The 72089-nt window shown below is 47.3% G+C and overlaps 1 protein-coding gene across 1 annotated transcript; it reads right to left on the minus strand.

The window, feature by feature from the left end:
- Window positions 1-30304: 30304 nt before the first annotated feature.
- LOC101785372 (protein LE25) lies at window positions 30305-31001 on the minus strand. Its single transcript, XM_004965289.4, has 2 exons — window positions 30854-31001; window positions 30305-30710 (listed from the first exon to the last, which is right to left on the minus strand). Exons 1-2 carry the CDS (start codon window positions 30938-30940, stop codon window positions 30561-30563), a joined length of 237 nt encoding a protein of 78 aa, XP_004965346.1. The 5' UTR covers window positions 30941-31001; the 3' UTR covers window positions 30305-30560.
- Window positions 31002-72089: the final 41088 nt, after the last annotated feature.

Here is a 72089-nt window from a genome sequence, read left to right on the forward strand (position 1 = left end):
ATATACCTTACCAATGCTAACTTTGCTTCTTTCAATCACCTACACAGTCCGCACAGGAGCAACCTGTACCAACATCGGCCGATCCTCATGCCGAGGACATTCTACAGGCCGCACCTATCACAACTCCACCAACCGAGGTAACCAAGTATGTTTTGCTTTAATCTTCGTAACCTTCATTGCTGATCTCTGCCGATCCTCTATACATGCTAACCCAGATGCATTAGGTGACCCTCCTGAACCATAAGTTGCATTGGCTTCAGAGGTAAAGGATCATCTATCATTCTTTAGCTCAATACACTTTATTTCATCGAAAACACCCTTTTTTCACGAAACCGTCCCGAACCCAACATCAGCAACCCCTTATGAGCCAATAATTACCAAAGACTCTTCAACTGGTGTGATTTCAGAGAACGAACTTCCCTCCGACAAGCCAACTCATAAAGAACCTCCATCTGATGCGGCAGGACCATCTGCACAGACCAGAGAAATCCAACTGAAGCAGGTAAGCACTTTTCATATTTAGCTAATTTCTATTTTAACATCATCAGCTTATACTTTACTGATCCTTGTAGGCTCAGGACACCCCGGACAACAGCCTCTTCTCCTTCTAGGTTGGGAAAATCCATGAGGAAGAAGAAGTTTTGTCACACCTGCCAGCTCCAGGATCTATACCCAATGTCGTAAAGGCCAAACTTCAAGACATACTAGACTTCCTTCAGCAAGACATCGGCCAACTAGTTAAAGATGCACAGCTGATGCGCGACATCCTCTGCAACCTCAAAGGCTAGATCCCAGAAGACAAAGAAGAAGCCATCCTCCCCGCAGCTTACATAGAGAGTCACCAAGTCCCGGTGTTAAGGGCTCTACGCCGCACAGCCGATCCGTCAAACGGGAACAATTGCATAAGAACAAGGAATTCCATAAGCTTCAAGCTGACGAAATCCACCATAAGATCAGCTTTCTTAGAGATTCTCACCCCAATATGGTTGGCGAAATTGATCGGCTTAAAACGAGGAGAGCAGAACTGATGAAGGAACTAAAAAACTTCAGCGACGCCATCACCGTCGAACAAATCAAACTTGCTCAGCTTCCAGAAGTCCTCAAGCAATTAGAGCAGGAAAAGCAAACACATGCCCATCAGGCTATTCGGCTACACCGGAGCTTAACAGACATACCCGGTTCAGCCGATGATGACCGTAGACAAATAGAGGCTGCCGATCAGATTCGCCTGCGTGCGATAGATGCTATCCAGACTCTTCTGGAATAGTTGTAACAAACGTTATTGGCTCTTATATATTCTGGCACTTGATACATTCCTCTCGTGATGTCAATATTCAACGTCCGTCTTGAATGTGAATTGGCCATTTCTTCGCAGCTTTTTCTAACTTACCAACGGCTAGTTCCATTTAAAGCCCTTTTTGACCGACTGTTGTTAACGTTTGAATCCTTCAATGATGTTCTATAAATATGAGCAGCAATCGTTCCTCTTACATGCATTGGCACAACCGCACTGGCCTTCGTCTCTGTAAGCACTTGATTCAAACCGAAACCCTCATGTCCAAGATGTCGTCTTCTCCATCAGTCAATGAGGTATCGCTATGCTTTCTCAATTCTGAATTGGTTATTGTGAATCAATCAACGAGCCTCTCACCCAAACAGACAAAGGCTTGATCCAAGCTCATCGTGACTGAATCAGAGATCATCTGCCTGTCGATTTCAAATCAATCTTGTCCTCAATCGAAGCTACAGGCTCAAGCCAGCAGGTGCAACAGCCAACCCTTCGAAGCCATCAACCTGCCTCTCGCGTATTGCTTGAAGACAAGTTAACTAGTTTGGAGGCAAGGAGGATCCAACTTCTACTGGAACTAGGCCAAGTCGACAGGGAGATCGGCACTACTGAGACCCAACTGGGGCGCCTCCCAGGCATTTCTCACAAAAGGGAGTAGGTATTTGCCGATACAAACATAGAGCCAGCCAGATTTTCCTGCGATAAAACATCTTGGCCATGATACGGCAATGACTTTGATGTAATAACCTTCTATATTCCAAATGTTGCAAGTATTATTTGTTCTAAGGGCGAATTGTATTGCATAAGCCATATCACTACCGATTCATCGGCTATCCATATGTCTGCCTTTTTTCCTTCTTTCTTTTTGGACTAAAGGCGATACCCTTAGTATTGGCTATGTCAGTCCGAGGCATTACGCCGTCGGTCATGCATCTACCCATATACTGGGGTAGTATTTCTTTAATTATTTTCCATTTAGAGCCCTTGTGAACTCTTCTCCTTCAAGCATTTCCAAAATATACGCGTTGCCTGGAGCATACCGGTTTACCTTGGGAAAAACTCTTTGACCTTGACCTTTTTGTTGTACCATCTAGCCACCCTTTTCTTATTTTCTTCGATGCTGATCAAAGCCCTTGGCCGATGACCTGCTAAGTCCTCCAACTCCCCTTTCATCAAGGCAGAGTATTCTTCGGCTGTTAACTGATCTTGCAGCGACACATGCCTAGACCTAGTTTTTAACTCCCAAGGTAGCACTGCTTTGTACCCATAAACCAACTGATGAGGGGATACTTTTGTAGCTCCATGACAAGCCATCCGATATGCCCATAAAGACTCGTTCAACGTGGTATTCCAGCACCTTGGCTGCTCTTTGATCTTCCTCTTAATTATTTTAATGATCCCCTTGTTAGATGATTCAGCTTGGCCATTTGCCTAGGCATAATTTAGAGAAGAATTCAATAATTTAATTCCCATGCTAGTAGCAAATTCTTTGAACTATCCTGAAGTGAACATCGTCCCTTGGTCAGTTGTGATAGTTTGAGGAATGCCAAATCAATAGATGATGTGTTCTTTGAAAAAATCAACCATGCTTGCCGATGTCACATTCTTCAGTGGAATTTCTTCGACCCATTTAGTAAAATAATCTATTACTACCAATATGAACTTATGACCCTTACTTGAAGGTGGATAAATCTAGCCGATCAAATCAATAGCCCAACCCCTACACAGCCACAACTTTATTATAGGATTCATAGCCAATGCCGGGGCTCTTTGCACATTGCCAAACCTCTGACAATCTTGACAACCCTTATAGTATCTAAAGCAATCTTCAAGTATTATTGGCCAATAGTATCCATGTTTCTAATCATCCATTTCATCTTAAAAGCTGATTGATGAGCTCCGGAAACCCCTTCATGGATTTCGCCCATCAGATTCGTTGCTTTTTCAACACTCAGGAATTTAAGCAGCACCCCATCAACCGTCTGATAATAAAGGTCATCTTCAAGCAATACATATTTCAAAGTCTGAAATCAAACTGCCTATCAACTTTCTTGGAAGGATCCTTTAAGTAATCGGCTATCTCTATCCTCCAATCATCGGCCATCAACTCTAAGGCCATAGCACCATAAATCGGTCGATAACCAGAGGCATGCTGAGTGAGTGTGTTAGCATCCTCATTGTAATCTCTGGGAATATGCTCAATAATCACGCTCTTGAAATCTTTAAGTAACTGAAGGCACTGCTCATAGTAAATTCTCAAAATATCATCTCTACATTCGCATCCTCCAGTCAGCTGATTGATAATAAGCATAGAGTCTCCAAATATCTCAACAACAACAGCTTTGATTTCTCTCAACAATTGGATTCCCTTCAAAACGGCTCGATACTCAGCTTGATTGTTGGCAGCAGAAGCCTCAATCGGTAGTGAGAACTTGTAACTTGCCCCCTAAGGCGATATGAGAATTATGCCAATTCCCGATCCAGTCCCACATGAAGACCCATTAAAGAATAAATGCAATAGGGCCACTTCAACAATAGTAACCTCTAGCCCACAATGCTGAGCAACGAAATCGGCCATGACTTACCCCTTGATAGCTTTAGCTAATTCGTACTTTAGATCAAACTCCGACAGAGCCAGAATCCACTTCCCAATCCTTCCATTTAAAATCGGCAATGACAACATGTATTTGACCACACCATCTTTGCATACCACAACGCACTCGGTCGATAATAAATAGTGTCTAAGCTTAGTACAGGAGAAATATAAGCATAGACACAACCTTTCGACTGGAGAATACCTGGTCTCACCATCCAAGAGTCTTCTGCTCACATAATATATCACTCATTCCTTCCCTTCAAATTCTTGGACAAGAGCTGACCCGATAGCACGCTCATCATTAGATAGGTATAACCTGAATGGCTTGTTGGCTTGTGGAGGAACCAACATAGGAGGTGACACCAGGTATTGTTTGATATCATCTAATGCCTTTTGCTTCTCTGTCCCCCAAACAAACTGCTGATCGGCCTTCAGTTTAAGCAACGGGCTGAAGGATTGAATTCTTCCAGACACGTTTGATATGAATCTTTGGATAAAATTATTCTTACCGATCAATGACTGCAACTCGGTCTTATTTTGTGGAGCCACGACCTTGTTAATAGCACTAATGATCTTATGATTAATTTCGATGCCATGTTCATGGACCATGAACCCCAAGAACTGTCCAGCCGACATGCCAAAGGCACACTTATTCGGGTTCATTTTCACCCCATGTTTCCTTGTGCACTACAGGACCTTACGTAAATCAATCAAGTGCTCCTGGTACCCTTTCGATTTAACTACAACATCATCGATATATATCTCCACTAGGACGCCGATAAGTATATGAAAGATGTAATTCATAGCCCGCTGATATGTAGCCCCATTATTTTTTAATCCAGAGGTCATGACCACCCATTCAAATAAGCCGATGTGCCCAGGACACCTGAAAGCCGTCTTGAAAATATCTTCTTCGGCTATTAATACTTTGTTATATCTAGCATTGCCATCCAGGAAACTGATGATTCTGTGTCCTGCAGCAGCATCTATCAATACATCAGCTATCGGCATCGGATAATCATCCATCGGCGTGGCTTGATTGAGATTCCTGAAATCAGTACAAATGCGCAGCTTTCCATTCTTCTTGTATACAGGAACCACATTAGAAATCGACTCAGCATATCGACACTGCCGAATAAACCCTGCTTTAATTAATCTTGTAATCTCAGCCTTAATATCAGGTAATCTTCGAATTACAACACCGCGCAGGCTGCTAATACGGCCGATACCCTGGTTTTATAGGCAACTGATGTTCAACAATAGAACGATCTAAACCAGGCATTTCATGATACTCCCAAACAAAGCAATCTTTGAATTCTTTTAACAACTCAATTAATTTGCACTTGTACTCAGGATCTAACTTAGCACTACTAACGTTGGCCTTGGCTTGCTCCCATCTCCAAGATCTACATCTCTAACTTGTTGGCCAACGTAAATTCGTGCCCCACCATCCCATCTTCTTGGACGAACTCATCCATTAGGACGATTCTTCATAGCCGACTGCTTGGATTGGCTATAGCCCAAAATCGGACATCTTCAGGAAGTCTGCGTCCTAGACTCTGCCAGATATGCAGCTGACTTGTTCATAGTTCCACTTGTTCATAGTTCAACCGAGTCACTGATCCATTGGACGAGACATTGATGCATTGTAGATAGGATGCAGCAGTTGGTGTGAATCCAATCTCGTCCTAAAAGCATGTTGTAGGACCCTTTACCATTAATGACAAAGAAAGTAGTAGGTAGGGTCTTACTGCCGATGATGAGGTCAATGCAGAGTGCCCCCCGGGCTAGGGAGACATTTCCTTTGAAGTCCTTCAGCATCATATCTATTTTGATCAAGTCTTCTTTGCCTTTGCTAAGCTTGCGGAACATGGCATATGGCATGATCTTCACGGCTGCGCCTCCATCCACTAAAAGCTTGGTAACCGGCCTCCCGTCGACTTGCCCCTTGAGGAAGAGAGCTTTCAGGTGCCAACATTTTTCGTCTTCGGGTTTTTCACAGGTGGTTGACAATGGCTCCAAGGCTAACTGTGCCAACCCTTGTTGTACTTCTGTTGCTTCGTGGTCGGCTGGAGCCATGAACTCCATCGGCAAGAGGAAGACCATATTGACATCCGCAGCTGATATGGGATTGTCATCTTTGTCATCGGCTATGTCTTTGATGCATCACACTTGGGATTTGATCCATTTTCTTTCCAAAGCACACCTTTGTTCCTCTTCCTGGTGCTCCCATTATCGCAGACATTGGACCCTCCTCTTCTGGGACTTAGTCAAACCTCAAACCTGCTGGGCACCATCTAGGATGTTCTACAACTTTGTCTTGAGACGCACGCCGCCGCTCCGGTTCATGGCACAGAGCCTCTTCATCAAGGATCCTTGCATTGGCCCTTTCCTCTAGTCTGCTGGGTACATTAAACTTGCCCCCTAGCCAATTGTGTACACTGACCCTGCCCCCTAGCCGATCATGCACTGGGATGCGCCTGTCATCATGGTGAGACCTATCCCTGCTGATTGGCTTTTGATTCCTATCATCAAAGCATGGCCTTTTGGATGATCGGTTGTCTTGGTATGACCCATTCCACTCTAGGCAGTTGTCAATCGATGGTAGCTTGATTCCCTCCTCCCAACAGTATATGAAGAACATGCATCTCCAGTGGTCTTCATGATGGCGTATCATCTCTTCCCTACACCTTGCCTGTTCTTGCTACCTTTGGAACTTATTGAGCAACTCTTGGGAGGTGATCAGCTGGCGAGTGTCGGTGTTTTAGACCGGCAACCTGCCTAGGGAGTACCCCAGGTGGTCTTTTATGCGGTGAGGGTCGTCGAGAATCAAGGAATTAATGGTGACGCAAGGAACACGATTTAGACAGGTTCGAGCCGCTAGATCGCGTAATACCCTACGTCCTGTGTGTTGGTCTTGTATTGATGTATGTTCTGGTCTTGAGAGATGATGATATGTTCCGATGTGTTGAGGGGGGTCCCTGCCCGATGTTATATACACGGGAGGGCAGGGTTACAAGTCCGAGTCCTAGTCAGGTACTATTACAGAGTTCGACTCGGCATTGGCCCGAGTAGTTTTCCATAATCATACAAGACTAATCCGAGAAGGATACGCCCATCCTTGTTCTGATCTTGTCCGAGTACGTCCCTTGGTGGGCCGTCCAAGGCCTACTCGTGGACCTGGTGAGTATGCCCGACAAGCCCCTGAGTACTTTGTAGTCGTGCGCCACAGTCTTGGGCACTGCGGGCACTATCAGAGTAGTTTAGTTGTAGAGGTTGTAGACTGAAGTGCCCGAACACTATCGCGTGGCTGGAAGGCCAGCCAAAGGGTCAGTGATCCCTCTCCTCGCCGTCCGAGGAGGGATCCCACTCGACCGTCCAACCCGGAGGGAGCTAGGGCGGCCAAGTGCCAACAGAAGGAGGCTCGGGAGCAGCAACTTCACCTAAAAAAGAAGAGCCACAACAAGGCTGAGCTACTAAGCTCAACAAGACGTAACCGACAGGAGTAAAGCTACTCCACCACTTTAGACATGCAAGGCTCTTTGGCTGAGGGGTTTGTTTGCCAAAAGCACTATGTATATCCTTAATTTCAAAGTTTTAGCTCCGGTTGTAAGTTCATTATCCGGTCTAAGTTAGCAACTTACTCTAAGCAAACATAGAACCAACCAAAAGGTATATATAAAACATCATCAAGACCATATCATCATCATGTTCCTTTCTTACTCAGGGTAGCATAGCGATCAAGCAGTCTCAAATTGTGACAGGCAGACGAATCGATTTGAGTTCTTTAACCATGCATAGTGAACCTAACCTCATGACATCCGCGCACCATCGAGGGTTGCTTCCTGTGTCGGCCTTCCCCATCAATTCCCTAACCCGTGTCGGGCCTATTTCCTTTGGTGCAATGTTCCACAGACCCGGCCTCTGCCGTTCTGTGACCACACTTGCCACCACGTGCGACCAGTAGGGGAAACTCCGTTCCAAGGACAATGAGGTGACCGCGCACGTTTAGGTTCAATCCGGTACTCGGCTTCCTCATCCCATAATAAGTATGAGGTTAGTACTTTCAAACACTTAATCACGAACACCACCACTGTCGGGCCTTAACAAGTTTCATAGACAGACGGGGCGATTAGCCGACCACCAAAGATTTAACCCAAACCCTGCCCCGTCCATCGTCCTTATAGTTGTAACAGAAGAGAACCAACCAACTCCTACAACTCGCGAGTGATAGGAAATCACTCAACTTTTACCGCTTCCTATTTAAGCACAGCAACTACTCGGTCCAACAGCTAGTGTTCATATTAGGGAGCTAAGTCATGCATCTACAGTTCCAAACAACTCCTATACGTAAATGCACAAGCATGATAAAGAAGGCATGCGCAAGTTTGGTAAAACATAGGGGGTTCATGCATCCGGGGCTTGCCTTCAAGCGAGAAGGAAGGGAAGGGGTCTTCGGCTGGGGTGGCTTCGGCTTCGGCTTCTGGAGGCAGGAGCTCTGCTACAGCTTCGTCTTCTGGCGCCGGGTACAACTCGTAGAAGCCGTCGGCGAGACGCAACTCTACACGAAATGCAATGCAAGGATTAGCATTTAGACGGTTATTTCAACAGCAACACTCGCAAGGTGTTAGCCCAAGGATCTTGTAGCAAAGCCACGGAAAAAAAGGTGGGGAAAGTATACTTGGGTGGGTGGAGATCAAGATACAAGCGTCGGATGGGAAGGAACTTGTGATTAGACCCTTAAATTTAGAGGAGTAGATGTGCTAGGGGTCCTTAGACTTAACGCAGAGAAGTCCCCGAGTTTTACACATATACCCTCGGTTCAAGGAAATAGATGCAGCCGAGCCCTCGGGTGAGGCGGAGAAAGGGTCAGCGAAATAGACAGGGTCGGGCGAGACGGAACAGGGGTCGAGCGGACAGACAGGGGTTGGACGAACAGAAGGGGTCGGATGAAACGGGAAAAGGGTCGGCAGCTTACCTTCGGTTCACAGGTGAAGCTTGGGGTCGGAAGAGAGCAGATTTGGGCGGAGGATGGAAACACGAAGACTTGGGCAGGCGATGCCCGGCGGTGCTTCTTGTGGACAACAAGCAAGCTTTAGCACAGCGCGGAGGAGCAAGCGGCTGGGTGGATTGGAAGGGGTGACCGGGGAGCGGAGAGGAGAGTTGCGCAGGGACTTAGGTGGTAGCGCTTTGAGCACGAACAGAGAGCAAGGCGGGAGGGCAGTGATGGCGAAGGGGAACTTCGGCGGGGCTCTGGCATTCCCTTTTATAGCCGTGCGGACGAGAGAGAGAGAGTTGGGGCCGCGCGAAGACCAGGAAGAACGATGGAGTGCACTACCGGGCGGAGATTGAGCAGCGGTGCGGCGGAGCAGGACTTCGGGGATGACACCGTCGGAAATTGGGCACCAGCGATAGGGCGGCGCAGGCGCAGTTTTGCCGGTGGTTGAGATTTGGCGGAGGCGGGCGTCGTCGTGCGGTGGATCTGATGGAAGTGACCAGGAAAACGGCGCTAGAAATGAGGTTGCTCAGGTGAGAAGACAGGTGGGCTGCGGCTGCGCGGGCGAGCGTGAAGCAACAGACTGTCGGGCGCTGCTCTGACAAGGCGGGAAAGGGACTGTCGCGGCCGGGGTCTGGATTGGCGACGGAGGAATCATCGCATAGCGCAGTCTGGGCGGCGCGACTGTGGAGGCGCGGCGGAAAAGGCGGGAGGCATCAGGCTCCGCAGCTGGGGGTCTGGCGAGGTGATGATGGGTGCGGCCGGCGAGGTGTTGCAGAAAGGGTTGCAGAGGGCTTCCGCTGCGATTGGGGAAGGGGGCGCGGATATCCATCCAGTCGCGGCCGGCGACGGGGCGGAGCGGCGGAGGTCGGAAGAAACGAGCCACGCTGCGGAGAAACTCTGAGGCGGGCAGCTAATCGAGTGCGTCTGTCGCGAAAGATCTGGGAGAAAGATTTTGTGGGTCCACCGATCAGTCTCGGTTGGTCCACTGCCCAGATTGAATGTAGGCATTGTGGGAAGACTTAGAAGGATCCGGCGGGTGAGTTGGGGTCGGCGGGGTCGGGACTGGGGAAAAACGGAGAGGGGTCGGAGCCGGGGCTGGAGGTTGAGTACTTTAACTCGGGAAAGCTGAGATGGGGATTAGGGACTTGGATTAAGATTAACTCATGCGATTTGGGGTCGGTCGTCACAACCGGATCCCTCGACTACAATATCTGTTCCTTTGGAGGACTTGACTGTTGAAGAGGTACCCGAGGTTGACGCCGGCCGTCTTGGAGCTACTATGTCGATGCTTCAAGATGTGATTCGCTCGGTGGAGATTCCCGCTGCTGCATCAGGCTCGGGGAGTGCTGGCCTATCATCATCTTCTGGCGGAGCGCTAGCCGTAGCTGAAAAATCCAAACAAGCGACTGCTCCAGGTAAGTGCAAGTAGTCTTTTTATTGTAGTCATAGTCGATAGCTGACATGGTAAATGTTGTAGGTGCTACTCTGGGTACGATTCCTCATCTTGTGGAGAGTACCCAAAGGCCAGTACTTAGCCTACCTTCTGACTTGGAGTTCCAGAGGGCGATCGATGTTTTCCAAGGCTTCCAAGTACATGTCCTTGTTAAGTTTGTTGCATGACCCGAGTAGTTGTGAGGCTTGAAACTCACCATACCATACTTGAATATTTTCAGGAAAGAAGCTATCAGTTGGAGCAGGAATGTGCCCGACTGACAGAAGCTCTTCGGGTTCATGAAGTCGGGGCAAAGTCCTTTGCCGTGGAACGCGCGGATCACGCGGTGCTGCAGGAAAAACTGGAGAGCCGCTACAAGTCCTTGAACAAGAAGTATCAAGGTAAGCATTTCGACTACTCTGGGTGTGTCCAACTATAGTTGGTTGTGGTCTGAGTTCTTTGCTTTGTAGAGCTCAAGAAGCAGGAAGCGGCTGCAAGGAGCCAAGTCATTGACTGGAGAAACACTCATGACCGAGTGGTAGATGAAGCCGAACATCTTCGGGCTGCGCTTACAGAAGCACAGGCTGCTTGCGAGCATCAGTGGGACCGAAAGATGTAGAATGGCGTTATGCTTGCCATGGCTATGGTGGCGTGCAGAGATCATGCCCAGACCTTGGGAAGACTTCGGGGCGAACTCCGAGAGCTGTCTGGAGCGGCCGAAGATTTGGTGAATGCCATAGCCCCCGTGGAGGAAGGCGCAGGGCCGCAATCGCTAGTCGAGCGACTGAGAGCTGCCCCGGGTAAAGTAGCGGGACTTTGCAAGACTGTTTGCAAACAAGTTCTTGCAGTAGTGAAGTCCTACTACCTGAGGGCAGACTTGACGGTAGCTGGTGATGGCGTGGCTCGCAACTGCATAGAGGAAGCATATGTGCAGTACCTCGAGGAGGCGGAGCCTATTGCATCCAAGATGTTAGAGTTTGTCTCCTTAGAAGAGCTTTGAGCTTCTGATGTACTCTTGTATTTGTGTTGAGTACATTGATACTTTTGAATATCAAGCCTTTGGATTTGTTGTCTGAAGTTTGTTATCTTGCGAAGAGTAGTTTTACTCCATCTTATCCAACCCTGAAGTGCTGGAGTCAGCTGGATCCGACCCTCTAGGGGAGAAGCTTTGTCTTGCCCGACCTTGAGGCTTGGGGTCGGTTAAGCCTGACCCCTTCGAGGGTGAAAAACTCTCTCACCCGACCCTGGGTCCTGGGATCGGAGTAGTCCGAGCCCCCGAGCTGTAGACCATGCTTAGCTTGTAGTAGTCTCGAGTGTCAAGTAGTCGTAATGCTGTTGAGTACTCGTCTTTTGAGGGACACGGGTGTACTGTACTCCTTTGTCCTTTGTGGATGCACGGGTGTACTGCACTCTTTTGTCCGTTGTGGCATAAGTGCAATCAAGTGGGCAGAGTCAGGAGTCGTCAGACTCATTGATCACGGGTGCATAGTAATGCTTGGGCAGGTGGTAGTTGTGGCTTTCGGCTATAAATAGGGCCATCTGGTGAGCGAACCAACTCAAGTTCCTGGGTAGCGATGGATTGCCTTCGGTTGCTTCTGTTTGAGTGTAGAGAGCCATCAAAGAGTGCACTGGTGCTAGAAGATTCCTCATAGATTGAGGCCACCTTCCCTCCACAGACTCCTACGCTCATAGGGATAGCCGCGATGCTAGAAGAATCCCCGTAGGAGGTGTCGTCGCTCGCCTCATCTTGCAGCTCGTGATCCAGTGGGGTACGCGCTGGAACTCGCGAGTGATGGGTGATGAGTGCTGCGGTCTTTATCCCGCTCTGAGAGAGGTGGAGGTGCGGCCGTAGAGTAGATGGGCTCCGCAAGGCTAGCAAAAGAGCAGCCTTGGTTCCCTCTAGGTGCGTCATGCCGGATTTGGCGTTGCCGCTGTCAAGGCAATGGCGATGCTGGAGTTCCTGGCGTTGCCTTGGGTAGGGTACCTGGGCATGGCTGTGTTTTGCGCAGCTTCCTTGCATGTGGGCCCTTCTTGTGGTTGGCAGACCTGAGTGGCCTTGTGATATATTAAAAGCCTGAGGCTTAAATGCAGCCCACCAGTAGGCAGTTGCTTGTAGTCTTCATGTATGCCAAGTACTTGTACTCGTATGTAACTTGATGTACTCTTGTTTTAGTAAAGATTGATACGAAGATTTTGTATCAGGGCAATGATCCTTGTTGTGCTTGAAAGCTCATGTCGAAGCTGAGACATCTTGAAGTCGGTAGTCGGGCGGTTGGTCTGAGTAGTTGCCTTGAAGCGATTTCTCGGGTGCTGCTATGGGTAATACCGACAGAGATGTTCGATATTCTAGGAATTTGGCACTTGTTCTCCTGAGAGCTCTTGGAGTTTGTAAGATCTGGGCCTCGTAACCTTTGATACGATGTAAGGACCTTCCCACGGTGAATTGAGTTTATGCAATCCTGACGTGTCTTGGATACGCTTAAGGACCATATCGCCCGAGTTGAAAGATCTTTCCTTGACATTGCAGTCATGATAACGCCGTAAACCCTCAAGGTATCTGGCAGATTGCACTAGTGCTGCGCATCTTGTTTCTTCTAAAATGTCTATATCTGTTCGCCATGTTTCTGTTGCAAGTTCTTCGTCGTATTGTTCAATGGATGGTGATTGCCACATGATGTCGGCGGGTAGTATGGCTTTCGAGCCATATACCAAAAAATAGGGTGATAGCCCCGTAGTCTTGCATGGTTGGGTACGTAGGCCCCACAAGGCATTGGGTAACTCTTTGAGCCATCTGCCTCCTTTGGTGTTGCCAACGTCATGTACTTGTTTCTTCAGAGCGTCGAGTATCATGCCATTAGCACGCTCGACTTGTCCATTGACTCGCGGATGAGCAACCGAGACGTAGCGGACGTCGATGCCACTATTCTCGCAATATTCCCAAAAGTCGTGATTATTGAAGTTTGACCCAAGGTATGTGATGATCCTGTTGGGAAAACCATAGCGGTGTATGATTTCATCCAAGAAGTCAAGGACTCGGTCTACCTTGGGGCAAGTGACCGGTTTGACCTTGATCCATTTGGTGAATTTGTCGATTGCCACGAGTACTCTGTTGAATCCTCCTAGCGCAGTTGGTAACGGACCTATCATGTCGAGCCCCCAATAGGCAAATGGCCATGTTGGAGGTATTGTGACTAGCTTGTAGGCCGGCACATGTTGCTATTTTGTGAAGAATTGACAACCTTTGCATTTCTGAACTAGTTGCTTGGCGTCGGCTAGAGCCATTGGCCTGTAGAAGCCTGCTTTGAAGGCCTTGCCAACTAGTGTCCTCGAAGAGGCGTGGTTGCCGCAGATTCCTCTGTGAATCTCTTCTAAGATTTCTTAGCCATCTTCTCTGGTGATGCACTTCATGAGTACTCTAGATGATGCACCCTTCCTGTAGAGCTTGGCTCCGACTAGAACATAATTCTTTACTCGCCGGGAGATTTGCTCAGCTTTATTCTTGTCGGATGGTAACTGGTGATCTTTGATGTAGTCGATGAAGGGTGCCCTCCAGTCGACTTCTATCATCATGATTTCACGAGAGATGTCAGTAGCCGAGGCTACTGGTGGTGTGACTTGTTCTGGTATGGACAGCTTGCGCAGTTCATGTACAAAAATTCCTCCTGGAACTTCTTCACGGGTTGAGCCCATTTTGGATAAAACGTCGGTGGCAACGTTGTTGTCGCGGACGATGTGATGAAACTCCAAGCCTGAGAATTTGTTTTCTAGTTTACGGACTTCTTTGCAATAAGCGTCCATGTTGTCCTTGTTTCGGTCCCCCTCGTCATTGACCTGGTTTATAACGACTAAGGAGTCCTCGTACACCAGTAGTCGTTTGATGCCGAGGGAGATTGCGAGGCGAAGGCCATGTAGCAGGGCTTCGTACTCGGCTTCGTTATTAGATGCTTCCCAGAATATCTGCAGCACGTACTTGAGTTGGTCTCCTTTGGGGGAGATGAGTAAGACGCCTGCGCCGGCTCCTTCAAGTTTGAGGGATCCGTCGAAGTGCATTACCCAATGTTCTGGTCGTTTGACTGGTGTTGGAACTTGATTTTCAATCCACTCAGCTATGAAGTCGACCAAAGCCTGAGACTTGATGGTTGTCCTTGGCTTGAAGTTAAAAGTGAGAGCTCCGAGTTCAACTGCCCATTTGGAGATTCTACCCGTGGCATCTCTATTATGGAGAATTTCGCCGAGTGGGAAGTCGGAGATGACTGTGATGTTGTGCTCTTGGAAGTAGTGGTGCAGCTTCCGGGAGGTGAGCAGAATAGCATATAAGAGCTTTTGTACTGGTGAATACTGAGTTTTGGAGTCCAAGAGTACTTCGCTGACGAAGTAGACAGGTCGTTGGACCTTGTAAGCGTGGCCCGGTTCAGACCGTTCGACTACTATTGCCGTGCTGATGACATGAGTAGTAGTGGAGATGTATAGGAGCAAGTCTTCATTCGGAGAGGGAGCGGTGAGTACAGGAGGCTTTGACAGAAAGTCTTTGAGTTGTGTTAATGCCTCATCTGCCTCTTCCGTCCATTTGAACTTGCCTTGCGTTTGAGAAGCTTGAAGAAGGGTAGTCCCCGTTCTCCAAGTCTCGAGATGAACCGGTTGAGAGCGGCCATGCAGCCTGTGAGTTTCTGCACATCCTTAATGCTGGCTGGTGCCTGCATATTTGTGATGGCAGATATTTTCTCCAGGTTGGCCTCAATGCCGCGATGGCTGATGATGAACCCGAGTAATTTGCCGGAAGGTATTCCAAAGACGCACTTAGTAGGATTGAGTTTCCATCGGAAAGCGCGGATACTAGAGAAAGTTTCCTCTAAGTCAGCAATGAGTTCCTCCTGGTTTCATGTTTTGACGATGACATCGTCGACATAAGTTTCGACATTGCGATGAAGTTGCTTTTCAAAGCACATCTGTATGGCCCTTTGATAAGTTGCTCCTGCATTTTTTAGTTCGAAGGACATTGTTTTGTAGCAAAAAGCTCCAAAGGGCGTGATGAATGTTGTTTTGGCTCTATCTTCTTCTTTGAGGCTTATCTGGTGATAGTTGGAGTAGAAGTTGAGAAAACATAGCAAAGCGCACCCAGCGGTGGAGTCAACCACTTGATTGATCCTGGGTAGCCCGAAAGGATCTTTCGGGCAGTGTTTGTTGAGGTCGGTATAGTCAACACACATTCTCCATTCGTTGTTTTTCTTACGAACAAGCACAGGATTGGCGAGCCAGTTGGGATGAAAGACTTCTTTGATGAATCCTGTCGCGAGTAGCTTGGCTAACTCTTTTTTGATTGCTTCTCGTCTATCCTGAGCAAAACGGTGTAGTCGCTCCCGCTTTGGAGTAGCTTTGGGATCGACGTTAAGAGAATGCTCGATCAGTTCCTTGGGCACACCTGGCATGTCAGCTAGCTTCCAAGCAAAGATATCATGGTTAGCCCGAAGGAAACTGACGAGCGCGAGTTCCTATTTAGGATCTAGCCCTGTTTCGATCAGGGCTGTCTTGGAAGGATCACCGATCTGGAGGTCGACTGATTTGAAGTCTTGCTCACTAGCGGGTTTCACCTTTGTGGACCCCGACTTGTTTTTCGGGATCTCTAGTTCGGTTGGGTGGAGCTTCTTGTAAGCTGTGAAGACTTGCTGCATGGGACTAGGAGATTGAGTAGTCGCAGCAATTTCCATGGCTTCGGTGTCACTTTCGTAGGATCTCCGGAGATCTCCTCGTAGCGTGAGCTCCCCTTTGGGGCCTGGCATTTTGAGTACCAGGTAGACATAATGCGGTATGGCCATGAACTTGGCGAGTGCTGGCCGTTCGAGTATGGAATGATAAGATGTATCGAAGTCGGCAACCTCGAATCTGATGTACTCGGTGCGGTAATGGTCCTTAGTTTCGAAGGTGACCGGAAGGACAACTTGTCCTAGTGGTATGGCCGAGTTTCCGTGAACGATGCTGTAGAAAGGTGAATCCATTGGGGTAAGCATTTCAGTGACGTCAAGGCACATCTTCCTTAATGTCTTGGTGAAGATAACGTTGAGGCCGCTTCCGCCGTCGATGAGTGCTTTGGTTAACTTCGAACCTGCCACAACTAGATCCAGGACTAGTGGGAAACGGCCTGGTTCTGAAAATTTTGTCCATTGATCTTTTCTGCTGAAAGAAATTGGAACTTCTGACCATTTTAACAGTGTGGGGTCCGTTGGTTCAATGGCCATGATCTCCCTAAGTACGAGTTTGTTAGCTCGCTTGGATGCAGTGCCTGGGATATCGCCGAATATGACATTGACGGTTTTTGAAGCTGTCTGGAAATCGCCGTCTTCCTCTTCGTCGTTGCGGGCTTTATTTTTACCCTTATCTTTATTTTTGGCGTACTCTTCAGGAGTTGGTGGTGCGGGTAAGTCTTGCATGACTCGGCGCATGCTGTAGCAATCTATCGCCGAGTGCTTGCTAGTCGGATGCCATGGGCACTGCTATTTGAGTAGCTCTGTGAAGGTTGGCCCTTCGTTGTTTCTGCGGTGCCCCTTTTTTCCGGAGCTGGTCATGACGGCAACGGTGTTGTCGGGCTTCCTTTTGCGATTGTGGTTACTCGGATAGGAGTTCCGAGCATCGTTATGCCGAGTTCTATCTGATTCATTGTTGTGGTTGTTGTCACATCCTCGGTTACGGTGGGAACCGAACCGTTCTCGCTCTTTGTCTTCTTCGTCAGCCCATTGTTGCACCATGACTTTGAGTTCTTTGACATCAGCTGGTCGTCGGCGACCGAAATCTTGGTATGTTCGTCGATCATAGAGTCCATTTTGGAAGCACTCAATGACGTTTGTTTCGAAGATGTCAACTATTGTAGCCTTCTTTTCGAAGAACCGTCGCAGATAGTCGCGTAAGGTCTCGCCTTCTTTTTGCTTGATTTGTCTCAAGTCGATCTTATTGCCTAGCCTGGCCATGGAGCCGGCGAAGTTGTTGGTGAAAGCCTTTGTCAAGTCTGCCCAAGAATCAATGGACTTGGGTTTTAATGACTCGAGTCAGGTCAGTGGTGCGGGTTCCATGCATATGGGTAAATGAATGACTTTGGTGTCATTATTGCCCCCGGCTGCTTGGACGGCTAGCGAGTAGTAGCGTAGCCATTGAATTGGGTCTTGCTTGCCGTCGTACTTGGTGATTCCGGTTGGCTTGAACTTATCGGGTAATTTTGTTTTCATTACCCGGTTTGTGAAAGCAGGAAAATGGTTGTAGCTGTCGACTTCCCGTTCACGCCGACTGTTGAGAATTTCTCGCAAATCACTAAAGTTGGATATTTCATTGTTCTTCCGAGTAGGGCGGATGCTTTTAACCGAGTTGGTGCAGCTGACCTCACCAATATCTTTATGTCGCGCAGGAGCTTTATGCTTGCTTGGACCTTGGCTGTGTTGCCAAGGTTGGTGGATTGCATCATCGTTTTGTGGGTGGCGTTTTTGTCTGCAGCCCCCCTGCTGCCTTCTTGATGAGATGTGATACGAGGAACAGACGGGATTGGTGATTCTTTGTCAAGTAGCTTGTAAGCTTGCTCCGCGAGTGGTGCGATTAGTCCGTTGCCGCACTGCACGAGTTAGGCTATGGCTGCGTTGTCCCTATCCTAAGGCATCAACGTAGTTAAAAGGTTTATTGAGGCGATGGTCGCGAGTGCAGTATTGTGCTCCTGAGCCTGCACTACATTGAAAGCCCTTTCAAGATTCGTAATGGGGATACTTGTAGCCATCAACTGTCGTCGCTCAGTTCGAGTAGCATTGCGTGCTCTTCTTTGGTTGCGCTGCTCGGAAGTTTCACCGTGAGGGGCGTCAGTAGTAGATTCATCTTCGGAGATGTTGTCGATTTGTGCTAATCGCCTAGGGGTTCTGTCCTGGCTAGTACCCGGGTTGTTATTCTTAGTAATAACAAGTATTTCCCTGTCTGGGTAGTAGCTTTCAGAGCTCGATGTTGCAATTTCTGTGTAACTCTCGTCATGGTTGAGTGGAATGCCTTCTTGATATGGTAAGTTGTCTATATGGGCGACTAGGCGCGAGTCGTAGTCACGGTCGAGAAGAGGTGGTCGCAATCCCGGCCAGTGGATGAATCTGCCTTGTGATGTCGAAGTTATTACCAACCCTTGGGCTGGACCAGATAATGGTATCTCTGGTGAGTAGGATGAGTCAAAGTCAACATCTTCGTCATGCTCGAGTTCGACTCGGGTTCGAGCAAGAAAACCTTGGTGGACTTTGGTTGCGTTGCGGAGTCCGTGCGGGAACCGCTTTGAAGTCGAAACCGATTTGGATGCTGATTGGGGCCGTCGAATCCGAAGCGAGTCCGACCCTGAGTCCAGGGGTCGGTTGAGCCCGACCTTTTGGAAGAGTAGCTCCGTCTCGCCCGACCTTGAGTCCTGGGGTCGGGAGTGCCCGACCCCTGAGCGGAAGGTTGGAGTAGTCCGAGGTGAAGTCGAATCTGACGCGTAGTCGAACTCAAACTCGTTGACTTTGAAATCTTGATTTTTTCTGGTCAGATTTTCTGGTTTCTTCTCCTGAGTGTCGATGATCTGGCGCCGGAACGATCCCGAGCCTTCGGCGATGCAAAACTAGGATCCAAAAACGAAGGTGGTGCCGGCTTCGATGAAGAACACGGGCCTGATGATGACCTTCGCCATTGAGTTCGCGCTAAGAAACTTGACGAGTCCCCCTACCTGGCGTGCCAGCTTTCGGTGTTTTAGACCGGCAACCTGCCTAGGGAGTACTCTAGGTGGTCTTTTATGCGGTGAGGGTCGTCGAGAATCAAGGAATTAATGGTGACGCAAGGAACACGATTTAGACAGGTTCGGGCCGCTAGATCGCGTAATACCCTACGTCCTGTGTGTTGGTCTTGTATTGATGTATGTTCTGGTCTTGAGAGATGATGATATGTTCCGATGTGTTGAGGGGGGTCCCTGCCCGATGTTATATACACGGGAAGGCAGGGTTACAAGTCCGAGTCCTAGTCAGGTACTATTACAGAGTTCGACTCGGCATTGGCCCGAGTAGTTTTCCATAATTATACAAGACTAATCCGAGAAGGATACGCCCATCCTTGTTCTGATCTTGTCCGAGTACGTCCCTTGGTGGGCCGTCCAAGGCCTACTCGTGGACCTGGGGAGTATGCCCGACAGCAAGGCCTTTCTGAGCTTTCCCCCTCCTGTAACCGACCCTTTCCTTTGATGGTGTCGACCGATACCTGTACTTTGGGGTCCATAGCTCCACTCCTCCTGGTCGATTCTGATGTCATCACCTTCGTGGGAGGCACGCTTTTGCCCCCAACTTCCACCATATTGGTTGGGAACGAATGTTGGTCCATTTTCATCGGCTTTGCTGGTTTTGAGGGAACTTCAAACATGAGACTCCCTTGCTCAATAGCTGATTGGATCTGCTGGTGGAAGATTTTGCGCTCGTTGGTGTCATGAGATTTGGCATTTTGCCACTTGCAGTACTTGATCTTCTTAAGTTCTTCGGTCAACAGGATCGTATGGTATGGTGAGAGCTTGATCTGCCCTTCTTGCAGTAGCAAGTCAAAGATCTTATCGGCCTTAGAGATATCAAACCAGAATTTCTCAGGCTCCTTGCCGTATGGGCATGAGATCGACTTTTTGTTGGTGGTATGCCCTAGTGGCAATCATAGAGATGATGATATTCCATTGTGTCCATGTTTTATATTGTGTTCTTTGAATATCCATTAAAGGCTACTTGAATTGATTTGCAACTATGTGAATTGTGTGTGAAACTCTTTACTTGTATGGTTATTCTAAATGTTGTCCCTAGTCGGAGTTCATGTGAGGACACACATGAATATTAGACTAGCACATTTGTTAGTTGATGACTATGTTTCACAAGTCATGGACATGGAGATGTCAAAGTAATAATGTGGGTACGTGTAGAGACATGTGCTACGACTAACCCAACATGAGTTACATAACCATTTGGTCCAAACATGGACGAGTGGGTAATTGGAGGTTGAAAGGATATCCTTGTGAATCTTTTAAGCTAATGGTTCGACTGGACACATCAATCTAAACCTTATACTGTTTCATCCAATTAACTCCCAAAATAATATCTATTCCCTATCCTTCCAAAATTAAAGGAGTTGCACCCACTTTCCATCCCTCTAAATTTAAGACCACATCACGAGCAACTTGATTGGTATTTTGGGTGGCTCCAGTGGCTTGTATAGTATAATTAGTGTTGACTGTGTATACTTCCATTTGGTGCCGCTTCACAAATTTCTTACTTATAAAAGTATGCGAAGCGCCAGAATCAAATAAAACCATGGCAGGGTGATCGTTGATAGAGAACATACCTGCTAGGATAGGCTCACCCTCCGGAATTTCCTCAACATTCATGTAATGAACCCTCCCAGTCTGGGTGTTCACAAACTTCTTTCGGGCAAATTTCTGACCCATACCTTGGCCCGAAGTCTGAGCCTTTACATTCGTGTTTCCTCCGGCCTTGGGAAAATGGCAATCACGGGCGAAGTGCCCTGGCCTTCCACAATTAAAGCAAACTTGTTGATTTCCTATAGGAATGGGGTTACGGAACCCGGAAGCTGGTGCACTCACTGCGCGAGGTGTATTCATGGGGCTCCTGGCAATCCAAGGTTGGGGTCGCCTCTGCTGGAATGAAGGCTAGTATGTTGGTCGAGGAGGAGCTCGATAGATAACCTTCATCCTCTGTGAAGCACCTTCTGACGCCCCGGATGGAATATTCTTCCTCTTTAGGGATTCTTCCTTCTTTAAAGTCTCATCCAGGATTCTCATTTTCTCTTCTGCGGTAATGGCTACACTTACCACAGCACTATAATCAGCGAAGGTGCAGGTGGATAACTTCTCCTGCATCCTCACATTCAGTCCTCGAAGATAGCAGTCCCTCTTCTTGGATTCCGTGTTCACATGCTTTGGGGCATATTAGGCCAAATGGCCAAACTCATGAGTGTACTCCAGTACGCTTCGACCTTCCCATTGAAGCCTTAGAAATTGCTCTAGCTTCATCCGTAAAACTCCCTCAGGTATGAACTGGGTACGGAAAGCATTCTTGAAATCTCCCGCAAGTAATCTCCCTTCCCACGGGTTGCCTTGCCAAATAACTGGTCCACCAAGTTCTGGCAGGACCTTGAAGTTGGAGTTCGGCAAACTCCGCCTTTTGTGCTTCCGTGCAATGTGGAATTACACGAAACTTTTGTTGCAGTGTCTGGAGCCATTCATTTGCTTGCAGTGGGTGTTCAGCTTTTTGAAACATAGGGGGACGAGTCTCCAAGAACTGGGTGTAAGTCACACCCTGCTCTGGATCCCTCCGACCACCTATATTCCCTGTGTTCTGCGCAATCATCTGAAGCAGCCGGGCTTGCTCAACCTGAGAATTCACCAGGCTGGCAATAGCATCGGCCAGCGTTGGAGCTCGTGGTGGAATTTCGTCATTAACGCCCATCCCGGAAGCATTGGGCCCCTTAGGATCTGACATTCTGCCAAGAAATTGTAAATAAATCCATTAAACTTTTTCTCCCATCTACTTATATGTCATATCTTCAACTTTTGAAACTAAATTCCTCGAACTTCATCATAATCCATCAAAATTTCAGGTATATTTGAAATGATGTCCTCCCATAGTATTATAGTGAAGCTGGTTGCATCAAAGGATTCTAGGTCTATTCATATTCCTTGGTACTTTTTTCTTCGGTCCCCTGTTTGCACCGGTCCTGACCACGTCTAACTTCTAATGCACGGAACAGGTTTTAGGTCTAACAACACTCACCAAACCCAAAAGTTTTTAAAACATGCTATGCATTTATGATGCATCGATTCCTACGTGCTTTCAGACTCATATACACACTCGTAGAAAAATTGGTGGCATCGTAATCCCTCCATAATAATATGCTACCGAATACAAGCGACACACAGCAAACGGTTAGCATCTGCAAAACAATCAACCAATTAATACTACTGCCACCTAAGACTCACGTTTTCTTTATTTAAAATAGAGTCTCAATTTTTAAATAGTAATAATTGTTGATTATCCCAACCTATGGCTCTGATACCAGCTGTGGCGGAACCGCCCAACTTAAACTGCTTAAGTGTGCCTAATTGTTGTTAGAACAACAATTATCCATAACACACTTAAAATAGTGTAAGTCCGGTAGTCCGTCAAGGATTCTATTCACAGAACTCCTTGAAAACCTCCACGGTGTGTTCCATAGCCATATATCAGGATTGCTTCCACGATGGGATAGCATCAACAAACATTACATTTTTACATACATAACAGGGGTACAATTTATTAGAAACCATAGATCGAAGAAACTTAACAGTGCAAGTTAAACCATTGCTAAGGGTTTAAATATAAAATAGTCCGGGGTAAGTAATTAAACATCTAAGTTTATTCTAGGGTATCATGAGACTCATAAGATACCCTAGTTCTTCGGTGCTTCCTCCTCGGTGGGTCCCTGCTGGGCTTCTGAAAACAACAACAAAGGATCCCCTGAGTACGAAGTACTCAGCAAGTCTGACCCGTCTAACCAATATAAATATTTTTGACATACTGTATGATAGCTTTATGGTGTACTGGCTGACTCACATTTTGTAGAAAGAGCTTATTATAAGTGAAACCTTAGCTTTATCTTTTATTTCAGATTGAGTTTGTTACCTGATCAGTCTAGATGATGAAAAATATTTTAGCAACCAGATGGAACTAAGTCATACAACATATTTATTCAAAAGCAACGGTTCCCTTCTCTTTGTTACACTACGATGCTTAAGCAATGATCAAGTGCATTGATATCCAAGAATTGTGGCAATCCGGACCGATTTACATCCTGCAGGAGATACCCAACCACTAGCCATGTACAACTTTCCGGGTTACACATAACGACCTTTCGATTAGATGTACCCAACGATCGGAAATATGACTACTCGAACCCAGGGCCGCACCCCCACATGGAACCCCATGTCTGGCGATCTCCACTGTGAGTTTCAGGCTACGCCCTGCCCTTCCACTGCACACCAAGCACGGGTATGAAATATTTCCGATCAGAGAGCCAACTAACCTACCGGGCTTGCTGGTTCCCATATAGCAGTAAGCAACCAGGTAATATCACTTGATCACGGGTTAAAACAACGATCGGTCCTTAATCAAATTAATCGAGTAGATGGAACTACGGAACTCAAGACTCCTTTCTTGATTCCATCCAAGCTTCCGTCCACTATTTTCCAAAACAGGTCATTTCTTTGATATACATATGTATGACAATATTACCTTAGGCTGCTGAGTACCATAGGTTCTCAGGAATGGTAAAGGTAGCGCGACTATGCTTTGCTAAGCATGGGATACTTACTAATTATTGAACAAGTGGCAAAGATGTCCGTAATAACAAGGTTGGATTGTGCATAAAAGTAAGGTTTCAATCAATTCCTAGACTTAATGCATTCATAAAGAAATAACCAATAGTTGGACACATGAAATAATAGCTCCAAAATAGATAGGCATAGATGCACCAGGGCTTGCCTTGATCTGTAAAAATGTTAGCGTTGCTCGATGGTTCGGCTTCACAAGGGATCAACTCAATAATTTCCACAAACTCCGGAGGTTCTTCAGAAATTTCCAGAAATTCCGCTTCTGGAGCTTCAGTATCTACGATAAAACGTATGCATGAGTCAGAGATGCAACTTTTTAAGTACAGGACTCTACAACTTCTTTCATGATAAAGTTGCAAGCCAACAGTGACTTAGACAACTTAACTTAATGATAAAGTTGCAGGCCAACAAAACTCTACCCATAACGTCTAACTCGTGATTTAAACTCCCTTGTTTAAACCCATTTTAGACTTTTCTTTTTATTTTTGAAAAGCATTTGAAATAATTTCTAAGGTAAAAGAAAATGCAAAATTATAGATTAACATTTGTTTGTAATTAATCAAAACATTATTCAGAATTTTATTTAGTTATAAAGCTTAGGCATTTATTTAAACATTTTAAGGAAAGGCATTAAATAGATACTTAAATCTTTATCTTTTAAAAGTAAGCCTTTTCTTTTATTTTTGAAAAGCATCAAAAATATTTTCTAACCTTAAACTCCTAATTACTATAGATTATGGTTAATTTGTAATTAGAAAAGCATTAGTTCATATTTTATATATTTTGGAATTATTAAGTGCTTATTTAATACCTTTGATTAAAGGCACTAAATAAATACCTAAAATGTTTTTATAAATAATAAGTTTTAACAATTTTAATGCATAAAGGAGATAAAAACAAACCTATTAAAATGTATTTCATTATTTTTGGGTGTTCCTCTGAATTTTGGTGAATTAAAAGGTGTAAAAGGTAATTAAATTGATTTTTAAAATTAGAAATTCAAACCTTATCCGAAAAAACCCCTGGACTACTTTTTTTCTCCTACCGGCCCCCTCCCCCTTACCCTATCCTCACTGGTGCGTGGGCCAGCCGGCCAGACCTCCCATGCCCGACACCAAAGCAGGGCGCTGGGGCGGGCAAGGCCGGCGGCTCGCCGGCGGCAGCCGTGCCGGCGATAGGGCCGGGCCGGGAAGCACCCCTTGGCCCCGGCTCACCTTCGGGTGGTGCTAGCCCACCCGGAGGTGTAACATCCGCAAAATCACCAACCTAAAATCACCCGTTAAAAATCGCTTTCAAAATCTTTTTACCGCTGAGCTCCCGAAATTCTAAAACCTTCCCGGCGATTTCGCCATCCCGGCACCCAAGCCGACAGCCATCATTTTTATCCGTGCCCATAATTTTCGCCGCGTGCTGTCGCCAGACGCCGCGCGCGTGCTCCGACCGCGTGCCGCAAACGCTGACAGTCTCCCTCTTTTTCTTCTCTTTTTCCCCTCCCCTTTCCTTTTCTTTTTCCTTCTTCCTTTCTTCCTTTCTTCTTTCTTCTTCCTCCTTCCTTCTCTCTCCTCCTCCTTCTCCCTGGCGTCCACCCTTCCTGGCGCCATACCACCGACCGCCCGGCCCCCTCCACGTGCCTGGGGCTCGCGCCGCCTGGCCCGCGCGGCCAACGCCTCCCTCGGGCCACGCGCCCGACCCGGCCCCGGCCGCCTGCACCACCTTGCCCATCACCAGCCGCACCTCCCCCATCTCTTACCCCAAGGTAAGGGGGCAAAATGGAGCCCTCTCCTCTCCCTCTGCCGCCCCCGGCCCTCGGCTCCCCGCCGGCCCCCTCTTCTCTCTCTCCCTCTCCAAGTTCCTGGAGAAGAGGAAGATAAGGATGCCCAAATTTCTGATTCGACCCCCTCTTTCTTCTTATTTGCAGATTAGTCCTTCCACCACTCCCATAAATCTATTCGCAGATAAGCCCCTCCACCTCCACGATTATTTACAAATAGGTCCCTAGTTTATCGCAAATCAGTCCTAAACCTCCGTATTAAGCCCTTAAACCATGTTTAACTCGTCATTTCTTGTGGCAAACTTCCTCCAATTAATCCCAAATTTTACCACGTCATCCTCCAGAATCCTTCCGCCGATCCATATCCAAATTTCCCAAAAATATTCCTTATACTTATTTTTCGTTCGCATTTTCTGTTCGGAGCTCAACGGATAAAAACCAATTTTCTTTTATTTATTTGTGTGCCCATTTGTGTGTGTCGTAGATCGCGGATTGCCCGAGGAGGAGCCCAAGGAGAAGTTTGACCGCGAGCCCGAGCCCGAGGATCAGCAGCATGAGCCGGAACTCCCGGAAGGCTTTGAAGACAGCAAGTCCAATCTCACCCTTTGATGCATACTTAATACCTAGTTTTTCAAACACAACCTATTGGCCGGTTTTATAAAATGCATATTATTTTATTGCAAGACATGGTTGGATAGCCACCCCTTGATTGTTATGAACGTTCCTTGTTATCCTATGGTTGTCTCTAAATATGACTCGCTCTATTTAGGCGATAACCACTGCTAGAATGCTTAGGAAATAGCTACTCGACTACAATCATTATTACAATGGTTTACTTGGAAAATAAGTGTGTGTGTGTGTTCAATTGGGAAAATGGTTTTCCGGGTTCAAGGGAAAGGAATGTGTAGACAAGATAGATTGGTATTTCTTGTGTGAAATGCCAGGGTGTTGCGCTCGTACCTTAGTGGTTGAGCAATATCAGGAGATATCCATCTTGTCATGATTAAGGACCGAGTTGATGTGTCATCTTGCCTAATTCAACCATCGTGCAACCACTCGACCATTGTATGGGCAACGGCTTAGCATAAATCCCACTAGCTAAACTGTTAGTCTTCAGGAGTGCTGGTGAGCAACAGGAGCCCATGGAAAAGGAGTAAGATCTTGGTGACTTAGGTCCCGGTTACGGTCTCCTGGATGAGCCGTGAACCCCTTGGGTGCTTTCGTGAGGACTAGCCAGTCTTAGCTAAGGTGGGTAATGGCTTTGTTAGGATCCGTAATGGTACTAAGGTGATCGTGCTGCGGTACCCTACTTGTGGGAAAAGTGTACAACCTCTGCAGAGTTAAAACCTATCCGGGTAGCCGTGTCCACGGCATTGGATGAGTTACGGCTTGGTCACATAACTAGCACTTGGGCTTGGATGTCGCATGTGTGTGTGTGTGTTGGGTTTCGGAAGTGTCCGGCAGTTGTGCCGTGAGCTATGGTGGACGGGAAGTCCGATAGCGATAAAACTTGGATCCTTTTGGGTAGGATCAACCCCACTTAATGTTTCGGTTACTAAAGAAAAAGCTTTACGAAAACTTGTTTGAAAATGAGCCCATGCATGTGTTGAAAATCTAGCTTTATTGCAAATAAACCCTAGCCTATCCTTGATATATCCTGTGCATATACTTGCTTGTATCCCCCTCCGTGGATGGGGTTGGACTTGTTGAGTACGTTCGTACTCACCCTTGCTTCGTTACTACAGAGGAAGACCCGGACTTCATCGCTGAAGACCTTGAGTAGAGGTTGTGTCCGCACCCAACGCTGCCCTGTGGTGTTGGCCTTTCCAAGATGCTGCTGCTGCCGTGTAGTCTCGAGTGTTGTCTTTTGGCAGTCCCTTGGTTAGCCGCTGTTGTTTATTTACTTCTTATCGCTGCGTGGCTCTCACGCCAACTCCCTCGGGAGTTGTACGGTAACTGAATTATCTATGGAATAAATGTGTTATCAGCCTCCTGGGACTGATGTTTATATCACATTTAGTCTCTACTTATGTAGGGACGCTTCAGGAGGCGGCCTGAACTGGGCCCTCCATGGGCAGCGGTGGCCATGGCCGGAGGCTGGCCGGCTTCTAGGTCCGGTGGCGGCGCAAGCGGCCAGCGGAGGTGTCCTACGGCGTCTACGTGACCTAAGGAGCCTCTAAACCCAAGCACAAGAGTGGAGAAGGGGCAGCGCGGAGGGCTCACCGGAGGACCAGGGGTAGTGGCCGAGCGGACAGGAACAGGGGCGATTCAGGCTCGCCGGCGGGGAGCTGGGGAAACGGAGGGGTAGGGGTGTCGGCGAGGTGCTAGCGGAGCTTCGGGCAGAAGGAATCGAGGAGAGGAGCGGCGGCGTGGTGGAATTGGCCGGTGGCGGTGCTACTGTCGTGCTCTGCTCGTTTCGGTGAAACTGGCGGCAGGGTAAATGGATGAGGTGGGAGCAGTATATATTCAAGTATTCACCGCGTGCATGGAGGCCACCTCGACAGCTCACGGGCGTGCGTGGCGCGGATGAGGTTGTTGCGCTGGCCGGCGGGCAGAGGTGCCGGTGGTGGCACGGCTCTATTCCTGCTCGCCTGTTTCCCTCTTTCTTCTTCTTCTTCTCTGAAATTCAGACTTCCCTATCGACCAATTTCAAATCCGAAGGTCCAAATGTTCCTTAAGCAAACTTGTAGAGTAGCCCAAGTACTTCAGTTGATAGATTGACCTCCAACCGAAATGAGCATCCTAACACTGAAATTTTGGAGCTTGAAGTTCGACCAGAAGCTTCTATAACTGAACCTTGACGATTCTGCTTCATCAGGTTCCAAAACAGAGGTTTCTTCCCTACTTTGAGCTCGATTTAAATTAGGCAAACTTGTTCCATGCAGCTTGACCCTTGCCCATCCTTGTTCCACAACTAACATAGATTCCATTTTGCACATGAACTCATATATCTTTTACACTAAATTTTTCTAAATTTTGCTCCAAACATAGCCACTTGCTGCTGTTTTCAGACTTAGGAAAAATGCAGTTCAGTAGTTAGGCCGAAAATGGCCAGAGTGCTGACTTTGAGCCTCAATTTAAATTTGATTCCTTCACTATTCCTGATCAACAACACCCTATTAAACTTGTCCAAAGATCATGCTTCATTGCTGTGCAGTTACCTTGGTCCACTTGCTTGGAAAGTTTGGCAGAAATCAATTTCCAAAGTGGATACTCATCATGTTTTTCTGAATTTTCATGTTTTCGGTTAAGGAATAGTACTTACTTGATTTTGATTTTCAATTGCATTTCTTAAGGAGTTTGGAACTTGATTTAATGTCCAATTTCATTCCCTTAAGTTCTAAACTTCCAAGCCTCAACTTCATGTTTTTGGTAAATTTTTCCGAATTTAAATCTCCAAATTGCAATTTTAGCTAAATTCGGCTCAAATTTGACTTTGACTCAAGTTACCTTCCTTTAATCCAAACTTTACCATTACTTCTTGATGTCATACTTAAGTTGTTATTAACATTGGGTGTTACACCAATCGGGACTAAAGGTGTTGGATTTTCAGGATCCGTAGCCCTATGATTTTCGGTTAGATTTTCGAGATCTATGACCCTATCCAACCGGAACTAAAGGTGGAAGATTGACTAACCAGGACTAAAGGTGGAGAGACTGACTAACCGGGACAAAAGGTGGAGAGACTGACTAAATCGAGATCTATAACCCTATCATCCAACCGGGACTAAAGGTGGAGAGACTGACTAACCGGGATTAAAGGTGGAGAGACTGACTACTAAAGGTGGAGAGACTGACTAACCGAGACTAAAGGTGGAGAGACTGATTAAAGGTGGAGAGAGGTAGTTGGAATCATCCAACCGGGACTAAAGGTGGAGAGACTGACTACTAAAGGTGGAGAGACTGACTAACCAGGACTAAAGGTGGAGAGACTGATTAAAGATGGAGACAGGTAGATCCAACTTAAAGGTGGAGAGAGGTAGATCCAACCGAGTTTAAAAAGATCCAACCGGGTTTAAAGGTGGGTTTCCTGGTCAACTTAAAGGTGGAGAGAGGTAGATCCAACTGGTCTACAGGTGCAACTTAAAGGTGGAGAGGTAGATTCAACCGGGTTTCCTAAAGGTGGGTTTCCTGATTTAAAGGTGGAGAGAGGTAGAGGGATTAAAGGTGGAGAGACTGAAGGTGAGTTTTCCAGGACTAAAGTGGTTGTGGGTTTCCTGAATTTAAAGGTGGAGAGAGGTAGATCCAACCAGGTCTAAATGGATTAAAGGTGGAGAGACTGAAGGTCTAAAGGGATTAAAGGTGGAGAGACTGAAGGTGAGCTTTCCAGGACTAAAGTGGTTGTGGGTTTCCTGGATTTAAAGGTGGAGAGAGGTAGATTCAACCGGGTCTAAAGGTGGAGAGACTGAAGGTGAGTTTTCCAGGTCTAAAGTGGTGAGTTTTCCGGGACTAAAGTGTGAGTTTTCCAGGTCTAAAGTGGTGAGTTTTCCGGGACTAAAGTGGTTGTAGGTTTCCGGTAGAGAGAGGTAGATCCAACCAGGTCTAAAGGTGGAGAGACTTCAGGTGAGGTTTCCGGTAGAGAGAGGTTTCCGGTAGAGAGAGGTAGATCCAACCAGGTCTAAAGGTGGAGAGACTGAAGGTGAGTTTTCCAGGACTAAAGTGGTGAGTTTTTCGGGACTAAAGGTGGAGAGAGGCTAGGTCTAAAGGTGGAGAGGCTAGGTGGTGGAGAGACTAAAGGTGGGTTTAAAGGTGTGTTTTTCGGTAGTGGAGCTGCGTGGGAGATTTTAAAAATGAGCGGTAAGATCTCTAATCAGTGAGGATATATATCATAATATATTTAACAAAAGTAAGATGTTATTTGTGTATTTTTTTTTGAACTGGATCAAAGTTACAGAGTTCATATAACCCATAAAACTTAGAGAAGTATTAAAAAGCTGAACTATGAACAAAACATATATCCACACCGAGCCTAGCTAGTATGGCTATATATGGCCCACAGCACAGGCGCACAGGTTGTGTATCGTGCTCCGGGGTCCGGTCTCGTCCCACAGGCGGTGCAGTGGTTGCTCGCGTTCACCCGTCGTCGCCTACTCATCCGCCGTGTGCGTGACGGTTTTCTCGGGGCCACGGCCGGCCTTCTCGACCCTCTCGTCGGATTCGATCTCCAGCTTCCGGTCCTCCTTCCGCTCCTCAGCCTCCCGCTTCTTCATCGGGTCTCTCGTCGTCACCTTCTCCACCTGCATCTTCCCCAACGCCATTTCCACGACTCAAAGATCAGCTGGTGCACTTGGCACAAACTATGCATGTGCAGGGAAACAACGCCATGTTACAGATGGATGGTGCGCGGGCGCGGCGGAGGGCAGTAAAGCGAGTGACGGACCTTCTCGCCGGCGGTGGCCTTGGCCTTCTCGGCGCCTGCCTTGGCGGACGAGGCGGCGTCCTCGACCATCGCTTTAATCGCAGACATGCTTCTGCCTTTGCTGGTTGGATCTGTAGGTGGAATTCTCAGAGGTGGAACGCTGCAGCTTAAACGGAACATGTATATATAATATATAAATTAAAAGGGCACTGCAGGTTTCCATGTGTGGACACACGCAGTCGCTCTGTCACACGGCACCATCTAGTTCGGGCACGTCGCAGGCCGGCAGGCGCACCGAGATCGGCCGCTAGGAAGCTACGTGTGCAGTTGAAACAGCTGCCATCTGACGCGTGGGGGTGCACGTGTAAGAGGAGAGGCTTTATTTTCGAGCATGCAGCTTTGCTTCCCTTCTTTATTGAACAGCTCACGTGTCAAAAAGTTGAAACATTATTAATCCAAACATTGAGTATAGTGCTCATTCTGAACATGTCATCATATTCCTACAAACAAAACAACATTACTGTCAAATCGAAGTATATGAGCTTTTCAATTTATCTGTCAACACAGTAACCCTGTTCGAAAGTACATTGTTTAACTATGACAAGATTTTAATGAGTTGGTCAAAATACAAAAAAAAATAGCCAAATTTTTGGAGCAGTATAGATGTGTGAGTATGTAAAAGTTATTTTCTAACCGGATATATAAAATAATAATTGTTGCGCTGAATTGTAATAAATTGAGTGGTTGACCTTCTCATAAAAATGGAGGCAATGCAACTGAAATGTTAACTTTGAATGTTGGATTTCAAATAAAAGGTTCAAGATTAGTTTGGTACCTTGGGATTTGTAAATTCTAAGTTACCTTATACCATGTTTGTGAAACAGGGTAAATGGAGACATGCAAAGAACATCAAACAAAGGTGGCGCCATCGAGCCCATCACTAATGATGCGTTACTAATATCTTGTAAAAGGTCACAGGCAAAAAGAAAACATCACCTATGATATATTGTAGGTGACCGGCAACACTCAAAGCCCACCACCTTTCATTTTTCATATATGACCTTGATATGCGTAGCACCAAGTAAATGATGCTCACCAACTTTTACTAGATTACACATGACTGTTTTATTTTTTGACAGTGACTTGTAAGTCACAATTGACAAACACCCCCTAATAGCAATAACCTCGCCTCTTCTTTATGTTCTATAAAACCTAGGAAGAAACCTCGGTCTCATGAACATCCTGAACTTTTGATAATCCTCATCCAGCATTCTGCTGCGTTCGATTTATAAGTCGTTGGCTCAAGTATAAGATAATAATAAAAATATAAGATATTTGGGGATGCAAAGATGAGGCAAATACTCATCAACAAGATAAAAGATCGAGTATGCTATTTTCTTGTGGGCCTGAATTCAACGTACTAAGAGTTTGTCTGGATCCATCCAAATGTTGTTTTTCATTTTATTCATCGTCTTTCGTTTCCATCTAAGGCCTTTTCATTTCCCACATGGTGTAACAGCTCAACGATGATCATGAGCCAATTAAAATAACTCCCACAATTGAAGATCGAGATGTTACTGCCATTACAACAACAACACGGAGGAACATGTCAAAGGCATGGTAAAGTTCTAACTCAAATTCAAAATCCAACATGCCTTGAACATATTCCCTCTTGGTGTGGTTGTAATGACAACTATATCGGTAGCTTCAACTGCGAGAATTTTTGTTTTGCTCATCTCATGATCATCGTCGAGCTGCTATATGTGAGAAAGAAAAAGTCTTTCACAGAAAGGAAAGGTGATGAATAAGAATTGGAAAAACATCTAGATGGATCTAGATAGACCCTTAGCATGTTTATATCGAGTCCTAGAGATAACACCTGACTCAATCTTAGATCTTGTGTACACATTCATGCATTCTGGTATGTCCAGCACTTTCAAGCACATGTATGCTTCACGTTTACAGGTAGCATGCTTCCACCCTAGTTTTGTGAGGTAACCATATAGCACCTAGTGATGGATGATATGAATGCTAACAGGGCCATGTGCTCAGACACTCGATTGTCGAGGGTGTGCCCTGCACGTGGCAATAGTTTGCATACCACTGCACGAGCAGACGCAATGCGCTTTAGTTCTAGGCAGCACCTGTCATGTGCTGGGTGGCAAAAGGGTGCGTTTTGAGGAGCTCCCCCTCCCCTTACAGGGGCCGGGGACCGGCTCCAACTCCCCTAACACTTCTGCCACCTATAGTGGCTAGAGCCAGAGCCGGAGCTGGCGAAGCTAGCCAAACTGGTGGGAAGTTCATGGACAGCTGACTATAACTTATAACTTGTACGTAAAGTGAAATAAACGTAACCTAATCTAATGCACCAACAAATTCATGATCTGTGTTACTAATTAGTAATTAGTGACATAGATCATGAATTTGTTGGAGCTCCATTGCCCTCACAACAGGTGATGCAACATGTTGAGTCATGTAAACTTACTGTGGACAGAGTTGCAGTGATAGAGAAGTCAACTACAACAAGTCAAGCAAATGGGCAGCTGCCAAGAGTGGGCACACTTGAAAGGAGGTCAAGCAAGTGGGCAGCTGCCAAGAGTGACAACAACATAATGGAAAATGCAATGAACCTGGTGACAAAAAAAAATCATTGGAGTTAGGTACCTCTCCATCTTTCCCATCTTTTTGTGATGATGTTGCTTCTACTAGAATAGCTAAACTAGGTGTTTCTATGGGTAGAGATAATAGCTAGTGTTATTTCTTCTTTTATTACCTCTCTTAATAACATACAAATAGAATGCTTATGGTTTCGGCTAAAGAAAAAAAGTTCTAGTAACAGGTGTACCTCTCATAAGATTGACTTGGATGAGGAAGAAGATGATAGTTTAGATGCACTGCTTAACCACATATGTGGGGATTTCGATGAGAGCATGCATAATGAGGGATTAGGTCACATATGTTGTGAGCTTAAAGCCATCCCTCACAGAAAAAAAGTGTAGCTGCGGGAAATGTACAATGTGGGATTTACACCTGAAATACCTATTACTCCATCCAAGTTGATCGAGTCTCAAATGAAAGGGGTCTTCTGGAATAACAAAGGTCTTGGAGACTTGCCTAAACACGGTTATGTGGAAAATATGGTAAAGGAAGAGCAAGTTGATTTTATTGCTCTCATGGAGATGGGCTGGGATTAATTCCTAGATGCGACCTTAAGAAAATTGTGTTGACGCGGCTGTCAGAACCTTACCATCATTGGTTGACTATGGTCAAAAACCGGTGTGAACACCCCGCATGGTCATTCTGTGGGAATTCTCCTCGATGTTGACCTTAATGTAATGATATTGGAGCCATTGATGAAGAGGACTTTTAAGTTAAGTTCACGCGTTGTAATAAAAATGAAGACTTCACATGGTCGTTGTTTGCAGTATATGGATCTACACAACATCACAACAAGGAAAACTTTTTAACAGAATTGGCACATACCTGTAGTAAAGAAACACTACCATACATAATATGTGGGGATTTCAATATTATGCGTTGTCCTGGAGATAAAAACAAGAACAATTTTGAAGCAAAATAGCCAGATTTATTCAACATGGTCATCCAATCTCTAGAACTAAAGGAGATACAAATGACGGGTCACCAATATACCTGGGTGAGCAGCCAAGACAACCCAACATTTGAGAAATTAGACGGAGTCTTAATTAGTACAGAGTGGGAGCAAAAAAATTTCTCTCACAATAGTACAAGCTAAAGACTGAAGTATTGGCTCATACACCTTTATTATTAAATATTAGTGCTTCTTCTCATAGTAAACAACAACCTTTATTTAAATTTGAATGAGGTTGGTTAATAACAGATGATTTTTATGATTTAGTTGCTAATAAATGGTGAATGGAAATTGGAGGAACCTCTGCAATGGAAAAATAGCAGAATAAAATAAGGATACTCCGACAATTCCACAGAGCATGGGCCAAAAATATAGCAGGCCAAAATAAAAAAGATAAGAAGATTTTAGTCTGAATGAATTATGAATTGGACAAAAAGGTAGAATTTTATTATTCTCTCTGAGCATGATCTAAATCTCAAGCGTTACCTCAACGAACGATTAGTTTACCTTTTGAGGGAAGAAGAGAATAAATGGTATGAGAGAGCCAAAACTAAAGACCTCTTGGAAGGAGATGATAACACCCAATTTTTTCATTTTGTTGCTAATGGTAAACATAGAAAACAACACATCTTCAAATTAGAACAAGAGGATGGAGTAATAGTGGGTGATGCCGAATTAAAATCATATATCACAAACTATTACAAAGGTTTGACACCACCAGAGGATAATAATTTTAGCATGGTTTAAAACTATAATCATGACATACCTTAGGTGACAGAGGAGGAAAATAATCTCCTCATAGTGCCATTCATAGAGAAAGAGGCAATGTTTCAAATGGAACACTACAAATCCTCTGGTCCGGATGGTTTCCTAGCTAAATTTTATCAAGTGTTTTGGGATATTACAAAACCAGATCCTATGGTGACATTCATGGATTTTTATGAAGAACGTCTTCAGTTGTGTAGCCTAAATTTTGGAGTAATCACTCTTCTACCAAAAATAAAAGAGGCAAAAAAAATGCAACAATATAGACCCATTTGTCTACTAAATGTGAGCTCCAAAATATTCAGGAAGGTTGCTACAAATAGACTCATGAGGCAGCAAAGGATGATGGACAAATTAAAGGGGTGATACCCCACCTTGTGGAAGATGGATTGTCTATTTTGCAATATGCAGATGACATGATCCTATTCATGGACCATGATTTGGAGCAAGCTAAAAATATGACGCTAGTGCTTTGTGTCTTTGAGCAATTATCAGGATTAAAAATAAACATCCACAAGAGCAAGATCTTTTGTTATGGAGAGGCAAAACAGTATGAGCAAGAATATACAGAACTATTTGGCTGCGATTTAGGGTTATACCCTTTCAGGTACTTAGGTAACCCTATGCACTACTGTAAACTCTGTAATGCAGATTGGACTATAATTGAGGAAAGATTTACACATAAACTAAATACCACGAAAGCTAAACATTTATCCTAGGGGGGAGGCTGTTTCTACTGAACTTAGTTTTGAGTAGCCTTCCCATGTTCATGATGTCCTTTTTTGAAATCCCTAAAGGTGTCCTTAAAAGGCTAGACTTTTATGGATCGAGATTCTTCTGGCAAGGTAACATTGATAAAATAAAATATCACCTAGCCAAATGGGATATCATGTGTCGTCCGCAAGATCAAGGGGGCTTGGTAATAACAAATCTCTATATTAAAAATAAATACATTCTTAGAAACTACAAGTTACTTAATGAAGAAGTCCCATGGCAAACTTTACTCAGAAATAAATATCATGGTTCAAAGTGTTTGTCTCAGATTCAAATTAAACCTGGAGACTCACATTCTGGAAAGGTCTATTAAAGGTCAGGGAAGATGTTCTGGGATGTGGAACCTTTAAGCTGAAAGATGGATCACAAATCAGATTTTGGAAGGACACTTGGGTAGGCTCTAAACCTTTGAACAATATTGTCCATTATTCCCACGTCACCATGGGAAATGTGATAAATCAAATGCCACTGAATATCTCTTTTCTAAGAGGTTTTGTTGGCGATAAACTTATAGCTTGGCATAACCTAGTAGCCAAAATTGTGCCTTACCAGCTCTCTTATGGAAGGGATATTTTTACTTGGGACATACATAGTTATGGCTATTTTATAGTACGATCTACATATCAGTATCTAATAAACCAGGGCAGCCCCTTCACCAATAAATTTATATGGAAGCCGAAGGTTCCGCTAAAAATAAAGATTTTCCTTTGGCACCTTCAATGAGATGTGATTTTTACAAAGGACAACTTAACAAAGCGAATCTGGTCTGAAAGTCAAAAATATTGTTTCTGTGATTGTAATAAAATAATTAAACATTTTTTTACAGTTACCATGCTAAGACTATATGGAGGATTCTCCGTACAGCTACTGGGTTGACCCCACCGAGGTTAATAACTCATATGCTTGGAAACTGGTTAACATGCATAAGAAAAAAAGAAAGATTATTGATTTTTATGGGGGGCTACTGCACTTATGTGGGATATTTGGTGTACTCATAACGACTTGGTTTTTGAGAAAAACGGTTTAGCTCTTTTATGCAGGCTATTTTCAGGGGAATGTATTGACTGTGATACTAGTCCCTATTACAACATGATAAATCAATGGAATTTGTCTGTTTGGCAAGCAAAGCGTTGGAAGTTATTGCTTTGGATACCTTCAGCAAGAATGGATGGAAAAGAAATAATAGACTTTTCTTTTGATTATATCCTTTCATTTCTGTACGCATTTTCCTATTATTATTAATCAGCTTTATGAGCTGAAATGTTGTAAAAATTTGGTTGTGTCCAGTCGCAGAGGCCGAAAACATTCCTACTATTATCTAATGTGCAACTCTAGCACCGATACACTACTATTTTTGTCCTCTTCTCAAGCTTCTTGAAATCAATTCCCTCCTTTGTAGCATCATTTAGCTTTCTTCTTCCATGCCATAACTCAATCACAGCCTCCGATATCGCCTAAATTACTCACAAGGCTCTGCAATGTCACATCTGCCATCTTGTACTTTAGCAAGATCTAGGAAAGCTTCATATCGGTCATGAATCCTAACTTATGCTACTCGTACCGTCACATAGAAGCAGCGTTCACTTGAGCTATATGGGTTTCCACTAAGTTGTCTAGCCACTAAGGCTAGAGCCTAAAGCATGATGTCTAGGACTAGTAACTACACTAAGGATAAAGCGGAATGCATGACTACTAACACAGTGTAAAGGTAATAAGATTGCATGAATAAGAATAACTAAAAGCTAGTAACAAGATACATATAGTTTGCTAAATGAGATTATACTTGATGACTAATTAGATAATGCCCTAGAGCTCCAGATGATCACCTCACAGGAAGATCAGCCGGCAGAATCATTCCCTGCACCTTAGATGGATCTGTTCAATAGCGCTTCACCATACTAGCGGTAGTCCTTGACGCTGTAGCCACTTGTGTGGTATCGCCTCCTACTTTAGGACTCCTCTCAACCCTCAATATGTGCTTTTGTCTTTGACCATAGGTGTAATGATATGTTTGGTGCCGGAAACCTCAAGTATTTACATATGTTGACGCCCTTTGTGAAACATAAATAGAACCAACCTAGATGTGACCTGGTGCATGGTGCTGGGTTGAGCAGACACCTCCTCGACTTCCTAGTTTGAAATCTTCCTTGTACTGGAAGGTTTTGGTGAAGGCACATCCTTTTAAGTCGATTGGAGTCAAAATAGAAGTTTCATGGGTCTAGGATGGGCTAGCACTCACCACAGCCAATTCCATCTTTGGCCTTTTAGCCTCCATCTTCGGTGTACGATACACTTTTAATTTTCCAAGTGTTGTAAATTGACCTTGTTTTTCTATATTTTTACTTGATTTTGCAACATCCTCCAAAAATAGCAACACTTGTAATTTTTTTTAGTTCACATGCATAAAAAACATGCATGCATGAGATTAAGCATAATATTCAGAGAAACAGGTGCTGATAGGTTACAATAAATGGCACCAACATAAACCATACCATGCCAAATTCAAGTAAAAGAACCACACCAAAAATAATATGTATAATATCATAAAATGCAATAAGCTAGGCACATCCATTTGGCGAAGAAGTATATGTCCTTACATTTTCACTAGTATATATCATTTTCTTGTGTTTAATATTGTGTATCTCATTCTTTATTTTTTGTTTCTTTAGAAGAGCTCTCTTCTGCCAATAATGCTTGGAGGACAATGTGCTTATCCACCATGGTAGATACTACCCGGATACACGTAAACTACTACTCCTAGAAGGCATCTTAATCTTTATTAAAATACAAGGAAGTAGCACCTCAAAGAAAGGTGCTACTTGTTGAGGCACTACATTTAGCGTTTTAACCATTCATCTAGAGCATGCATCTATACATAGCATTATCTATACATTCATCTAAAGCATATTCATTCATACCTTTAATCACTCTATCAATAGAATGTATATTCATGTATTCATCCAATAACATATTTTTTCATAGCATTCATCCGTTCATATCCATAGTGTATGTAAATATTCATCTAGCATATATATTCATAGCATTCATCCGTAGAATCATCAAGCATGCATCCAAAAATGTGAGACCTTATTAGGTTGTGGGGGGAGGATGGGGCTAGGTCAGCAATGAGGAGGTGGAGGGTAGGTGTGCCAATCGGAGAAGAGGAGGTGTTGGTCAAGATTGAGTTCGAACGAGTGGAGGCATATCGGTCAGTATTGAGATCGGGGGAAGGTTACCATGTGGGAAGAGAGACCTAAGTGTCATGAAAATGGTTGTGCATGTGCACGACTTTTCCCACCCGCATATTATCACTACATGTGGGTAATCAATCATCTAACAACAAACACACTATGCTGATATTCAAAGGCATGCGTCAAATATAAGATTACAACAACCCCAAAGATAGCACATGCTAGGCATGAATAAGCATTACAACATAGTATGCTAAGACCACGATCATATAAACAGGTGCAATGATAACATATCAAGATCTCACATCAATCCCTAGTACAAATAGAGACTTTACCCCTCCTCCCCCCACCCCCCAAAATTATCTTACACATGAAGCACAAATGGGGTTTGAGGATGCTAGAGGTCAAGAAGACCAAAGAGGATGACAATTAGGGGTAGGAAAGGCCCAGGCCAATTGGTTAGTGGTTTTTCATCCTCATCCCATGGTCTCCCACGGCGCTCCCTCTGTAGATATGATTTCCTCTTGTGGTAGCGGTGGAATATCTAGAATGTGACAAATGCAACATGTTGTACTTTAGGAGGGTATTTATACTAACCCTCCAAGTTAGTTGGAGGCATCTGTGAGTGAATGGTCGACGTAAAAACCGTAGGATCTCTGGAGACTTCATTCTTAAGGAATGGGAGCTCAATCGTAGCACAGAATAGGCAAGGCTGATTGGTCCATGGGTCCAAGCAGATCGTCCTGAGCACTTTCTAGCTTACCCAATCTTCATCTTCTTTGTTTGGGTCTTCCTCAATGATCCTCGTCCAGTTATACATCAAGCTCTTATAAAATATCCTATTTTTATGTCGTATTTCCTATCAAAATACAACATGCTTTGAAACACAACACATGTGCAATAATAGAGTTATTTCACATGCTAAGTAGCGGGTTAGTATAATAACTAATCAAAAATCACCAGTTCAACAGTACCAAAAATGTTTCAATAACTTGCATCAACATACACGAAGGAACAAAAGCTAAGCGTGACGTTAGCGGTGGATAGGTGGCCAAACCTTGTTAAGGCTAGGGCATTGAAGTGAGTTGAATGGATAATGCTCTGTGGACTTGTGATTTTGAAATTGAGGTGCATCCTAATATAGGGCAAGACTACGAAGGTTACGAGTTATAACTAAAGCCCATTATCTTTTAGTACATTACAGGTAAAGGACTTTAAGAATAATTCCTATCGCCTATACAATGTCAAAGGTGGCAAGCCTTAGTAGGGGCCCGACATGGAGGCCTTACCAGTACATCGTGCCTGCCACCTATTATGCACTTTCACAATAGTGTTAGAACCAGATACATTGGCATTTGTATACTATAGATACAAGATAACAACGTATCCCAAGATTTGTATATACACTCTTTGATTGCATATCTAGATCACTTTACAATTTCTTCTCTTTTTTATAAACATAGTGACCTAGACATGTTATGCACATTTTTCTTGTCCTTCCTCCCTGCCCTTAGTTAATTACTGCTAACACTTTAACAAATGAATGAGTTATTTTTCCTAATGTAAGCAAAAGGCAACCAAGCATAGTTACTAGGACTAGTTCACTGGTTCATTGGTTCAACCGTTAGGAACCGGTTGAACCACCGGTTCAATAATTTTGAACCGTTGAATTGAATCGGCCACAAAAACTCTGAACCGATGCCATATACACTTACACAATTGATAATTAGCAATATATAGTTCACACCAATAACACAAATATATGGCCATAAAAGCTCCATTCAGATTTGAAATTGACATAAATACTATTTCCTTTCTTCATAGTCTAAAGAAGCATGGCAAATATATTACTAGAATACGAGAGCTAATAAAGAATTCCATCTTGCCAAGATCCTACTATGGCTAGATGTCCACTTTGGCATGGTGTTCAATTCACACAAGCAGCCCAGTAATATACAAATTGATCCATTTTTGGATGGACTTTAGATATGACCATTCATGCAGTTGTGTCGTGGTTGTTGTGCCAAAATGAGCCTTTGCTAATTTCCGGTTTGCCCTTCACCCTGCCCTGACCTTCGCCCTCCGCCTGCTGCTGGTTAAGAATGGGAAGGGAATCAGAGTCTCAGGAACAAGAGGCCTCTGCCAGCGAAGGAGTAGCAGAGCATGACTGCAGGGATCAGGGGATCAGGAGCTGCAGCCGCAGCTGACGAAGAACAGGAAGGGCACAGGGCCATAGGGGATGGGGGAGGAGAAATAGCAGCCGTCGGCCCATTGCCTGCTCGTGATGCGTTGCTTGCCTGCTCACAAATCGTGATGCGCCGCCACCGCCGTGCAACCATGCGTGAGTGAGCAGCTGAGCGAAGCATAGAGTGCTTTGTCTGGGCCTTTAGTTGGACCAACGTAGGAGAGAACCTGAGAAAATCCAAGGCCAGAAGCAAAAACCATCTGGTTCGCCAGTTCTGATTGCAGTGAGGGTCTTTTAAGCAAGCCGAACCGTTGGAGGCTATGGTTCGGTCTTTTACCAGTCGAACTGCTAGTCTGGTCCGGTCCTAATAACAATGCAAGCAAGTAATTTTATTTGCCTTAATAATCCTTGTGCACAAATCTAAGATAACTAAGATTTGAAATAAAAGTGACTACAAACATTTAAGGAAAAATATAGTTTCTTCAACTGCATTAGTATCAAAGGTGGACTAATCATTCTATAAGGCATGGAGCGGGAAATCCTATGGTGACATAGGCAAAAGGGGGCCAAATAGTGAAATTCATCACCTAGCCCTATATAAAGGAAATGGAAATACATGAAGGAATCATCACATTAACTATACAAAAAATTTGTAAAATTTATCTATTCACAAATGTTAATGCTACCTATCAGCAATTAGGCCACTGGAACAAACAATCCAACGGTTTGTTGCTTCCAGTGCTCCCAAGGTGTTAAATGTTGTTCCTTCCTTGAGAGCATCGATATTCCGTGCACGTTGTGCGAGTTATTGCCATTTTGCTTTCCTTTTAAAACCCAGGTCCTACTGCTTTCACCCTATATCTCCCTCATCATCAGCATCATCCTTCCCCTTGCTCACCTTCCTTGTTCTCATCCACCACAAAGCTGTGAACTCATTCCTATCCCCTCTGTCATTCTTTCATAGATCCATCTAGTGGTAGAGATGACTATCAAAGGTATCACCATCCACATCTGAATCTGATCTATGTGCATATTGATCTTCATATTTATGAGCATGAAAGCCATGGAGTGTGCAATGAGGTCTCCCAAGCTCATTATGTAAAAAAGATGAGGTCGCTCAAGTTTGGATAGAGCAATTATGTCATGTTTGGATCCCGTATGAACTGATCCAGTATGCTAACAACAGGTGTACTAGCTACCTTCCACTCCCAATCCAAGGTCCATGGAGCTCCAACGCCATTGCTACAAGTGGTAAGATCCTTGGTATTTTGTTAAACAGGTCATTTGATTTGTTGTGATAATGTTATCTCAATTTGTTATGAGCATTTATTCCTTCAATATTGTACTAGTCTGCAATAGTCAGTAAATGCAGCATGAATATTTTTCCACAGAAATATTAGGAAGCTTGTAACATTTTTAATTAGGTCATTATCATGCCAGCATTAAATTATACTAAATATTCTGGTCCATCTGTATGTTCTCTTGATGTTAGTTTCACTATGTTTTCTTTGTCCATGGGTTATATACTTTTTGTACATTCTTAGATATTGTTCCTGTGAAAGGATCATTTCTTTTATTTGCAACTGAAGGTTGGATATCTAATGCCGGATTCTCAATTCAACTATTTTGCAGCTATAAATTCATTGTTTTTTCGATAAAGGAATTTTTTATTAAATTTCAAGGACATTACACTGAGTTGATACAATGTCTTGAAATACTCCTAATCTCCGCATTGCGGGATGCACACAACCTAATAAGAAGAGAGAAAACCCAGAACACTTTAATGACAATCGATCCGTAGACTAGACCACCACTCATGTGCCAGGGTAAAGAACTCCTTGACCACCTGCGCCAAACGTAACAATGCCGCAGCAACCAAATCTTGTGAGGCTGCTATTGGGGGGAAATATTAACGATCTCCCCTAGGCTATGGAATCAACAAAACGTAAAGGCTCAGGCCCACCTAAGGTGGACAGATTGCCGTCGGCCCAATATGGGAGGGAGAGGCCATGTTCCGCCTCGCCCGACCCAGAGTCCCGGGGTCGGACGTTCCCGACCCCTTAAAGACTAAACTTCGCCTCGCCCGACCCAGGGGACCGAGTTCGGGAGCGCCCGACCCCCGCCGCAAAACTCCGCCTCGCTCGACCCTGGGCGCGGGGGTCGGACTCGTTCGGGTCCACAAGACAAATATCCGTCGTGGGCGCAGATTGGAGGATCAGGGTGCTGATCTCGTGGGTACCCCTATCGACCTCACCATAAATGCGCCGCGGCCCTGGCATGCAGAAAGGCGGTGGCGCCCCCAATGTAACCTGTCATGAATACCCATGCGCGACCGTGCGGCGCGAGCTGCAGTGGCCGCGGCTCCCTCTGATTTAACACAGGGTACTCATGGCCCGCGCCGAATGGCACATGAGGGCGTTCTGGTCGTTCTCGCGCCCCGCGCTCCTGATGACAGGGATGTGACATCCGCGTCTCACGGGTGATCAGCAGGGTAACAGAATCGGCCATCCTCCCCGGCGGGCACAGATGCCAAGTCTGAACATCATCATTGTGCTCGGCAGCAACGGCGACCGGGGAGATCATCGACAGGATCTGGAAGAAACCGCCCTCCCTCGACGGACGCGCTGACAGGGGCCGGAGGCTGGAGCGAGGGGCAGCGGCCCTGGGTCCCTCTCCTTATGTTATATTTTACTTAGCTTATCTCTTTTACTTTTCCTCATGCCTGGCTCATCTGTAACCCCGAGCTCCCCCTTGCGCTATAAAAGGAGCACCGGGGGCCCCGAGACGGGGGACGCTCTCAAGCAAAGAGAACACACTCACACCCACTTAGAGCATCAGTGCACTCTCAAGAGACCTGGGATCAGCTCCCTCTCTCGCACTCCTGTAACCTACTACAGAACCCCACATGGGTAACACGAGCAGCCCCGATACAGGACATAGGGCATTCCTTTGCCCGAACCAGTCTAACCCCATGTCTCCTACGCCACCATCCGAAGCCTTACGCGCATAAAAGAAATTTACTAGTCTAAGTCTTGATCCGCAAATCTTGACAACGACAGTTGGCGCGCCAGGTAGGGGACCTTTGCGCGTACATCTCCGGCTTCAGATGGCTAGCCACGATGCCAGCTTCGCTCCAGGCTCCCTGATTCGCTTCGGGAGTCTGGACTTCCTCGCCACCGGGGAGGGGGTCGAGCTGATCCCTCTCCTTGTCTTGCCCGCTTGCCCCGCCATCCCCGGCTCCACCGCCGGAACAGCGGCGAGCGTCCAGGCGCGCGCTGGAGGGCCTTCCCCAGGGGGGCGGCTCTTCGGGCTGCGCAATGCCGCGGTGACCTACGGTCACCTCCTGACACGGTCCATGACCGTGTCGCCCGCAAGCAACAAGCTCGCAGGCGTGGCGAGGACGATCTCCGACGCCGGCTCCGACAATGGGAGCCACCACCCCTCGCGCGAGTGCATCATTGCCGACGTACACTCCGAGGGGTCCAACAACGACGGCACCGAAGGGAGGCAGAGGACTCCTCCACCGCGTGCCGCGGCTATGACTGGGGCCCTTGGCAAGGGCCCTGTGTGACCTCGGCAGCCGGAGGCACGTGAGGCGTCCTGCCAGGAGGTCGAGCGCCCCCGCAACGAAGGCGGAGCACGACAACGGGCGCGTGACGTCCAGCAACGCATCTGCACGGACGAAGAATGCCCTCAGCTCTTCGCTCGCACCAACCAGAACATCGCTGCCGCGGCAGCCCTACTCTGGCGACTCCCCGAGCCGGCGACGCCCGAGGAGCGACGAGCGTGCCAAGAGGTGCACAACCTGCTCGAGTGCGCCGCCGTCCAGCAACTGGAAAGCTCCGCATCCCGGCGACGCGGACAAAACGCCAGCTGGGCAGCGCCCGAGGTGCCGCCGGAGAGGCTGGGGGAGTCAGTCCACCAGCCTCCTCCTAGGGCAAACCAGGCCGCATCCGCTCGACGGACACCACCGCCCGCAGGAGGCGGGGCTCGATCCGTTCACCGACGTGTCGCCCTTGTCCGCGACGCCCGCGACACCTTGGACGCGCGGAGGTGCTCCCGCACGGATAGGGAGGATGGGGTAGATCGCGGCTACCACGTCCACCGCGGCGGGCACTACGACAGCGAAGAAGACCATATCCCGAGCCCTGACCTGGCGGGGCCCCGAGCCTTCTACGCGCGCATCCTGAACGCGTCGTTTCCACCGCACTTCAGGCAACCAACGAATGTGGCCAAATACTCGGGGGAGACGAACCCTGGGGTATGGCTCAGCGACTACCGGCTTGCATGTCAGGCCGGTGGGGCGGACGATGACTTGTTCATCATCCGCAGCCTTCCACTCTTTCTGGCCGACTCGGCAAGAGTCTGGCTAGAACATATCCCTTCGGGTCGGATCCACTGCTGGAACGACCTGAAGGAGATATTCACAGGAAACTTCCAGGGTACGTACACGCGCCCCGGCAACTCCTGGGATCTCCGGAGCTGCCGCCAGGGATCAGACGAGTCCCTCCGGGACTACATCCGACGCTTCTCCAGGAAGCGCACTGAGCTCTCCAACGTCGCGGACGCCGACGTCATAGGGGCCTTCCTGGTAGGAACCTCCTGCCGGCCCCTCGTCCACGAGCTAGGGCACCGAGGCCCGCGAACCACGGAGGAGCTCCTCAATATTGCCACCAGCTACGCCTCGGGCGAAGAGGCCGTTGGAGCAATCTTCGACCGCTCCAAGGGCAAGGCAAAGCAAGAGGAGGATGCTGATGAGGGCACCTCCAACAGCCAGCAGAAGAAGAAAGGCAAGTAGCAACACGAGGCTCCCCTCGTGGCTGTTGTTGAGCGCAACCGAGGACAGCCGCCCCCAGAGGGCACTCCCAGCTTCTTCGACAAGCTGCTTGAGGGACCATGCCCGAACCACGAGTCCCCCACAAAACACGCCTACAAGGACTGCAACCTCATGAAGAGGTACTTCGTAGGCAACCTGGTGAAAGGCGACCGGAAGCGAAAGCCCGACGAGGAGAAGAAGGATGGCGAGGAGAAGGAAGACAGCTTCCCCAAGGTGGATGGCTGCTTCATGATCTTCAGCGGCCCGGTAGCGTACGACTCCAAGCGCCGTCAGAAGCTAGAGCATCGTGAAGTCTACATGGCCGAGCCTACGACACCGGCTTTCCTCGATTGGTCGGGGTCCGACATCACCTTCGACCGGTCCGACCACCCGGGACGTGTCCGGCATCCGAGACGCTACCCTCTCGTCGTCAACCCTATCGTCGGCACATCCTCTACCCTGAGACCCTCGACGCCATGGGGATTGATCGCTCCCACCTCCGCCCCAGGAAGGCGCCATTCCACGGCATCGTGCCAAGGAAACAGGCAATGCCTCTCGGGCAGATCGACTTGCCCATCACTTTCGGGACCCCTTCCAACTACAGGAAGGAGGTCCTTACTTTCGAGGTGGTAGGATTCCGTGGAACCTACCATGCCATCTTGGGGTGGCCGTGCTACGCCAAGTTCATGGCCATCCCCAACTACACCTACCTCAAGCTCAAGCTGTCGGGGCCCAACGGGGTCATCACCGTCGGCACGTCTTTCCAAAAGGTGTACGAGTGCGATGTAGAATGCTGCGAGTACGCTGCAGCCATTACCTTTACAGGAGATTTGGCGGTCCAGCTCGCGGAGGGCGCCAAGGACCAGCCCGACTCCAACCAGTCAGCCACCTCCTTCGAGGCCACCAAAGGCGTCAAAGAAGTCCTCCTCGACCCCAGCAGCTCCGACGGTCGGACCGTGCGGATTGGCGCTACCCTATCTCCCAAATAGGAAAGCGCACTCATCGACTTCCTCCGCGCGAACAATGACATTTTCGCGTGGAAGCCCTCGAACATGCCCGGCATTCCGAGAGAAGTCGCCGAGCACTCCTTGAACATCAAAGCCGGCTCCAAGCTAGTAAAGCAAGGTATACGCCGCTTCGACGAGGAGAGGCGCAAGGCCATCGGCGAGGAGCTCTAGAAGCTTTTGGCAGCTGGATTCATCAAGGAAGTGTACCACCTTGAGTTGCTAGCTAATCCTATTCTTGTACGAAAAAAGAATGGGAAATGGAGGATGTGTGTTGATTATACCAGTCTCAACAAGGCGTGGCCAAAGGATCCATTTCCTTTGCCACGCATAGATCAGATAGTCGACTCAACCGCCGGGTGCGAAACCCTTTGCTTCCTTGACGCATATTTCGGCTACCATCAGATCGCGATGAAAGAGTCCGACCAGCTCGCTACCTCTTTCATCACCCCCTTCGGCCCCTACTGCTACGTTAAGATGCTATTCGGCCTCAAAAATGCGGGGGCTACGTTCCAGCGATGCATGCTGAAGTGTTTTGGGGACCTCATCGGGCGGACCGTAGAGGCTTACGTCGACGACATCGTAGTCAAATCCAAAAAGGGCGACCAGCTCGTCCCCGACCTTGAAATAGCCTTTGAAAGGCTGAGGGACAAGCATATTAAGGTCAATCCTGAAAAATGCATTTTCGGGGTGTCGAGGGGCATGCTGCTAGGTTTCATCGTCTCCGTGCGTGGCATCAAAGCCAATCTGGAGAAGATAGCAGCCATCAGCGACATGGGGCCAATCCGAAATATAAAAGGAGTCCAGCGCGTCACGGGATGCCTGGCGGCTCTGAGCCGCTTCCTCTCGCGCCTTGGCGAACGGGGGCTCCCTCTCTATCGACTTTTAAAGAAGACTGACCACTTTGAATGGACCGTCGAGGCCCAGGAGGTGCTTGACCGACTCAAGGACCTCCTGAAGAAGGCCCCGATCCTAGTCCCACTGACGGACGGCGAGCCCCTCCTGCTCTACATCACAGCGACCACCCAGGTGGTTAGCGCGACCCTAGTGGTGGAACGAGAAGAGGAGGGACACACCCTCAAGGTGCAACGCTCGGTGTATTTTGTCAGCGAAGTCTTGTCCGAGTCCAAGGTACATTACCCGCAGATCCAGATGCTCATCTACGCCGTCCTCATCACGAAGAGAAAGCTGCGCCACTACTTCACCTCCCATCCGGTAACGGTTGTTTCGTCATTCCCACTCAGCGAAGTGATCCGGAACAAGGACGCCACGGGACGGATCGTGAAGTGGGCGCTCGAGCTCATGGACCAAGGCATCACCTATGCCCCCCGCACTGCCATCAAGTCCCAGGTACTCGCCGATTTTGTAGCAGAGTGGACGGAGATCCAAACACCATCGGCGCCGGAGAAGCAGGAGTACTGGACAATGTACTTCGACGGATCGTTGATGAGGGCCCGTGCTGGAGTGGGCCTCATCTTCGTCTCTCTTCTAGGTGTGCGCATCAGGTTAATGATTCGCCTCCACTTCCCTATGTCCAATAATGTCACTGAGTACGAGGCCCTCCTCAATGGGCTTCGCATCGCCATCAAGCTGGGCATCCGTCGGCTAGACATCCGGGGTGACTCTCAGCTAGTCGTCGAACAAGTCATGAAGGAGTAGAGCTGCCACGACCCCAAGATGGCAGCCTACTACAACGAAGTTCGCAAGCTTGAAGACAAGTTCGACGGGCTGGAGCTCAACCACGTCGCAAGGCGCTTCAACGAGGCAGCCGATGAGCTAGCAAAGCAGCGTCCGGCCGAAAGCCCGTACCCGACGGTGTCTTCGTCAGCGACCAGTTCAAGCCCTCAATCCGTTACCAAGAACCGGAGAGGGTCGGCAATGCGCCACCGGCTCCGGACTCGGGCCCCGACCTAGGAGAGGTCGGCAGCGCGCCACCTATCCCGGGCTCGGGCGATGGCCCTGACAGGGTCAGCACCGCTTCGCCTGTCTCAGTCTTGGAAGCCGACCCCTCCGACCCCGTGGTCATGGAAATCGCTGCAGACCCCGTGGCGGGGGCCGACCCCCCGCCCGATTGGAGAGCCCCGTACCTCGACTACCTCGTCTGTGACACGCTCCCAGTGACCAAAGTGGAGGCACGTAGGGTTGCGCGTCGCGCCAAATCCTTCGTCATTATCGACCAAGGGCTCTACAAGAGAAGCCACACTGGCATCCTCCAGCGCTGCATCCCGATCGAGTAGGGAAACGCACTAATTCAAGACATCCATGCCGGAGCCTGCGGCCATCACGCCGCGCCAAGAACCCTCGTTGGCAACGCCTTCCGGCAAGGTTTCTACTAGCCGACAGCGGTCGCCGATGCCACCCACGTGGTCCGCACCTGCGAGGGATGCCAGTTCTTCGCGTGCCAAACCCATCTGCCCATGCAGGCACTCCAGACCATCCCCATCACGTGGCTGGATCTCGTTGGGCCCTTCAAGAAAGCGCCTGGGTGCTTCACCCACCTGCTTGTCGCCGTCGAGAAGTTCTCCAAGTGGATCAAAGCATGACCGGTCGCGCAAATCAAGTCCGAGCAGGCGGTACTGTTCTTCACCGACATCATCCATTGCTTCGGAATCCCCAACTCCATCATCACGGACAACGGCACGCAGTTCACCGGAAAGAAGTTTCTCCAGTTCTGCGACGACCACCACATCCGAGTGGACTGGTCGACCGTGGCACATCCCCGCATGAACGGGCAGGTCGAACGAGCCAATGGCATGATACTCTAGGGTCTCAAGCCATGGATCTTCGATCGCCTCAAAAAGTTTGGTGGACGGTGGGTCACGGAGCTCCCCGCAGTCCTTTGGAGTCTGAGGACAACCTGTTGGAGGTATGCCCTAGAGGCAATCATAGAGATGATGATATTCCATTTGTATCCATGATTTGTATATTGTGTTCATTGAATATCCATTAAAGGCTACTTGAATTGATTTGCAATTATGTGAATTGTATGTGAAACTCTTTACTTGTATGGTTATTCTAAAGTTGTCCCTAGTCGGAGTTCATGTGAGAACACACATGAATATTAGACTAGCACATGTATTAGTTGATGACTATGTTTCACAAGTCATGGACATGGAGATGTTGAACTAATAATGTGGACACATGTGGAGACATGTGTTAGGACTGACCCAACATGAGAAGTAGTTCTCTCTTTAAACAACATATACGCTTTGTCCTTAGACCTGAGATTGTCGCATGTATTCTAGATGTGGATCGACCTACTTAGGGGCTATCAAACGCTACGCCGTAACAGGGTAGTTATAAAGGTAGCTTTCGGGTTTGTCAAGAAGCATGCTATGAGACATGGTCAATCAAGATGGGATTTGCCCCTCTCTGATTGAGAGTGATATCTCTGGGCCCCTCGAGTGATCGGATCCGAAAAATGCATGGCCATGCTACGTATGGTTAAGAGTTAACCTACAAAGGGATTCCGAATCACAGGATCGAGAAAGAGCGGTCGGCTTGAAGCTAGACCAAATATCGTGAGGCAAAGGGAATAGCATGTATATTATGTTGTGATGGTTCGTCTGATATTATCTTCGTATGCGTATAGGAGTTGGCACGTCTTGCTAGAGGCCGCTACCGACTATTGGGCCGAGTAGGAGTACTCGGGCCATGTCTATACGTATCCGAACCCATAGGGTCACACACTTAAGGGGCTGGAAGCCCAATTCGGATCTGATCCGAGTTGGATTAGGTTTAGGAGTACTAATGGGCCTCGGATCCAGAGGCCCATCAGGAACCTCTATAAATAGAGGGGTGGGGGTGCCCTAGGGTTTACACCTTTTGGCTGAACACACTTGCCGCGCCTCCCACGCCCTCGCCTGTTGCAACTCGCGGATCTAGCAATCCGGCTTGCGACGCTTCCTCACTGCACGTGTGGATACCTTGGAGGTGTTGCGCCTGCAGCACTTGGACGAGCCATCGACGAGCCGCCGACGAGCCACGACGAGCCGACGACGAGCCGCGGTACCGAAGGCGATCTTGCTGTGCACGTGGACGAGCTGCTGAGGAGCTGCTGGACGTGATCGACTACGTACGACTACGTTGATCGACTACGTACGACTACGTGATCGTCTTCACTGCACCGACGCATATCTACATCTTCCGCACTAGTAGTGCGTCGAGTGGTAATCCCGTGATCCTTATACGGCAGTTCTTCCTGGTTATACGCGGTAGAAATTTTGATTTGCGCTAGCGTAGCCTACCTCGTAACCCAATAGTGGTATCAGAGCCGTAGCTGCTTAGTTTTGGATTCGGGATGTGTGCATATGGAGATATGCGAGTTCTCTGTTTGATCTATATCCTGATTTCGTGCCCTTGCTACAATGGTAGTGTAACGACATACTCCTACCGGTCGGTTTCCGCCATCGGAGTTAAGTGATACACGTAAATCCAGTTGCAGTGAGGGAAGATCAATATGATTGGTCAAATCGAGATCCAGGGTCATACGCCAGGCGCATTAGATGTGCAATAGTAGATGTGATCTACTGCTGGGGTCGGGATTTTGCCGTATGCGCATGCTTCGGTAAATCAGCCGTAACTTTTCGGTACGATCTCGGATCGGGGCGATTTCTATACGAAAATTGATCTACAGAAAAAGTTACACATGAAATTCAACAGCTTCCCGTTTTCGGCGAAATTAGATTTGCCAAATTCGGCTTGGAAAATGGAGTTTCGGGCCTCCCAAGTTTGGAACGTTAGGACGCCTAACTCTATTTTGCAGGATGTATGTATGTATCTTGTGATCAGTATGGCCCCCTTGTGTATGTGATGCATGTGTGTAACTCATTCGTGACCTGCGTGTCGCACGTACGGCAACACGGCAGGAGCCATATGTGTTGTCACTTTATTGTATTTAATGGTCTGCGTGCCAATCTGTGATGATCCAAGCAACTATGTAATCTTCATTACTAGATTCTTTACTAACTATTAGGTGTAATAGCATACTCTAGTTCTTGGAGGACTCATCACCAGGAGGATGGCGCACATGGAACATGGAGATGAAGATCACCATGGTGAACAGGTTCTATGGAGATGGAGATCACCATATGAAAACGGGCCATACTGTGTCACAACTATGTGAATGCTATTCTGTTTATGTTTTACTTTCTGCATGCTGTGATGTTAGAAGTAGAACGATCCCTCCCAAAGTTTAAGTTAGTATGCCCTCCCAACTAAAACTTGCACCGTCCCATGTCTTGTACAATTAGTGGTGGGTCTATGAAATTAGAGTGCCACTAGTTTTCCTTGACTAGACGGGTTTGTGTCGGACACTTACACGCATAAGGGTTGGTTTACTTAACAAGGTTATCTTAACAGTTAAGGATCTTGGGGCATAAAGGTTGGGCGCCGAGACATAGAGATGTCACCCAACAACAGGAGTCATATGTGATATGATTAGCAAAAGTTGCTTACCGATCTACCTCGTTTGCTAGCGGTGATGCTAAAGCTCACTAGTAGACTTGTTAGCTGTGGATCCTGAATCACTAAGTTTCAATAGAGGGATATTGATTTTAGTGGGAGTAGATTCTGTTAAAATAGTTTAATGTAATTTGCTCTATCATGGATACGTTTGTCTTAGTGTATTTTGCATTACTTTTGTTGTAGATTAAATGGCACCTAGCAACACCACCACATCGTTTGCTTTGCGTTCGGTCCTTGAGAAGGACAAGTTGAATGGAACAAACTACTCGGATTGGATCCGCAACCTGAGAATTGTTCTCAGGGCTGAGAAAAAGGAAGATGTTCTAGACAACCCACTACTAGAAGAACCTGCTGAGGATGCACCCACTGCTGCTAAGAATGCTTACAAGAAAGCATGTGATGCTAACCTCGAAGTAAGCTGCCTTATGCTTGCTTGCATGGAACCCGAGCTGCAGATGCAGTTCGAAACAAACCATGAGGCGCACGATATGATCGTGGTGCTTAGAGACATGTTCCAAACACAGGCCAGGACTGAAAGGTTCAATGTGTCTAAGGCCTTTGTTGAGAGCAAGCTAGCAGAAGGCGCAGCAGTAGGACCACACGTAATCAAGATGGTTGGTTACACTCAACGGTTGGAGAAGCTAGGCTTCCCACTGGGCCAAGAGTTGGCCACTGATTTCATTCTTTCATCTCTTCCGGCTAGCTATGGGAACTTCATCTCGAACTACCATATGCATGGGACGGAGAAGGGTCTGAATGAGCTGTGTGGCATGCTTAAAACAGCAGAGGCTGACATCAAGAAAAGCGCTAGTACCAGCCATGTGATGGCGATACAGAACAAGCCCAGCTTTAAGAAGAAGGGCAATTCTTGGAAGAAGAAGGGCAAGGCTGGAACGTCCAAGCCAAACCCACCGCCCAAGGCTAAAGCTGGACCTGCTCCAGATAAAGAGTGCTTTTACTGTCATGAACTTGGTCACTGGAAGAGAAACTGCAAGCAGTACCTAGCTTCCTTGAAGAACGGCGGAAGTAAGAGTACTTCTACCTCAGGTACGCTTGTTGTTTATGTTATAGACAACATATTTCTCGCTGATACAGTTATTAATTCTTGGGTATTTGATACCGGATCGGTTGCTCATATTTGCAATTCGATGCAGGGAATGATAAGAAGTAGAAGCGTGGAAAGAGGAGAAGTTGATTTCCGCGTGGGCAATAATGCAAGAGTTGCTGCTTTGACCGTCGGGACGATGCAACTCCACCTCCCGTCAGGATTTATTATGGAGTTGAATAATTGTTATTTTGTTCCTAGTTTAAGTCGAAACATTTTATCTCCTTCATGTTTGATGAAGGATGGTTATTCATTTGCGAGTGAAAACAATGGTTGTGTGATCTCTAAGAATAATATGTTTATGGCTTTTGCACCCATTGTGAATGGATTATTTGTTTTAAATCTTGATGGTTCACCTGTCTGTAATGTAAGTGCTAAAAGGCCTCGGCCTAATGATTTGAGTCCTACCTACTTGTGGCATTGTCGTTTGGGTCATATAAGTGATAAGCGCATGAAGAAGCTCCATTCTGATGGACTTCTAACTTCGTTTGATTTTGAATCATACGAGACATGTGAGGCTTGCTTGCTAGGCAAGATGACCAAGACGCCTTTCACAGGATTTCCTGAGAGAACAGTAGACTTGTTGGAACTCGTACATAGTGATGTATGCGGACCAATGAGCACGACGGCTAGAGGAGGATTCCAATACTTCATAACTTTCACTGATGATTTTAGTAGATATGGCTATGTCTACTTGATGAGGCACAAGTCTGAGACCTTTGAAAAGTTCAAGGAATTTCAGAATGAAGTTGAAAATCAGCGTGGCAAGAAAATTAAGGCCTTACGATCTGATCGTGGAGGCGAGTATTTGAGCCACGAGTTTAGCAATCATCTAAAGAGTTGCGGAATTGTTCCACAACTTACGCCGCCTGGAACACCTCAGAGAAACGGTGTGTCCGAGCGACGTAATCGAACTTTGTTAGACATGGTTCGATCAATGATGAGCCAGTCGGACCTACCGTTGTCATTTTGGGGATACGCTCTAGAAACAGCAGCTTTCACACTTAATAGGGTACCATCTAAATCCGTAGTTAAGACACCATATGAGATGTGGACTGGAAAGGTTCCTAGTTTGTCTTTTCTAAAGATTTGGGGATGTGAAGTGTTTGTCAAGCGACTTCAGTCGGACAAGATCACACCCAAGTCGGATAAGTGCATTTTCGTGGGATATCCAAAGGAAACTTTGGGATATTATTTCTACAACCGATCAAAAGGCAAAGTGTTTGTCGCTCGGAACGGGGTTTTCCTAGAGAAAGAGTTTCTCAAAGGAGAAAAGAGTGGAAAGACAGTGCATCTTGAAGAAGTTCAAGATGAGCCAATCGGGCAAGAATCAATGAGTGATGCTAACGTAGCAGAACAAGTTGAGATACCCATGGCAAGAGAAGCACCGCCACAACCACGAAGGTCAGCAAGGCTCCGCGAAATGCGAGAAATATTATTGTTGGACAATGATGAGCCTGCGACATATGCAGAAGCAATGATGGACCCAGACTCCGAAAAATGGCAGAGTGCCATGCAATCCGAAATAGAGTCCATGGGAGACAATCAAGTTTGGAACTTGGTTGACCCGCCTGATGGTGTTAAAGCCATAGAGTGCAAGTGGATCTATAAGAAGAAAAAGGACATGGATGGAAATGTTCACATCTATAAAGCATGACTTGTCGCAAAAGGTTTTCGACAAGTTCAAGGAGTTGACTACGACGAGACCTTCTCGCCCGTAGTGATGCTTAAGTCCATTCGGATTATTCTAGCTATAGCTGCATATTTCGATTATGAGATATGGCAGATGGATGTCAAGACAGCTTTCCTGAATGGAAACCTAGCTGAGGACGTGTATATGATACAGCCCGAGGGTTTTGTCGATCCGAAAAATGCTGGAAAGGTATGCAAGCTTCAGAGATCCATTTATGGATTGAAGCAAGCATCTAGGAGTTGGAACATTCATTTTGATGAAGTGGTCAAAGGGTTTGACTTCACCAAGAATGAAGAAGAGTCTTGTGTTTACAAGAAGGTTAGTGGGAGCTCTGTAGTATTTCTAATCTTATATGTGGATGACATATTACTGATTGGAAATAACATTCCTATGCTTGAGTCCGTAAAGACTTCACTGAAAAATAGTTTTTCGATGAAGGACTTAGGGGAAGCGGCATATATTCTGGGTATTAAGATCTATAGAGATAGATCGAGAAGGCTTATAGGTTTAAGCCAAGATACTTACATTGACAAAGTGTTGAAGCGGTTCAGCATGGAAGAGGCAAAGAAAGGGTTCTTGCCTATGTCACATGGCATACATCTCAGCAAGACTCATTGTCCTTCGACTGCTGATGAGCGGGATCGCATGAGTAGAGTGCCATATGCCTCGGCTATTGGATCTATCATGTATGCAATGATAAGTACTCGCCCAGATGTTTCATATGCGCTAAGTATGACAAGTAGACACCAATTTGATCCAGGTGAGAGTCACTGGACAGCGGTGAAAAACATTCTTAAGTACTTGAGAAGGACTAAAGATATGTTCCTCGTCTATGGAGGTCAGGAGGAGCTCGTTGTAACAGGTTACACCGATGCTAGTTTCCAAACCGACAGAGACGATTCAAAGTCGCAATCAGGATTTGTGTTCACGCTAAATGGTGGTGCTGTTAGTTGGAAGAGTTCCAAGCAGGAGACGGTGGCCGATTCTACGACAGAAGCCGAGTACATCGCGGCTTCGGAAGCCGCGAAGGAAGGTGTTTGGATAAGGAATTTCCTCATTAAGCTTGGTGTGTTCCCGAATGCGTCATGCCCATTGAATCTCTACTGTGATAACAATGGGGCAATTGCGCAAGCAAAGGAGCCAAGGAACCACCAGAAGAACAAACACGTAATGCGGCGATTTCATCTCATTCGAGACTTCGTTAACCGGGGTGAGATCAAGATATGCAAAATACACACGGATCTGAACATTTCTGATCCGTTGACAAAACCACTCCCGCAGGCTAAGCATGATGCGCATGTAAGAGCTATGGGTATTAGGTACCTTCTAGATTGACTCTAGTGCAAGTGGGAGACTGTTGGAGGTATGCCCTAGAGGCAATCATAGAGATGATGATATTCCATTTGTATCCATGATTTGTATATTGTGTTCATTGAATATCCATTAAAGGCTACTTGAATTGATTTGCAATTATGTGAATTGTATGTGAAACTCTTTACTTGTATGGTTATTCTAAAGTTGTCCCTAGTCGGAGTTCATGTGAGAACACACATGAATATTAGACTAGCACATGTATTAGTTGATGACTATGTTTCACAAGTCATGGACATGGAGATGTTGAACTAATAATGTGGACACATGTGGAGACATGTGTTAGGACTGACCCAACATGAGAAGTAGTTCTCTGTTTAAAACAACATATACGCTTTGTCCTTAGACCTGAGATTGTCGCATGTATTCTAGATGTGGATCGACCTACTTAGGGGCTATCAAACGCTACGCCGTAACAGGGTAGTTATAAAGGTAGCTTTCGGGTTTGTCAAGAAGCATGCTATGAGACATGGTCAATCAAGATGGGATTTGCCCCTCTCTGATTGAGAGTGATATCTCTGGGCCCCTCGAGTGATCGGATCCGAAAAATGCATGGCCATGCTACGTACGGTTAAGAGTTAACCTACAAAGGGATTCCGAATCACAGGATCGAGAAAGAGCGGTCGGCTTGAAGCTAGACCAAATATCGTGAGGCAAAGGGAATAGCATGTATATTATGTTGTGATGGTTCGTCTGATATGATCTTCGTATGCGTATAGGAGTTGGCACGTCTTGCTAGAGGCCGCTACCGACTATTGGGCCGAGTAGGAGTACTCGGGCCATGTCTATACGTATCCGAACCCATAGGGTCACACACTTAAGGGGCTGGAAGCCCAATTCGGATCTGATCCGAGTTGGATTAGGTTTAGGAGTACTAATGGGCCTCGGATCCAGAGGCCCATCAGGAACCTCTATAAATAGAGGGGTGGGGGCGCCCTAGGGTTTACACCTTTTGGCTGAACACACTTGCCGCGCCTCCCACGCCCTCGCCTGTTGCAACTCGCGGATCTAGCAATCCGGCTTGCGACGCTTCCTCCCTCCACGTGTGGATACCTTGGAGGTGTTGCGCCTGCAGCACTTGGACGAGCCATCGACGAGCCGCCGACGAGCCACGACGAGCCGACGACGAGCCGCGGTACCGGAGGCGATCTTGCTGTGCACGTGGACGAGCTGCTGAGGAGCTGCTGGACGTGATCGACTACGTACGACTACGTTGATCGACTACGTACGACTACGTGATCGTCTTCACTGCACCGACGCATATCTACATCTTCCGCACCAGTAGTGCGTCGAGTGGTAATCCCGTGATCCTTATACGGCAGTTCTTCCTGGCTATACGCGGTAGAAATTTTGATTTGCGCTAGCGTAGCCTACCTCGTAACCCAACAGTGGTATCAGAGCCGTAGCTGCTTAGTTTTGGATTCGGGATGTGTGCATATGGAGATATGCGAGTTCTCTGTTTGATCTATGTCCTGATTTCGTGCCCTTGCTACAATGGTAGTGTAATGACATACTCCTACCGGTCGGTTTCCGCCATCGGAGTTAAGTGATACACGTAAATCCAGTTGCAGTGAGGGAAGATCAATATGATTGGTCAAATCGAGATCCAGGGTCATACGCCAGGCACATTAGATGTGCATTAGAAGCTTTTGGCAGCTGGATTCATCAAGGAAGTGTACCACCTTGAGTTGCTAGCTAATCCTATTCTTGTACGAAAAAAGAATGGGAAATGGAGGATGTGTGTTGATTATACCAGTCTCAACAAGGCGTGCCCAAAGGATCCATTTCCTTTGCCACGCATAGATCAGATAGTCGACTCAACCGCCGGGTGCGAAACCCTTTGCTTCCTTGACACATATTTCGGCTACCATCAGATCGCGATGAAAGAGTCCGACCAGCTCGCTACCTCTTTCATCACCCCCTTCAGCCCCTACTGCTACGTTAAGATGCTATTCGGCCTCAAAAATGCGGGGGCTACGTTCCAGCGATGCATGCTGAAGTGTTTTGGGGACCTCATCGGGCGGACCGTAGAGGCTTACGTCGACGACATCGTAGTCAAATCCAAAAAGGGCGACCAGCTCGTCCCCGACCTTGAAATAGCCTTTGAAAGGCTAAGGGACAAGCATATTAAGGTCAATCCTGAAAAATGCATTTTCGGGGTGTCGAGGGGCATGCTGCTAGGTTTCATCGTCTCCGTGCGTGGCATCAAAGCCAATCTGGAGAAGATAGCAGCCATCAGCGACATGGGGCCAATCCGAAATATAAAAGGAGTCCAGCGCGTCACGGGATGCCTGGCGGCTCTGAGCCGCTTCATCTCGCGCCTTGGCGAATGGGGGCTCCCTCTCTATCGACTTTTAAAGAAGACTGACCACTTTGAATGGACCGTCGAGGCCCAGGAGGTGCTTGACCGACTCAAGGACCTCCTGAAGAAGGCCCCGATCCTAGTCCCACTGACGGACGGCGAGCCCCTCCTGCTCTACATCACAGCGACCACCCAGGTGGTTAGCGCGACCCTAGTGGTGGAACGAGAAGAGGAGGGACACGCCCTCAAGGTGCAACGCTCGGTGTATTTTGTCAGCGAAGTCTTGTCCGAGTCCAAGGCACATTACCCGCAGATCCAGATGCTCATCTACGCCATCCTCATCACGAAGAGAAAGCTGCGCCACTACTTCACCTCCCATCCGGTAACGGTTGTTTCGTCATTCCCACTCAGCGAAGTGATCCGGAACAAGGATGCCACGGGACGGATCGTGAAGTGAGCGCTCGAGCTCATGGACCAAGGCATCACCTATGCCCCCCGCACTGCCATCAAGTCCCAGGTACTCGCCGATTTTGTAGCAGAGTGGACGGAGATCCAAACACCATCGGCGCCGGAGAAGCAGGAGTACTGGACAATGTACTTCGACGGATCGTTGATGAGGGCCCGTGCTGGAGTGGGCCTCATCTTCGTGTCTCTTCTAGGTGTGCGCATCAGGTTAATGATTCGCCTCCACTTCCCTATGTCCAATAATGTCACTGAGTACGAGGCCCTCCTCAATGGGCTTCGCATCGCCATCAAGCTGGGCATCCGTCGGCTAGACATCCGGGGTGACTCTCAGCTAGTCGTCGAACAAGTCATGAAGGAGTAGAGCTGCCACGACCCCAAGATGGCAGCCTACTACAACGAAGTTCGCAAGCTTGAAGACAAGTTCGACGGGCTGGAGCTCAACCACGTCGCAAGGCGCTTCAACGAGGTAGCCGATGAGCTAGCAAAGCAGCGTCCGGCCGAAAGCCCGTACCCGACGGTGTCTTCGTCAGCGACCAGTTCAAGCCCTCAATCCGTTACCAAGAACCGGAGAGGGTCGGCAATGCGCCACCGGCTCCGGACTCGGGCCCCGACCTAGGAGAGGTTGGCAGCGCGCCACCTATCCCGGGCTCGGGCGATGGCCCTGACAGGGTCAGCACCGCTTCGCCTGTCTCAGTCTTGGAAGCCGACCCCTCCGACCCCGTGGTCATGGAAATCGCTGCAGACCCCGTGGCGGGGGCCGACCCCCCGCCCGATTGGAGAGCCCCGTACCTCGACTACCTCGTCTGCGACACGCTCCCAGTGACCAAAACGGAGGCACGTAGGGTTGCGCGTCGCGCCAAATCCTTCGTCATTATCGACCAAGGGCTCTACAAGAGAAGCCACACTAGCATCCTCCAGCGCTGCATCCCGATCGAGTAGGGAAACGCACTAATTCAAGACATCCATGCCGGAGCCTGCGGCCATCACGCCGCGCCAAGAACCCTCGTTGGCAACGCCTTCCGGCAAGGTTTCTACTAGCCGACAGCGGTCGCCGATGCCACCCACGTGGTCCGCACCTGCGAGGGATGCCAGTTCTTCGCGTGCCAAACCCATCTGCCCACGCAGGCACTCCAGACCATCCCCATCACGTGGCTGGATCTCGTTGGGCCCTTCAAGAAAGCGCCTGGGTGCTTCACCCACCTGCTTGTCGCCATCGAGAAGTTCTCCAAGTGGATCAAAGCATGACCGGTCGCGCAAATCAAGTCCGAGCAGGCGGTACTGTTCTTCACCGACATCATCCATTGCTTCGGAATCCCCAACTCCATCATCACGGACAACGGCACGCAGTTCACCGGAAAGAAGTTTCTCCAGTTCTGCGACGACCACCACATCCGAGTGGACTGGTCGACCGTGGCACATCCCCGCATGAACGGGCAGGTCGAACGAGCCAATGGCATGATACTCTAGGGTCTCAAGCCACGGATCTTCGACCGCCTCAAAAAGTTTGGTGGACGGTGGGTCACGGAGCTCCCCGCAGTCCTTTGGAGTCTGAGGACAACCCCCAGTCGGGCGACTGGCTTCACCCCGTTCTTCATGGTCTATGGGTCCAAGGCCATTCTACCCACTGATCTGGAGTACGGATCACCGAGGGTCAAGGCATACGACGAACAAGGAAACCAGGCATCGCTCGAAGACGCACAAGATCAACTCGATGAGGCACGCGATGTGGCCCTGCTGCACTCGGCCAAGTACCAGCAGGCCTTACGACGTTACCACAGCTGCAAGGTGCAAGGCCGAGCCTTCAACGTCGGTGACCTGGTGCTTTGCCTTGTCTAGGATAACAGGGGTCGGCACAAGCTGACTCCTCTGTGGGAAGGTCCCTTCATCGTCACGCAGGTACTGCGGCTAGGCACCTACAAGCTAGCGACCCCCGACGGACAGATCTTCAGCAATGCTTGGAACATAGAACAGCTAAGGCGTTTCTACCCCTAGTTTTCATTTCCAAGTTCTGTACATAAACATTTCTGTAAATTTAAAGATTTTTACAGAAAAAGAATTTCGAGCTGGTTCCATTCAAGTTTCGTGTCGAACTCAGAGGTATCCGAACCTGGCTTCGCTCCAAGGCCGCATATGCCTCGGGGGCTATCAGGGGCTCCAGCTCAAGCCACTTGGCACCATCTCAAAAATTCTTTCTCTTTCTGAGCCGACCCTCTTTTTGAACCTTCGAGCATGAAAAGGAGAGAGCGCATGAACGGTGTTCAGGCAAGACTAATCGGACTGCAAAAAACCTACGTCCGAGCAGCTACGGTGCCTTCGCTCGTCAATGCTTACTGACACGCCCGACAACGCGCTCTAAACTTTCCAAGTCCAAAAAACAAGAAAGAGGATCGAAAACTTTTTTACGACAAGTTATGGAAAAGGCCTCTATGGCCATCACAAAATAAGTCTGGAATTAACGTATTTACACCTTGGGCGCCAGCCCGATACAGTTAACTCATCGGGGGATCTTCGGGAGGGACGGCTTCATCCTCCAGGAGCTTCGCCAAGGCCTCCGCCGAGTTGAATATCGACGCGTCGATCTCGTCCAGCTCAGCCTCGGAGTAGCCGGTGGCGTATCCCCCGCTCATCCCGGCGAAGTTGATGCCGGAGTAGTGGGAGCCGAAGACCCTGAAGGCTCGCCGCACGCCGGTGTGGAGTGCTTCCACGGCGATCTCGTGGGCCTGACGGTACACCTCGATGACTCCGGCTCTGGTCAACCCCCTCCCCTTCAAGTGCTCGATGGCCTGCAGCAGGCCATGGATCCGCTTCTTCTCCTTATCGACCGGGCCGTACGCCCACACCTCTGGCACCGCCTCGATATTGCGGCCGGTGAACACCGATAGGGGGGAGTTCGAGTAGTTCTTCACGTAGAACCACTGCTGGTGCCACCCCTTGCGGGACACCGCGGTCTTCATCGCCATGTACTCATTGGCGCGGGTATGGCGGAGGTGGATTCCGGCGCACCCTATCGGCACCGGGGGCGACCGCTGCTGGCTCCCCTTCTTCTCTGCCTTCTGGTACAGGCTTACCATGAAGAAATACTTCCACAGCGAGAAGTTGGGCTCGATGCCTAGGAACCCCTCGCACAGCGCAACGAACACCGCGATGTGCTGGATCCTGTTGGGGTTGAGGTGCTGCAGCTCAAGCCCATAATAATGCAGGAGCCCGCGGAAGAAGAGGCTCGGTGGAGTCGTGAACCCCCTCTCGTGGAAGTGGGCGAAGGAGACGATGTAGCCGGCGGGTGGCGCCGGCGCCTGCTCCGACCCCGGAAGCTCCCACTCGCCTGCCTCCGTCCTCTCGCAGAGGAGGCCCTTCCTCACTAGGCCTTCGGCACGGAGGGGTTGAAGTGGGAAATCGCCCAGGATCCCATCGCCGGAGGAGGAGGAACTTGACGGGGGATGGGGAGAAAGGGCGCAGCGCTGAGCAGAGGAAGACGAACGCAGAGGAGCTGAGGGTGTGCGAGGAGCCGAAAAGGCTTAAAAGCAGCTGGATGGCGGAACCAGCGAGGTGAAGTCCTCGTTTTATAGGGAAGGCACGAGGGAAGCAGAACTGACACCCTTATCGCAATAAATGCGGCGCCAGGTACGCTCCCGTCATGCCCGCTCTCTTTTCGGAAACCGTGCGCATGATCTGCAGCAGAAACATCCCCTCCTCCCTCGATTTGCAGGTCGGCGGCCTCCACAACTTCATCTCCCGGAAGACATGCACACAACGTCCCCCATGTTCAGCCCAAGACGCGACATCTGCTACGATTCAGCCCAAGGCCCATCAAAAGGTAAAGAGGGATACGGGGCTGAAAACGCCCCTACGGCCCATTACGATCCAGAGGTTCAAAGGCTAGCCCACCGCGGGTTTGACAGCCGCCTCAGGATAACCCCGAGCGAGGGGTGAGAAGGGACGGGTCCGCTAGTGACCATCACCCGGGCGTGCGACAGCCCCGAGCGTCTCAATCTCACATTCGAGTTCGGACCGGCATCAAAGTTCATGGTTTTTCCCCGAAGAAAGGGAACAAGACCCTGGATCCGACTGAACGGGCTCGGGAACTATATGAACTGGCCGACCGGAGCCTGGGGTACGCCACCAGCTTGGCCCAAGCCGTACCCCCCCGAACGGGGACCGAGATCCCGCTCGAATCAACCCGTTAGTAGCTCAAAGAGCACCACAGTTCGTCCGACAAGGATAGCATGGCACGGCTTGCCCCCTCCGTCCCAGCGAACGAAGGCTTGAGGGGGAACGAACAAAAGTCGACCCAACCTCCAACCGGTCCCCCGCAACGCGCGGGGGCTCGAGGGCTGGCCTTGCAACCTAAGGCCACGCGGGTGGTCTCAACTTAAGGCTCGCAGACGGAAGGGAACGACAAGAAGTCCCCCCGCGCCGAGTAGCGCACAGGATGAGTCACCCAATTAATCCCATCGCTCAAACCATCCGAACAGCTCCCCCTGTCCCGGATCAACCACGAGGATCCCGTACTGGCGATCACAGCAGCCTCTGGAGGAGCGTTCCTGCTCCACCACAGGCTCGGGGGCTACTGTTGGGGGGAAATATTAACGATCTCCCCTAGCCCATGGAATCAACAAAATGTAAAGGCCCAGGCCCACCTAAGGTGGCAAGATTGCCGTCGGCCCAATATGGGAGGGAGAGGCCACGTTCCGCCTCGCCCGACCCGGAGTCCTGGGGTCGGACGTTCCCGACCCCTTAAAGACTAAACTCCGCCTCGCCCGAACCAGGGGACCGAGGTCGGGAGCGCCCGACCCCCGCCGCAAAACTCCGCCTCGCCCGACCCTGGGCGCGGGGGTCGGACTCGTTCGGGTCCACAAGACAAATATCCGCCGCGGGCGCAGATTGGAGGATCAGGGTGCTGATCTCGTGGGTCCCCTATTGACCTCACCATAAATGCGACGCGGCCCTGGCATGCAGAAAGAGGGTGGCGCCCCCAACGTAACCTATCACAAATACCCATGCGCGACCGTGTGGCGCGAGTTGCAGTAGCCACGGCTCCATCTGATTTGCCACAGGGTACTCATGGCCCACGCTGAACGGCACAGGAGGGCGTTCCACTCGTTCTCGCGCCCCGCGCTCCCGATGACAGGGATGCGACATCCGCATCTCACGGGTGATCAGCAGGGTAACAGAATCGGCCATCCTCCCCGGTGGGCACAGATGCCAAGGCTGAACATCATCATCGTGCTCGGCAGCAACGGTGACCGGGGAGATCATCGACAGGATCTGGAAGAAATCGCCCTCCCTTGACGGACGCGCTGATAGGGGCCGGAGGCCGGAGCGAGGGGCGGCGGCCCTGGGTCCCTCTCCTTATGTTATATTTTACTTAGCTTATCTCTTTTACTTCTCCTCATGCCTGGCTCATTTGTAACCCCGAGCTCCCCCTTGCGCTATAAAAGGAGGACCGGGGACCCCGTGACGGGGGACGCTCTCAAACAAAGAGAACACACGCACACCCACTTAGAGCATTAGTGCAATCTCAAGAGACCTGGGATCAGCTCCCTCTCTCGCACTCCTGTAACCCCTACTACAGAACCCCGCGTGGGTAACACGAGCAGCCCCGATACTGGACGTAGGGCATTCCTTTGCCCCAACCAGTCTAACCCCGTGTCTCCCACGCCACCATCCGAAGCATTACGTGCATAAAAGAAATTTACTAGTCTAAGTCTTGATCTGCAAATCTTGACAATGACAGCTGCCTTCTCTAATATGGCCCATGTACAGAGCAAGTGTATAATTGAGTAGATAACCTGCTTTGGAGAAGGGTTATGTTTATTCCCGAAGATAATATCATTTTTGCATAGCCATAACGACCAGCAAGTAGCAGCCGCTCCTAGCAAAATTAGTGGTTTCAATTCTTTTTCAATACCCCATAACCAACTCCAAAACATATCGGACACAGTACGAGGTTGAGACAAACCTAAAGTCGCATGAATCATAGACCACACTACCTGAGCAAAGTGACATTCGAAGAAAAGGTGTTTAATTGTTTCATCTTTATGGCAGAAGCAACAAATTTTGCTTCCTTGCCAATTGCGCTTTGCTAAGTTATCTTTTGTTAGAATTACTCATCTTTGCAAGTACCACATAAAGATCTTTATTTTCAAAGGGGCTTTTAATTTCCACAGGCGCTTGTTTAAGTTAGGAACATCACTATGAATCATTGCCAGGTAATGAGATTTCACTGAGATTTGTCCGTTTGGGTGTAGGTTCCATCGAAACTCATCGGATTCCTGACTTAGCTGAATGTTAGCAATACGTGGAACCAGTTCGTTCTATTAACTTACAGCCTATGAGATGTCTTGGCCAAGAAATGTTTAATGGTGAGGCGTTGAAGACTTCTGCCACTGTATCCTGTTTCTGTCGGGCTATATTATACAAACAAGGATATTGTTCTCACGGTGTTGAATTTCCCAACCATTTATGTTCCCAAAACCTAACCTGTGTCCCATCCTTAATTAAGAAAGTTCCAAAATGTAGAAACTCATGTTTAACCTTCATCACGCTAGCCCACAAATGTGAGTCCCTATTCTTCCATTGCACTTGTGAAACTGGCTTAGTGCCAAGGTACTTGTTACGCAAAAGTTGTTGCTAAGTTCCATCTGTTGTGAGTAGCTTAAAAAGCCATTTGCTGAGAAGTGCTTTGTTTTTTATGTCTGAATCATGATTTCCTAGACCCCCTTGATCCTTGGGTTGGCACAAGATACTCCATTTGACAAGACGGTACTTTTGTCATTTGGCATTACTTTGCCCAAAAGAATCTTGAGAGAAAATAGTCTAGTTTCTTAAGTACTCCTCTTGGGATTGCAAAGAAAGACATCATATACGTAGGTAAGCTGCTAAGCACTGAATTAATCAGTGTTAGTCGTCCTCCTGTGGAAAGGTGTTTTCCTTTCCAGCTGCTGAGTCTTTCCGCGAAACGTTCATCTACTCTTTTCCAATTCACATTTGATAGTCTCCTATAATGTATAGGAATACCCAAATACTTCATTCGAAGAGCTCCTGGGTTGCAGCCAAATAGTTCAGTATACTGATCGATTAATTCTTGTGCTTCACCAAAGAAAAATATTTCACTTTGATGAAAATTTATTTTAAGCCCTGATAGTTGCTTGAAGGCACAAAGCAATAGCTTCATGTTACGTGTTTTCTCCAGGTCATATTCCATAAAAAAAACTGTATCATCAGCATGTTGTGGAATAGATAGCTCAACATCAACTAGATGCAGTACTATTCCACTGATCTGACCATCAGCTTTGGCTCTGTTTATTATGACCGCTAGCATGTCGACCACAATGTTGAACAATATTGGAGATAGAGGATCCCCTTGTGGAAGTCCTTTTTTAGTTTGAAAATATGACCCAACATTCTCATTAACATTAACAGCTACACTACCTCCTGAAACAAAAGATTCAACCCAGGAGATCCACTTGGGTGAGCAACCTTTCATTTGTAGAGTCTGCATTAGGAATGGCCATCATAAGCTTTTATTGTTTCTCAAAATCAATTTTGAAGATAATGCCATTTTATTGTTTCTTGTGCAACTCACGTATGGTTTCATGTAAGATAACAACACCCTCTAGGATGTTACATCCTCGCATGAAAGCCATTCTAGTTGGGCTAATTATATCATCTGCAATCGCATTAACTCTAATAGTAGCCACTTTCGTAAAAATCTTAAAACTAACATTTAGCAAGCAGATGGGTCTATATTGCTGTATTTGATTTGCTTCTTGAACTTTAGGGATAAGCATTATTACTCCAAAATTGAGACTAAACAGTGGTTAGGTTCCAGCATGCAATTCATTGAACGTTTGCATTAAGTCCCCTTTGATAACATCCCAAAACTTTTGATAAAACTCAGTTGGAAAGCTATCAGGACCTGGTGCTTTATTGTGTTCCATATCAAAAATTGCGTCCCGAACCTCTTTCTCTGTGAAGGATGCTGTGAGCAAATTATTTTCTACACGGGTAACTTAAGAGATGTCTTCTATCCTTGACTCTGCTAAAGTGAAAGAATTCTCGTCAGGTACACCAAACAGGTCTTTGTAGATCTTGGTAATATAAGCTTTCAGATTAGCTTGGCCCTCAATCGTGTCGTTCTCTTGTTCCAGGGAAAATATCTTTTTTTTCCCCGATGTTTGCCATTGGCAACCATTTGGAAATATCTAGTATTGCTATCCCCGAGCAAAGAATTGTTAGAACCTATCCTAGGATCTCTAGATGCACATCTAGTCGGGTTCGAGAGAGACATGAGGGACAAGGTGTTCCTGGTGAGTGCCGAGTGTGAGAGGGAGAGTAAAGGGGTACCTTCACCCCTAGAGGTGGGAGCAGCAGAGCTGCTGGCCATCGCGGGTTCTGTCGGTGTAGTCTGCGCAAGGCAGCGACGCGCAGTGCCGAGTCCGGTCGCCGGTGAGGTGGCGGTGATGCTTCCCGCCGCTACTGCGCAACCTAGATCGGTAGGTGTGTCGGTGGGGGCGGCTGGCTGCGGCGAACCTCGTGAGCCGAGCCGGGTCCCCCACCCTGTTTATATAGCGCAGCGCGACAGGGGCCCACCACCCATTGATAGGGTGAGCGCCCCCGATCAGGGCGCAGATCAAGGTCCTGATTGGCCTTTGGGCCAATCGGGAAAGAGATCAATCTAACATTCTCCCCCTTGATCTCATCATTTACTTTTAGCTTTACACTTTTCACTTTTATTCGTTTCATCGTAGATTAATATGTAGAGCATGTTTCATCGTCACAGCTTGATTACCGATAGAATCAACAGCTACAACACACCTCTCTATTTTGAAACAATTCTGTTTCTTTTGGGCCTTATCCAATCCAGGAATCATAGGCTTTCCCTTAAACCCATGCCGGCTAAGTGTTCCCTCAACACATTGGGAGGTAAGCCTTTCGTGAGCGGATCCGCAAGCATATCTTTTGTTCTTATATGCTCGAGACTTATAGTGTGATCCTGGATTCTATCTTTCACAACGTAAAACTTTATCTCAATGGCTTTGGAAGCATTGCTTGATTTGTTGTTGTGAGCGTAGAATACTGCTGGTTCATTGTCGCAGTACATCTTTAGTGGTCTGTGAATACAGTCAACCACTCTCAATCCGGGTATAAATTTCTTTAGCCACATTGCCTGCCCCGTTGCCTCATGACATGCTATGAATTCTGCGTGCATCGTTGATGACGCAGTTACTTTCTGTTTTGAGCTTCTTCATGAGATAGCTCCTCCTGCGAGAGTGAATACGTATCCAGACGTGGATTTTCTATCATCTTTGTCTCCCGCAAAATCTGCATCTGAATACCCTTTTATCTCTAGGGAATCAGATCTCTTATATGTAAGCATGAGTTCTTTTGTGCCTTGCGCGTAGCGCAACGCCTTCTTTACCATCTTCCAGTGTTCTATACCTGGATTACTTTGATATCTACCAAGAACCCCGGTGACAAAAGCTAAGTCAGGGCGAGTGCACACTTGGGCATACTGTAAGCTTCCGACAACTGAAGCATATGGAACCGCTTTCATTTGATCGATCTCGTACTGGTTCCTGGGACATTGAAAATTCCCAAAACTGTCGCCCTTGACTATAGGAGCAGGTGTGGCCTTACTCGCATGCATATTGTACTTCTTTAGAACCCTTTCTAAATATGCCTTTTGCGATAACCCTAGGACCCCATTTAATCTATCTCGGTGAATTTCTATGCCCAAAACATATGTTGCAGTAGACTGATATCACTGCTTGCAAGCAAAATATCATCCACATACAGGATTAGGAAAATGTATTTCCCATTTTTGAACTTTGCATAGACACAATTGTCCTCTATATTCTCTTGAAACCCAAATTTCTTTATTATGTCATTAAACTTTAGATACCACTGTCTAGAGGCTTGCTTTAATCCGTAAATGGATTTCTTTAGACGACATCCCATATTCTCTTTGTCTTCCATGACAAAACCCTTTGGTTGTTTCATGTAGACATTTTCTTCCAAATCCACATTTAGAAATGCCGTCTTTACATCCATCTGATGTAACTCTAAATCAAAATGTGCAACTAGTGCCATTATGATTCTGAAGGAGTCTTTGCATGAGACAGGAGAAAAGGTCTCATTATAATCTATTCCTTCTCTTTCTGTAAAACCTTTTGCCACAAGTCTCGCCTTATACCTTTCTATGTTCCCTTTGGAGTCACGTTTAGTCTTGTAGACCCATTTACAGCCTACTGTTTTGGCTCCTTTAGGAATCTCCTCAAGTTCCCAAACATTGTTGGAACTCATCGATTTCATCTCATCTTCCATGGCCTCTATCCACTTCGATGAGTGAACACTTTTCATGGCTTCTTCATATGAAGTGGGATCACCTTCTATATGAACTTCTTCTGTATTATAAACTTTATAACAATCAGGGATGGCTGATTTTCTGATCCTTTGAGACCTTCTAGGCCCCTCACTTTCAGGCACATTCTGTGCCTCTGCTTGTGGCACACTGTTCAGAGGTGGCTGCTGCAACTCTTCCTTGTGTGCAATGATGGGTTCAGTTGGCTCCTGAAGGATAGGTTCCAAAACTTCACTCATAGTTTCCACGGGTGGAATCACAGCAGGTGCCTGCACCACAATATCAGGGACTGTAGCAGGTGCTTGCACCACGACCTCAAGAACTATTGGTGCGGGAATAATAGGTAGTGAGAAGTATGGTTCCTGAATCATCGGATTAGGTGCACACACCCGCTTCTCCTCAAGATCAATTTCTCGAGCTACCATGCTCCCCCTCACCATCTCATCCTCTAAGAAAATCGTCTGTCTCGTTTCTACAAACTTTGTGAATCTGTCTGGACAGTAGAAACGAAAACCCTTTGATTTTTCCGGATAGCCAATGAAGTGGCAACTTACTGTTTTGGGATCTAGTTTCCCGATGTTTGGGTTAAACACTTTGGCCTCAGCTGGGCTCCCCCACACACGTAGGTGGTTTAGTGAGGGTACTCTTCCTGTCCATAGTTCGTACGGTGTTTTGGGCACCGACTTACTTGGTACTCTATTTAGAATGTGAATGGCGGTCTTCAGCGCCTCCATCCACAGTCCCAATGGTAAGGTGGAATAGCTCATCATGCTGCGCACCATATCCATCAGTGTACGGTTACGCCTTTCAGCTACTCCATTTTGCTGAGGTTCGCCCGGCATCGAATACTGGGCTACTATGCCATTTTCCTGCAAAAACCTTGCGAAAGGTCCAGGAACTTGGCCGAATGGGGTATGCCGACCATAGTACTCCCCCCCACGGTCGGATCTTACTATTTTGATTCTTTTGTTATGCTGATTTTTAACTTCAGCTTTAAATATCTTAAATTTATCCAACGCTTCTGATCTTTCTTTGATTGGATAAATATAACCATAACGGGAGTAATCATCTGTGAATGTTATGAACAAGTCATAGCCATCCACGCTTTTCACAGGAAAAGGTCCACAAATATCAGTGTGGATTATCTCTAAAACTCCTGTGCTACGTTTAGCGCCTTTTTTAATTTGCTTTACAAATTTTCCTTTAATGCAATCAACGCATTGTTCTAAGTCTGAGAACTCTAATTGAGGAATAATTTCATTCTTAACTAGTCTTTCTATTCTCCCCCTCGAAATATGGCCTAAACGACAGTGCCATAATTTCGACGATATTTCATGAGTTCTCTTTCTTTTCTTTGTTTCTTTCTCTGACGAGGATACATTCATATTCACATCACACACAGAATTAACTTTTTCACTCAATGATAATAAATACAACTCATTGTGAAGGATGGCAACACCAACACATGCATTATCGAACCAAATGGCACACTTTCCATTTCCAAAATGACATTCATAACCATCATGTCCAAACGTGAAATACTTATTAAGTTTCTGTGTAATGAGGGAACATAAAGCACATCTTTAAGTACAAGCATGAAACCATCAACTAGCTCTAAAGAGACATCGCCAACAGCTTCAACTTCTGCTTGGACTCCATTTGCGACTTCAACGCATCTTTCGTTTCTTTGCGTAGTCCTCGTCGAATGGAATCCCTGTAAAGAATTTGCAACATGAACAGTTGCACCTGAGTCAATCCACCAAGTAGATTTCGAATACTGTGTATACAAGGATTCATTTACAAAAGAAATAATATTCTCACCTCTTTTTGCCATTATTGACTTTAACCAGTCGAGGCAGTCTTTCTTGAAGTGCCCCTTTTTCTTGCAGTGTAGACATTGATCTTTGTCTACTGTGAGAGGCTTTTGGTGATTCTGTTGCATAGGAGCTTTTCCACGTGCCTTGAAAGAGGGGTTAGCAATCTTTTTCCTGTTATCCTTCACATAGTGCAATGAGCCACCATGTGAGGATCTAAGTCTGTCCTCTTCCTGCACGTACATGGCTATCATTTTCTCCATGTCCCACTGTTCTGGCTGCATGTTATAATTGACAACAAAAGTGTCAAATTCTTTAGGCAGAGAAGCAAAA

This window comes from Setaria italica, chromosome IV (assembly GCF_000263155.2).
Source record: "Setaria italica strain Yugu1 chromosome IV, Setaria_italica_v2.0, whole genome shotgun sequence".
Taxonomy (NCBI): Eukaryota; Viridiplantae; Streptophyta; class Magnoliopsida; order Poales; family Poaceae; genus Setaria; species Setaria italica.

Excerpts from the sequence above, each read along its gene's own strand:
- LOC101785372 (XM_004965289.4), bottom strand. The coding sequence starts at position 30,940 with ATGTCTGCGATTAAAGCGATGGTCGAGGACGCCGCCTCGTCCGCCAAG. Across the intron at positions 30,711-30,853 it reads AGGCCACCGCCGGCGAGAAG|GTGGAGAAGGTGACGACGAG; the intron begins GTCCGTCACTCG and ends GGGAAGATGCAG.